The 72,089-nt window shown below is 38.7% G+C and overlaps 3 protein-coding genes and 2 long non-coding RNA genes across 5 annotated transcripts; 3 read left to right on the forward strand and 2 right to left on the reverse strand.

Annotated features, from left to right (window-relative positions):
• Positions 1–905: 905 nt before the first annotated feature.
• On the reverse strand, positions 906–1,389 carry LOC122665027. Its single transcript, XR_006333418.1, has 3 exons — positions 1,318–1,389; positions 969–1,230; positions 906–936 (listed from the first exon to the last, which is right to left on the reverse strand). It is a non-coding gene; the product is annotated as an uncharacterized LOC122665027 (long non-coding RNA).
• A 675-nt stretch (positions 1,390–2,064) lies between these two features.
• LOC122664219 (pentatricopeptide repeat-containing protein At2g35030, mitochondrial-like) lies at positions 2,065–4,240 on the reverse strand. The gene has a single exon (XM_043859948.1). The coding sequence runs from the start codon at positions 4,237–4,239 to the stop codon at positions 2,245–2,247; it is 1,995 nt and encodes a 664-aa protein (XP_043715883.1). The 5' UTR covers position 4,240; the 3' UTR covers positions 2,065–2,244.
• A 4,942-nt stretch (positions 4,241–9,182) lies between these two features.
• Positions 9,183–35,301, forward strand: LOC122664220 (zinc finger CCHC domain-containing protein 8-like). The gene is made up of 8 exons (XM_043859949.1): positions 9,183–9,607; positions 9,800–9,881; positions 10,043–10,118; positions 17,502–17,582; positions 18,543–18,679; positions 32,532–32,781; positions 34,051–34,114; positions 34,359–35,301. Exons 1-8 carry the CDS (start codon positions 9,199–9,201, stop codon positions 35,027–35,029), a joined length of 1,770 nt encoding a protein of 589 aa, XP_043715884.1. The 5' UTR covers positions 9,183–9,198; the 3' UTR covers positions 35,030–35,301.
• Positions 24,690–26,135, forward strand: LOC122664222. The gene is made up of 2 exons (XR_006333312.1): positions 24,690–24,920; positions 26,039–26,135. It is a non-coding gene; the product is annotated as an uncharacterized LOC122664222 (long non-coding RNA).
• A 1,738-nt stretch (positions 35,302–37,039) lies between the features above and the next one.
• Positions 37,040–38,441, forward strand: LOC122663690 (protein MIZU-KUSSEI 1-like). Its single transcript, XM_043859314.1, has 2 exons — positions 37,040–38,099; positions 38,133–38,441. The coding sequence occupies exon 1, from the start codon at positions 37,253–37,255 to the stop codon at positions 38,096–38,098; it is 846 nt and encodes a 281-aa protein (XP_043715249.1). The 5' UTR covers positions 37,040–37,252; the 3' UTR covers position 38,099; positions 38,133–38,441.
• The last annotated feature ends 33,648 nt before the right edge of the window (positions 38,442–72,089 follow it).

The raw sequence follows: 72,089 nt of genomic DNA on the forward strand, positions 1-72,089 counted from the left end.
TTGATCAGTTGATCATGAGAACTATCAACTGAACCTACAGAAGCTTATGATTTACACTGCTTTCCTTGTAATAGGGATTCACTCCACTGAACAAACGCACAGCTAGTTGAGCTGTGATGAGGAGTTGAGGACAGGGATTCACTCAAAATGGAGAAAGAGTAAGAGTCAAAGAGAAACAGGATGAGGAATCGTGGGATGAATTGATCGATCCTAGGGTTTTTCACACAGAAATATTTATCCCATTTGGATTCAAATTGATCAAAATGAAGAAGGAAATCAAACCTGGTACGAGCTTCGAGCGAAAACCAATGCAGCGCCGCAAGCAAGGTTGAGAGTCTCCTCTCCGTCAGGTTTTGAGCTTTCGAACTTCTCTTTTCCTGAGAAAGAGAACTACCAGAGCAGTGCCATGAGCAAGGTCGAGAGGCTCCTCTTCGTCAGGTTTTGCTTCTGAGCTTCTCTAAAGAAAGCCAACACAGCAGCACGAGCGAGGTGAAGAGTCGGGTTTTTATTTTACTTCTTTTTAGTCGGGATATAGAAAGGGGAATGTAGACATACGAGTAATTTTTTCTTTACATGTAAAATACATTCCCCCAGCAACCAAACACCTAAAATTACTTCTCCTTGGGGGGGAAAAGTCCACTTTACATTAAAAAAAAAATTTGCATTTCCCCTGCAACCAAACAAAGCCTCAGTTCATTCATTTCTTGAATTTAGAAGAGTTGATCGATTACATCGTATCTTTAAAAGCCATATACAGTCATTTTTTAATTAAGTGATGGTAATGGATTATTACTACCAAAAGCTGCAAAGGCAATGAAAATATGCAGCTTAACACTACTGATTAAAAGGTCCACTCATATCTATAAGAGGGAGGGAAGAAAAGGAGGATCAGGGATAAAAACAGGTGCTCTCAAAGTGGGCAACTGTTGGAATAAACTGTTATTTTGCTGGAATAAACTGTTGGCAACTGTTATTCACTCATATTGTCTTAGTTCCTTAATTCCAATGCTACAGTTCCACTGATTTCTCAGATGCAGCTGCTGCTGCGTTGTCCAACCCCAGCTTTTGTAACTCATTCACGAACCCATTAAAATCATCTGGGTTGATTTTATATGGTGTGTGTGCAGCACTGGGGAATGATTTGTTTGTCACCTCTTCTTTGTATTGCAAAAGGGCTTTGTTGATGGCCTCACCAATTTGCCCATACTGCTTACAAAACTTTGGGGTGACCTGCCAAAAATAAAGTGAACTGCTAGGTATAAGTTCCTCGAAATATATGAAAAGACACAAAACAGATGAGACAATTGATATAATGACCTTTGCATGGTGAGTGTGTTGCATCATTCCCAATAGATCATGATAAACAAGCACCTGTGTCAAGATTTGGACCCAGTTAAGTGAAACTAAATTAATCCTCTACATTCACTTTAAGACGAGGCAAGAAAGAAGAAATCAAGTGCTAGCTTGGGTGGTAAATCATTAGTCATATGTCTTTTAAAGAAGAGATCCACTTCTTTCTTGAGAAAAATCAAATTCCCTCCATAGTTCATTTAATGAAACCATTAAAAATTACAAAATTTTTCATACAAAAACATATTTATACCCATAAAAATGAAGATGCTTAAAAAACAAAACTCTTGTCTACAAACATCTCCAACCTATTCTGTGCCCTTGCATCTCACAATATTCATTTCAAGTAGAACCACTCTATGCAAAGAGATATCACATTAAGTCAAGGATTTTCAACTTTCAGAATCCTCATTCAAAGAATTAAAGGGTCCATATCTGCTGTGAGAGAGACATCTCAAGTGCTGTTAACACACTCCCAAAGACTGAATATGGCAAGCACATACTATAAAAAGTTAAAAACCTTGAGGGGAGAAACTGTTAAGACCATTCGATTTTGGCGCTGTGTATCTTAGGAGGTGATACCTAATGTTACATGTCTGTCTATTCAGCCTTTTTCTCTTTCCAAAAAAATGCATACATAACCTGAATTTTTTGAATGGTACAATGAATGAAATGGCAAAGAAGCTTAACAAGGATCAGTATATTTAATAGTGATTGCTATGAAGGTCTTACGCATATACCAGAAATGATGCAAAGCAGCTAACCATATAAATGGCCCATAACTCATCTACAAGAGCCAGTAAAACAGCAGCCTCCACCTCCCCAATCAAGCTTGGTACAATAACCTTAGCAATGCTATGATTCTGAAGTCTTCTACATTCAACTTATGTTATGTTATTGCAAAAAATCCTCATCCAGAGTCGAACCCTTATTAAGAACATAACCAGCCTTCTTCAGCTTCATATGAAGATCATGGAAAATGCCATGGATCAGTTTCGACTGACTATGAGATTTATCACCAACCACGAACACATGGACTCTATTCCCCACTTCAATCCAGCTACAACCAGGCTGTTTCTTCAACCCTTTATCCTTCATCTTCAACCTCACTCGAGAAGCCTCTTTCCATCTCCCTGCTGAAGCATATATGTTTGATAACAACATGTATGTCCCTGCATTATCTGGCTCCACCTCTAGAAGCCTCCTTGCAGCTAATTTCCCTATCTTTACATTCCTGTGAACATTACACCCTGCAAGAAGAGCTCCCCACACATTAGCTGATGGCTTAGTCCCTAAATGCTCTATGAAATCAAACGCCTCCTTAAGCCTTCCAGCTCGCCCACAAAGATCAACCACGCAAGCGTAATGGTCTTCTCTTACATCAATTGATCCGTCTTTCATCAATTCCTCAAAATACTTCAGACCCTCATCCACCAAACCAGAGTGGCTGCATGCAGAGAGCACCCCAACATAGGTGACATCATCAGGCTTGAACCCGTATTTCTGCATTTCTTTAAACAAGTGTATCGCTTCTCTACCATAGCCATGGTGTGCATAGGCTGCAATTATTCCATTCCAAGACACAACATCCCTTTGACTTGATCTATCGAACATATCTCTTGCAATGTCCATCTCCCCACATTTAGAGTACATACTTATGAGGGCTGACTCTACCAGTGTACTATTCTGGAAAACTGTTTTGCTTATTATCTGATGGATTTGTCTTCCCTCACCAAGCCCTGCTAAATTGCTACAAGCACCTAATATGCTTACGAAGGTTCCTTGATTAGGCTTGATTCCATCAGCCTGCATTGCTGAGAAAACCTTTAAAGCCTCCTCGCTCTGTCCATCTTGAACATATCCAGTGATCATCGTCGTCCAAGAGACAACATTTCTTCTTTGCATCTCGTTGAACAATTTCCTGGCTCGCCTTAGATCTCCATTCTGAATAAGGCCCGTAATCATCGTATTCCATGATGGAATGTCCCTCTCAGACATTCTCTCAAACAAGTCAAGAGCTTCATCCAGTCTCAAATTTTGCGCATAACCAGTGATCATGGCATTCCAAGAAATAACATTTCGCTCAGGCATCTTGTCAAATAGAGCTCGTGCTTCATCAATCCTCCCATTCTGTGATAAACCTGCAACCATTGCTGTCCAAGATATAACATCTCTTTCTTGCATCCTATCAAAAAGTTGCCATGCTTCATCAATTCTTCCATGTTGAGCCATGGCTGTTATAATTGTGTTCCAAGAAACAACATTTCTGTCGGGCATTTTCTGAAATAGCTCAAAAGCAGAATCAATTCGCCCATTCTGTGCATACCCAGAAATCATAGTGTTCCAAGAGATGACATTCTTGTGAGGCATCTGCCTAAAAAGCTTTTCTGCTCCTAGCATCTGGTTCGATTGGATATAACCAGACAACATTGCCGTCCATGTGACTACGTTCTTCTTTGCATCTGCTTCGTCAAAGAGCAGCCGTGCTTCTTCAACCATTCCACATTTGATGTACCCAGAGATCACAGCTGTCCATGTAACCACATCCCGAATAGGCATTCGATCAAATATTTGACGAACCTCAGCAATCTTCCCTTCTCTGCTGAGCTTGGAGATGAGAAAATTTGATCGAGCAACATTCTGATCTATAGAATAATCTCTTTTGGATGAGGAGATTTCACTAGGTTTGTAGTTTGAATGATAATACCGACTGAAATGCTCCAACCATGACAATTTGAGATCAGGTACAATGAGAAGAAGAGTATGAACTGATGTTAGTGCAGCTAACCTAACTGGGCTGATTCTATATGGTGTGTAAGCAGCAGTGGGAAACAACTTCTTTCCTGTGTTCCAAAGAAGCCTTATTGATGGCCTCACCCATGCACCCATGTTGCTTCTATTTTACAAGGTGAAGCCATCTCCATTCGATCTGGTTTGCTCCACGCCATCGCAGAATGCTTTGAGAAAATTGTTGTTGAGACAGATAATCAATGTTAGCCCATATCCTCCAAGGCGTCATCAAGAATTCTCTCTTAGAAGTGCAATCCATCTTCGGTGATGTTCAGGAGATTAAAATCTTCTTCATTGAGTGTTCATTCCTGTATATTCCTAGGCGTATCAACTCTACAGCTGATAACCTAGCCCGAAAGACCTTATCGTTAGAGAGATCGATAGTGTGACCTAATTCCATTCCATGACTTGTTCATCTTTGTAATTTGGACTCCATGAGTTTCCCTCGTGAAAGTTTTCTTACCAAAAAAACAGTTATGTATATTGACCATGAACTGAAGCCGGATAGATGTACAACTCTCTCCCCCTCTTTTGTCGATGTTGTACACTGCTAGGGTGGCATCCTTGCGTCGCCTATTAAGCTTGTTTTTTAATGGGATTTTTACAAATGCCCCTTAAAAATGCCCATTTGTCCAAATGCCCTCCTACAACTTTTTTAATTGTAAACTTCTCCTTACTTTCAAAACATTGTAGCAATTTGATTCCTACCGTTAGTCTTGAACATTATGTGCAAACAGATTGATTTTTTTTACCAGTCTTAGACCATTCTATCCTTGAATGACCAAAATGCCCCTCTGATAAAAACCCATTTAAATTAAAGAATAAAATGATCAAATTGCCCTCATCTTCCCCAAATTGTTTAGGGTTTGAAACTGAAAACCAAACCCTAAACCATTTGGGGAAGATGAATCCTAAAATCGAACCATATAATCACCCATCAATCAAAACGTAATTTCTTCTGCAAATCGAAATTCGAAGAGAGATGGGATCGAATCCAAACTTTACTCAATCGGAATGTAATCGTCCCAAGATTGGATTGAATCCCACTAAAGAAAAATGCTATGTTTTGTTTTTCTGCAAAATTTCAAATAGTTGAAACAGAGATGGGATTGGACAAATGTGTTTAACAGTCTTGAATCTGCACTTGGATTGCTTGTTGCTTCTTCTAATTCAATTAGTTGATGCTGGTAGCCCATTTAAGTGGTTGGTTCGAAGCAAAACACATACAAGTCTTAAGATCGACACTGATGTGCATAAAGCCATAACTTGAAGGAGCAGTGAATCAAATTACTCACCTGCTGATACTGTGGCAGCAAATACACACCGGAGACGACGGGCGCAGGAACGGAATACACAGAAGAGATACCCGGAGCAGGGAGGATTTTGGCCAGTGGAGGGATTTGCACCGTCGGAAGTGGAGAAATATACGGTTTAGGGTTTTGCTGGGTGGCCATGGGGTCTGATTGTTGAAGGTGAAATGGTAGAGAGAAATAAGAACCGTTCGAGTACGTGAATTGAGAAGATGCAGAAGGGTTCACACCATGTATAGGAATAGCGTGTTGAAACAGATTTAGTCGCCATTACTAGAAAAAACTTCTTAAAACTCCAACAATCAAACACGAAATCAGAGCACACTGTCCATGCACAAGACAAGAATCTGATTCTATGTATTGGTCTAATAAATTGCAATTTCAATTTTGGAGGGGGAAAAATTTTAGGGTTCATCTTCCCCAAATGGTTTAGGGTTTGATTTTCAATTTCAAATCCTAAACGATTTGGGGAAGATGAGGGCAATTTGGTCATTTTATTTCTTTAATTTTGATGGGTTTTATTAGAGGGGCATTTTGGTCTTTAATTTAGATGGGTTTTATCAGAGGGTCATTTTGGTCATTCTACCCTTAAAAGGGTAGAATGGTCTAAGACTAGTCAAAAAAATCAGTCTGTTTGCACATATCATTAGAGATGTAAACGGATAGTCGAAAATCCGTATTCGATCCGAGTTCATATTCGTTTAAGTGAATCCGTATTCGAAAACTATCCGAATCCGTCCGGAAACTAATCGGATACGAATATGATAATCCTAGTTTCTGACCGATTATTATTCGATTCGTTTAGCTATCCGATGGTAATAAAATATCCGAAATATTATATCCGTATTCGTTTATCCGATTACAAGATTAATTAAATATTAATTTTATTACATTAATAGTAGTGTAGAAGTATGTGATACTGCTACGTGACAATCTCTCTTTTTTTTATAAAAAAAAAATGATACATACCAATCTAAAGGTCAGATTTAGGGGTTTATCCTGGCCCGTGAGATAAAAAGAAGATATAAAACATCACACTGTAGTCACTCAACCCTAAAATCTTATTCATTTCCTGAATTCTTTGATAGTCACACTCACAACCCTAACCCTAGGAAGCCACTAAGCCGGCGACGCCCCTCTCTCTCTCCCTCATTCGATCATTCTTCATCTTGGAGAAGAGAACAACCCTAAGATAGGATCGGTGATTCTTTCAGTTCTTGTGACAGAGGTCTTGAACCTTGGAACCATATAAGACAATGGCGGCACGGAACAATCGTAAGCACGAGCTGTGTCATCAGTGGCAGGGAAGGTACCGAGCCACTTGCAAGTGCATTTACGAGGCTCACGGATATTAGCTACGCATCTGTCTCACGTCTCTGTATCTGAATTTTTTGTTATCTGGTATTTGTACCACCTTTCCCTTTGCACTTCCTACTGCTACCCTTGTTGATAGTGTTGGTGTTAATCTCTGTTACCCCTTTCGATTGAGTGTTTGCAGCCTACAAGGTCCAACGTCCAAGGGATTTCAAATAAAACCCTTATCAGAAAGCATTGCATCTCTCAAGGCCCCTACTAACTGTAAGCCCCGACTCCTTTGCCACTCTCTCAAATCTCAAGGCTCACTCCACGGACACGGTACACCTGCAAACGGCAAACACTAAGAGTGCGACAGCCTTCGCAAGTTCACATCACTTACTACTCTCTCTCTCTTTGTTCGTTTCGACTGTTTTTTCAATAGTTCTGTATAAGGATTTCACTTATTACCTATTTGTAGGTTTTACTTGAAGTTCTTGGTTGTTCATATTCAGGATTCACAAAGGATTGTGCTTGAAGTCTGTAAAAATCAAGCCCAATTTGAGACTTGGTTTCTTTAAAAGTAAATATATTGGGGCTTGTATGCAGCAAATCGATTGACTTTCTTGATGGTTTTCTGTGTACATTGAATAAGAGTAATTGGATAATCGGTAACTGGCAGATGGTATTTATTAGATAGTTAATATTCGTATGCTAAACAAATCGAACCAGATAATATCCGGAATCCGTTTAAGAAATCGAATTCGAATTTGATACCATTCTATATATCCGGTCGGTTAAACGGATCGGATTCGGATGATGGATTGTTAAACGAATTCAAATTCGGATAGTACCCTATTCGATCCGTTTACATCTCTACATATCGTTCAATTGTTCAAGACTAACGACAGGGACCAAATTGTTATAATGTTTTGAAAGTAAGGGTGAGTTTACAGTTAGAAAAGTTGTAGGGGGCATTTGGACAAATGAGCGTTTTCAGGGGGGCATTTGTAAAATCCCTTTTCTAAAAGATATTTATTTTAGTTTGATGCTTTTTTTAATGTTTTTATTGGACGATGTATATACTTTCGCTAACTACAGATGCACTTAATCATTTTATACTTTTGTCTAAAACACTACACTAGATAAAAGGAGGGATCGAACGACGAAGAAAAAGAAGGGAAGGAGAAAAATAAAAGACGAAGAGAAATAAGGGAAGAAGCTCGTTGCTGCTACCGCCGCTGTGGAAGCCGCTGCCGACGCCGAAGCAGATGTCGCTTCCGCTGCTGCAGTTCGCCAGGGACAGAAAAGAAGACCCTTTATCTACCTAAACGGTCTGAAACCCACTCTGCCTTGCATTTTTTTCCTTTTATTCTTCTAGCTTCTTCCTGTTATTTGTTCCGTGTCTTCTTTTTGTTTTGTTTTTTTTTTTTTTTTTTTAATAAATTTTTCTTCTTCTCCTCTACATAGAACTCCTCTGTTTCTGCTAGTGGTGGCCAGTGGCTTTGGCTGCTGCATTTTTTTCCTTCTTGCTTCTTCTTCCTCTTCTTTGTCCTGTCTTCTTCTATTTTATTTATTTTTTATTTCTCTTCTCCTATACGTTTTTATATGTCTGGCTTCTGCTAGTGGTGGCTGGTGTCTTTGGCTGCTGCCGTAGTGGCTGCTGCTGTAATTCTGTGATTCAATATACTGTTTCTACAGTTATGTGATTGAATGTAAATTGTGCATTTGTTAGTATAAGTTATGCAATGCATCTGTTATTATAAGTTATGCATGCGCGAGTCGTAATTCTGTCGTTATGTGAGTATGTAATTATGTGATTCATTGATTTTGTAATTGCGATTATGTAATTCACTGATTTTGTAATTATGTGATTATGCTATTTGGCAATTCCTTGATTATGTAATTCAATTCTTTAATATTTATTTAGCATGTAAGAATAATTTTTAATATGCTAGTTGTGCAAAATAAAATGGTTATATAAAAAAAAAAGAACACTAGAACGCCTTGTTCGCAGGGGCAATGCCTTGCGGCCGTCCTATCGCCAAGGCGCTTAGGAAGGCCCTCAAATGCCTTGGTCACCTTGCCGCCTTGATAACTATGAATCTATGATCATATCCTTAGGTGTGTGTGTATGTGTGATCCATACCCAATAGTGTGGTTTGAGCAATAGACGACACTAAATATTGAGTGCTGACACTTTTCTCTGGTATGGGAAAAATGAATTCATGAATCAATAGTTGGTGTCTGTATCTCTAAAATTTGGGACAGTTTTTGGTGTAATTTTTTTGTTAGTTTTTGTTGAGTATTAGTGTAGTACCTGTGCATGCCTTTTATTTTGGAAGCTTTGTTAGATACTTCTGAGCATTGGTAAATCCCATATGCTTGTCTACAGTAAACTGCCAATAATGGTTCGATAACTTTGATTTGTGTGTGTACTAACAATGGTTATGTAATGCAGTATACTTGGTCATATGGTGGCTGGGATTTCTACAAAACAAAATTTCTTCCTCATTTAAAAATGGGTGCAGAGGATTTTATTGACCTCGGCACAAGTAGTGGTTCTAGCAGTGGCAGTGAAAAAAATGAATTGCATGATTCCAACGGTCAACCAAGTGAAGCTGATTTCCTTATTAAAGTGGACACTGTTAACGGGGAGAACTCGGGGCAAGTTGAGGCTGATGGTGGCAAAGAATATGGGCAACCTGAAGAAGATATGGACTTAGGAACTCCTGATTTGCAAGAGAAAGGGGAGTTGACTGAAGCCGTTGTTGTCGCTGAGATGACTAGAGTTGAAGTATATTGTGAAAATGGTTTTGCCCAAAATGTCAATACCATTGGCAGCCATAGAATAGACGATAACTGTATCCTTTTGCAGCCTGTGACTTTCCCTGAACTTTGCTTGTATGAGTTTTCAGGGTCTTCAGGGACTAAGCAATATCAGTTACGATTTTAGCCATATATACCTAAAATCAGATGTTGGTAGTATTTTGCGCTTGTCCAGCATTTATCATATGTCATCTCATCTCTTGTTTTCCATAATTGCTGTCTGCCAGCTATATGTGGTGTTAAGAGAGCTCGATTGACATGTGACGACCAGCAACCATCGGTGCATGTCATGTATAAATCTTTAACAAGGTCAGGATTTGAGTGATCTTTCTTTGTCAACAAAAAAATTAAGTTTTATTTTGTTTCTCTTGAAAGAAATGATGATATCAAAGAATATTATTTTTAATTCTTTTTTATTGACTTATTTAATAAAATAACCTTTTTTTGCATCGTATGATGTCTCTTTCCAGAGACAGCAAAAGGAAGCTTGAGGAACTGTTACAGAAGTGGTCAGAGTGGCATGCTCAGCATTACTCTTCCTCCAATGTAAGCTTCATTCATCAGTGCCGTTATTCATTATGGATTCCTATATCTTTTGTTCAGCATCTATCTCTAACATCTTTCTAAGCCTTATTTACTGGTGATGGAACTGGATTCTTATAACCTACCCTAAGTGATTGGGATATGGCTTGGAAACAGCCTCTCTTGTGAAGCAGGGGGTAAGGCTGTAATGTAGAATAGCTATGCTGCAACCAATTCTACAGGAAGATCGTAAACTCTTCAATGTAAAGCAGCATCGACAGGGTATTTGGGGGTTTCTTCAATTAGCAACTATGAAATCTTTTATTGAATTAATAAATCCCAGCAGTAGTTTGGAACCTTGGTTGATCTCAGATATGCAGGGAATTGAAATGAAAAAACCAGAATAGAAACAAAGAAGAACATAGAAAATAGAGAAGATTGATAGATAGAAGAAGGGGGATAGGGATGTGTCTCTCACCCACGGCATCTCACCGTACCTGCCTCTCACAGTCACAGGAGCTGTCTCTCACAGCCATTAATGGCTTCAACCAAACTCATTCTATCTCCAACTGTACTTGGCTGTTTCAGCCCTTTTTTGTTTATTTATAAACTTGAACTCGATTATAGCATTATAGACTTTTCCTTATTAAAAAAAATTACAAAGTAAACCCAATTCCAACTAATTAGTTAACAAACAAAGGACGTAAAAATAGAAACTATTGGACTGCTATAAACCCCTATGCAACAAACTATAATTCTCTAAATTATAGGATGATTGCAAGCTTTCATAATCCTCCAAAGGCTTCTCCACGCAATGGTCATGGCCCCTACCAAAATCTGAAGAATATTTTCTCTTATACAGGCTGTACAATGGATTATTTTTGGCAGAATTCCTTCTGGAAATATCTCTTCAAATAAGGTTGATCAATATGGTCAACCACTTCCCAAAAAGAAAGCTGGTCGATCACTATTATGTAGGCAAAATATTGGCTTGACATGCTGGACGATATCCTCTTCAAATCTGGAAATGTGCTATCTCAAGATCTATTTAAATTTGAAGATAATCTTCCACAAAATATGCTGGATGATAAGGGGGATGAACCTGGACAGGTTCTTGCCCATTCCTTGTAATATGCTCCGCCAAATTAGAAATCTGGTCTGCTGGGACATGGTCGGTCAAACCAACCAAGAACCAGGCCACATCATCAGTCCAGGCTACTACACTGGGCTGGTTTTGGGGCCTTGTTCCTGCGGCTACACATGGACCTGTGATCTACATCAAGCTGTGTACATTTGCCCCTCCCAGACCCTGCAGTAGCGGGAGCCTCGTGCACTAGGACACTCTTTAACTTGATATGCTCTTTACAGAAATCTAGGGGCAAAAATCGATTATTTGTTACTTTGAGTTAGTATATAAAATTCCCTATTCTTGAATACAGGCCATTTTCATTTATATTTCTTCCCCTCAAAGCACCAAACCCAACCCCTCCTCAAAGAAAGAGTTCGCCGTGATAATGTGGTTGTGCAATCCATTTTCCTTGAGTCCATTTAGCTATACACTATGTCTTGAAGTTTTCTGATGAGCTGAACTAAGTCGAGTCTTGGTTTTGTCAATCTTTCGAGATATTCTCCAATGGGTCCAAAAAGCATGCAACCTAATGTTTTAGGAGTCACTTATCCAATATGGGATGTGTAATGACTAATGATGTGTAATTTTAGTCACACTATGATGGATACTGGCATGGTGCTAATTATGGAAAGAGAGATACCGCAATTGACTATTTTAGAATTTAGATATCTGGGGTCAATCATAAATAAAGAAGGTGTCATAGATGATGATGTTTCTCAGAGAATTGAAGTGGGATGTATGAAGTGGAGAGGAGCGTCCGGAGTCCTATGTGGCCAATTTATTCCTTCAAAATTTAAAGGAAACTTGATGAATCTGCATCAATTTCTATAGGATTGTTGTTCGACCGGCCATGATCTATGGGGTAGAATGTTGGGCAGTTAAGAAGTGTCATACTGATAAGCTTTGTGTAGCAGAGATAAGGATGTTAAGATGGATGTGTGAAAAAACAAGGAATGATAAAGTACGTAATGAATATATAAGAGCGGACTTGGGAGTTGCCCCGATAAATGACAAGCTTCGAGAGAATCGTTTAAGGTGGTATGGCATATGCAACGGAGGCCTAGGCTTATGGTCATATCTGGGGTCAATCATAAATAAAGAAGGTGTCATAGATGATGATGTTTCTCAGAGAATTGAAGTGGGATGTATGAAGTGGAGAGGAGCGTCCGGAGTCCTATGTGGCCAATGTATTCCTTCAAAATTTAAAGGAAACTTGATGAATCTGCATCAATTTCTATAGGATTGTTGTTCGACCGGCCATGATCTATGGGGTAGAATGTTGGGCAGTGTCATACTGATAAGCTTTGTGTAGCAGAGATAAGGATGTTAAGATGGATGTGTGAAAAAACAAGGAATGATAAAGTACGTAATGAATATATAAGAGCGGACTTGGGAGTTGCCCCGATAAATGACAAGCTTCGAGAGAATCGTTTAAGGTGGTATGGCATATGCAACGGAGGCCTAGGCTTATGGTCAGTTCTCTTCTTTCTTCTCTAATTTGGTTGCAGGATCTTGGATTTCTAACATGGTATTAGAGCGTCTGTAATCAGATTTAAGTTTCTCCATCTCCCTGCTGGTTTCCTTCTTTCAAAACCTATGGTGAGCAACCACCTATTACTGCACCTACTATGATGTAAGAGTTACTCCCTCATCAATGGAGTAGTGTTGTTCTACCTACGTGATGGTCTACAGTTGCTGATTTGAAGAATCTGTGGAGCAAGAATCGATTTCCACTCTATCCTACAAAAAATTAATTTCACAGGGAAAACTCTACTAAAATCGATTTTTTCTCTAGTGTTTCTTGGTTGCTACTTACTTTGGATCTGGGATTTTTTTATGGTGATTTATGTTGCTTCTCAGTAAATCTTCAAGATCTATTGGTTTTCTAATGTCAATTTCTTTTTTCTCCCTCAAAACCCTGCAAAATCGATTTTTGGGTTTATGATTTGCTGCTATTCTTCGATGTGTGAAGATTACTCTACTATTGATTGTTAGTTCCAATCTATTTTTACCTCTATATTGGTTCCCTGTTGCTGCTCGTATTGATACAATCATTACTAGACCAAGTTATTTGGTTTTTCGAAAACCCTGAAGGGTTATCAATTGTAACTGTGGAAGCTGTTTTTTGTCTTCCTCGCCGCGTGATTTGCAAGTTTTTTTGTGCTGCCTTGTGTGCATCTACTGCTGCTTATATTGATACTGTAGTTGTTGTCCGTATAGTATCAATATAAGCAGCAGTAGATGCACACAAGGCAGCACAAAAAAACTTGCAAATCATGCGGCGAGGAGAACAAAAAACAGCTTCCATAGTTACAATTGATAACCCTTCAGGGTTTTTGAAAAACCAAATATCTTGGTCTAGTAATGACTATATAGGATCATAGTACTAAAACTCGCGAAATTTCGGTCGAGATATCGAATATTTCGAGTATCTCGACTTGTCCGAAACGAAACGCAAGTCCGATATGAAAAAATGCAATATTTCGAATATTTCGGTGAAATTTCGATCATCTCGTTTCGGAAATCTCGGTAATCTCGGTCATTTTTGGCATTTTACACCCACAGAAAAATACCATATTTCGACAAAATTTCGGTCAAACCGAAACACCGAAACGAAACGAAACGAGATTTAGTACCATGTATAGGATAGAGTGGAAATTGATTCTTGCTCCACAGGTTCTTCAAATCAGCAACTGTAGATCATCAAGTATGTAGAACAACAATACTCCATTGATGAGGGAGTAACTCTTACATCATAGTAGGTGCAGCAATAAGTGGTTGTTCATCACAAGTTTTGAAAGAAAAAGGAAATCAGCAGCAGGGAAATGGGGAAACCTAAATCTGATTACAGGTACTTTGATACCATGTAAGAAGTCTAGACTCTTGCAACCTAATTAGAGAAGAGAAAGAAGAAGAGAGAAGAGAAGAAAGTTGAAAAGAAGAGAGTTGAGAAGAATAGAGTTCTTGTATTGTGCTCTAAGGCTCTTACACCTTATATAGTCTCTCAAAAATACATAAACATTAAAGTCTACCTCCCACCAAACTCTCACCTAACACCAAACTCTCACCTAACTTTGACAATGGAAGAGTCTGCCACCTAGCTTTGACAATGAAGGCAACGTCCCTTTGTTGACAATGGAGGGAGCTTTAACAGGCTCTAATAAGATCAAAATACCTCTGGAAACTCAACACTTCCCTCAAGCTGGAGCATATACGTCACCCATGCTCAGCTTATTACAATAAGTGCAAAAACTAGGAGCAAACAAGGATTTGCTAAACATGTGAGCCAACTGATCTGTGGAAAAGACAAAAGGAGGCTCAAGTGCTCCAACTAGCTTCTTTAAGACTGCATTTCGAACAAAGTGACAATACACTTCAATATGCTTTGTCCTTTCATGAAAGACCGGATTACTGTCAATATAGACAGCTGCTTGGTTGTACCAATACATCTTCATAGGTGTAGGCACAGAAAACCCCATATAGAAGTAATGATCGAAGCCACATCAACTCGATAGTAGTATGACCCATGGCTTTGTACTCTGCCTCAGCACTAGAAAGGGTATGAGTGTTCACGAATTTAAGTAAGCCTAGGGATGATCTTGATGTGGTGAACATCCAACTTTAGCCCATACACATACTCTGGCAACTCCTTGAAGTTACAAATGTAATCTTGAAGACGAGGAGTGCATTCTTCAAATACTTTGGCGGGATGACAATTCTATGTACTCCACTTCGGTATCAGGAATGTAATTGAGTATAGTGCCCATAAAGTCCACTTCAGTTGTGTCCTCGACCTCCACCACTTCAAAGTCTAGTGTTGTGCTGAGCTCTTTAGGTTCTTTGCCTGGATCATATTCAGCCATATCAGTTGATGGGACCAAGCACATGACATGTGATTAAGGGTCCTCTTCATCATTGTCCTTGTCATCACCCGGTTGCTCTTCGACCACATCGTAATCAGGGACTCATCACGTGTCTGGGTTGGCTTCAATGGCGGCTATGATGGAATACTTGGAGTGTTAAGGGCAAGATTTGGCAAAATGGCCATATTTGTGACGGTGATAACACTTTAACTTGATGTTGCTGAGGTTATCTAATGTAGGATCAGTTTCCAACTAGTCAACTAGGAATCAATCCAGGATCACTCTATATCGACATCAGTAGGTCACAGCATATAGACCAGCAACAGAAAATAACAGAAACTCCTAAACAGTAGGTGAACAGCAAGGTGTTTGACTCTTGAAAGTTGAAACTCTACAATGTTTAACAGTACCTTAGGATGATGTCTAACCACACAGGCAAACAAAACACTACCAATTCTGGCCTATTGGCTGGACAGAAAACAGGTTAATAACCAGAAAAACCACAAGTCTCAGAATTAGTAATTAAACACCTTGGATGGGGATGATTTTCCAGTTGAGGGTAGAACTCCTAGGCTGGGATAACTCCTCAACATCTCATTCTATTATGATGAAGAGATATCAAGGGAACTCAGAATTAGAAAGTATGAATTAAAATAGCTACTCACCGTCATAGCCAGATCCAGCCTTTGGAGGCTTATCCCACTATCAAAGGAAGGCCCTAGGGAGGGTATTACACTGTTCAAAGATGGGCTGAAACTGTGGGCTTTATCTGGGGATTCTTGGACTTGAAGTTTGATGCAGAGAAAACACCAGAATGGTTGAGGTTGACTCTCCCAGGTCTGCTTCAGTTGGTACTTGATAGGACAGTCCTCACCCTTCAAAGTGTTGAACAATTCCAGCAGTAACAACAGTGCTTCATATGCCTCACAGTTGCTTGATAGTTGTACAACAACAACAACAACTCAGCCTTATTGCAACTACATTAGGTCGACTACATGGATCCTTGCCATCCAATCAGCTCTATGCTTGATAGTTGTAGACAAACAAAATAGTAACAAGCATCTGATGGGTAAGGAGAAGAGGAAGAAGATGGGGGGATATGACCAAGGCCTCTCAAGTCTCACCTATCTGCTTGGTCCGTCTTTCACAGGCTTTGGTCTCACTAAAGACTGTCTCACACAGCAAGCATAAGCCATTCTATTTTCAAACTCCAAATAAAATTTTATAATATGTAAGGATTTTACTCATTGACTAATTTATACAAAATTAGTTACTAAAGAAAGTAGTAACTATGGAAATAGAAACTAAAGATATGAAATCCTAAAGGATATTGGCAGCATCTCTCATCCATGCCAGCTGTCCACATGGGCCCACAAAAGATCTTCATGAATAGTACCATGTGAACAGTGTCACATGAATAATGCCACGCGAATAGTGCCGTGTGATTCTTCCCGAATTCTGTTTTAGTCATTTTCTTCTTCATGCTTTGATCTACATCATTATCTCTACCAGTATTGAAAGGCCAAAGGAAGGAATGGAATGGAATTTATCATGATGAGAACCAAGAATTATCAATAGAAGGAAAGAGCATGAACAATGCAAGGGCACTAACAGTGGTCTGCTCGGAGAGTTATATAAATTGTATACAGAGAAGAGTAAACACCCCGTAGAAGAGGAATAGATGGGTGACAGTGAACAGTTAGTTTTGAAGACAATTTAGAATGGCAGAGGGATGGTGGAAGGAAGAGAAATCAGGTTAAAAGATAATATGAGCGACTGTAGGGGGTTACCATCATCCAATAAGAAGCTGAACTTGAATAGGATGTCAGAAAGAAGGGGGTTTCCAAATATTCTGCAGTTAGGGGGCATGCCAGGAACCTGGGATGAAGGGGGAGGACCGTGCATAACTTTCATCTAGTTTTTCTTTCTTTCTTTCTTCCTATTTCTATTTCCATTTTATCCTAGTATTGGTGGTTCTACAGGGTGGAGGCATTTTCTTTTATTATTTCTATTTTCTTGGTCTGAAGTGGGGGTTTGAGTTGGGTTTCTGGGGTGGTTGAGTGTGGAGGTTGGTGAGGGTAATTAGTCTAAGGATGTTTAATTTGGCTTCTTGTGAATAGAGTGTAAGGTGGTTCTTGTTATCTCCTAATTTTGCTGCTTTTCTCCTCCTTTTGAAATTTATTAAAATTTTCCCATCTCGTTGGCCCTTCTTGAGGAAACCTCTTATTCTAGAAGAAATTTCTGGGAACATTAGATGGACTACTCCATGACCACAGAGTATACAGTTTAGTTCTATCTGCTCTGCGCTAGCAATTTATTGAATGTGTCTACTTAGCTATGATGGTTTTTTTTCCAAATAATTTCATATAATCACAATTCATCAATGGATTAAAACATATACTTCCATCATGCCAGGACATGAATGATGCGTTGGAATCTGGTGAAGAGACATACTTTCCAGCAATAAATGTTGGTGCAGAGAAATCTTCCATAGTGGTATGTTTCCTTCTGTTTCTGTGCAGTCAATATGCATTCGGTGGTTGAATGATTGAATAATCTCTTATGCAAGTGAGTTAGATGGTGAAAAGCTGGGTTTGAAATTTGTGGATGGAAAGGCGGCTCTTTAAATGTTTGTTGTGCGTGTGTGTTTTAAATGCAGTAGGAACATTAATTTAAGTACTCATATCATATAAAATCTTTCTCCCGCATATCAATAACATCTTATAGATATAAAGATGTCACAAAATTTGCCATAGACAGGTAGTTCAGTAAACCTCTTTTGAATATTGTGGCCACATTTAGCTAAACCATTGGCCACTGTGTTCCTCTTTCTGAAGACATGTTGAAAGATGCACTGCCAATCGCAAGTCAAGAGAGTTGTGAAGGGTATATCCATCACTTAATTTTTCCTAGTGTGAAATTTATCCAGCTCCATACTGTGTGATGATATTGTCCTGCTTATAGAAGTACCAGCCAATCTCTTATGGCCCTGAGTTCACCAAAAAGTTGGATGTGGAGCCAATGGATCGAGAACTGTCTGCTACCCCTCCTCCACAATTCTGTACACACCCACCAGTGGCGAATGGGAGAGGCCTGGACTTGGATGAAAAGATCCGCCAGTATTGAGAATTACCCAACCCATGGTTGATTATGGCTTAGGATTAATGAACAGTACTTTAGAGCTACTCATTGCAAGAACATTAAGGTCCTTCGCTGCTAGGTGTTTATTTTTCTAGAATCTGACATGTTCATAATGATGGGAAAATCTAACTTATGGGGTTTTCTCTATTTTTTCTCCTGAATTTATTTGTTATAGTTAAATTCTGTCAACTGATCGAATGCGAGATGTTATTCAATATCGTGTTTGCATCATGAAGACGACTCGAAAGTAGATTACTAAGTTCTTTGGATGGTATCATATTTGGGCTCTACTTATCTATATCTTTTACATGTAAGTCTTTTCGGATTGACAACCAAGCAAGGAAACAGCAAAGAAAGGAGTTCATGCCATTGGATGGTGACACTGTACCTCTTTATGATCGTGGATATGCACTGCTTTTGACTTCTACAGATGGTTCAACTAACTTAGAGAGGTACATAATTTGCTTTCATATAAATTCATGGATTCTTAGTTAGTTTATACATGTAAGATGGTATAGCTATGTAAGTGATTTTTCCACAGTTTAGAAGTTTCCTTTACAATGCTAAGATGCTGAAATAAATAGTCAAGAGTCTCAAGATAACTTATGGTCTGATACTCTGTAAATCATGTATTCATTTTACAATTTTGCATTCACATAGGCTTGTTTGACGCAACCACCGGAGAAACAGTGCTAACCATATTGTTGAATGTGCACCACTCTATGGGAGTGTATGTTTGGAGTTTGGACATTGCATAGTGTCTCATAGTTCATGCCACTCTCCATTGAAGGGCCACAGTCTTCATTTAATGCAGATTTTTTATTTTATTTTATTTTTGGTATTTCAACTTCGGGGAGGGGGGATCTAACATGAGTGTGCACCCATGTGGATCACCACGTGTACCATACACAGTGGAATGCAACCATAATTAGTAAATACTTGAACCCCCAAGTCATTCTGTGATGTGGCAGTGCTTTTGCCTGTTCACCTAATAGGTGATTGCAATTTGAAGCAGTTTTGAGCAAGGTTTTGCATGATTAGTATTTTTCTTGTCATTTCAATTTGCAATATAAATCATAAGCCAATCCAAAAGACCCTGGCTTTTCTTTCACCGAAGTCCATGTGTTTATGCTTTTCATCTATATAGTAAGGTCACTTGATTTTTCAGTGTTGATGTCTCCATCTAACTATCAGACACATGGATTCTTTAGTATAACTTTCACAGCAAGTGCTGTGTCGCCGTGTTGGCCACCCTGTATGTTTGCTGGACACTGAGACTCGTATCTGTGTCTTTCCTACCAAACTACTTAAATGGTTTTTCATTCTTTCAATTGCCATTCACATTTGTGATCCTTTTTGCAATTCATTTTGCATTAACTACATGAAACAGACTTAATCCAGTATTGTTTAATGTATTTTCAAATTGTGTTCAAAATGGTTACCAATGGTAACCAACCTATAAACATGGAACTAAGTCTCGGTCGAAATTGACCGAAATCTCCGAGTTGTCTCGGTTTCTGGCCTGGCTGAAAACCCAGGGTGGCCCAAGGTCGAAACCCAGCATCGAAACGAGATCCGGCACAACTCGGTTTCGATCCTGACTGAAACCAGGTTCAAAACCGAGATATCGATCCTTGCCTATAAATATCATCCATTAGTATAACTTTCAGTTTGTGAATGCTTTTGTTTGTAATTATTTTCACGTTCTGCTGTATTAGTTCTTCATCCGTCATCCAGATTATCCTGAAATGCTATCACTGTAGCAGGTTAATGACAATGTTTTAGAAACTGACCCATGTATAGAACCTTAAATGACACCCAAGTCAGAGGCTAAAAGCGTGCATGTTTCTTATGTTATTTTTTGATAATCAATATATGCTCTCTGTTTAAGGACAATTAATATGCTGTAGACCTCCAGTTAATAGTTAATAACTAGTATCCAACAATAATCTGTCTCTTAATGTAGAATTAATTTCCTAAAAACAGTTGGAGTTGCAAAAGTCTAAAAGAATGTTGCTAGCCTGACAGTCCTTGTATGGGGAATGCACTGACAGTCCAACCTTGACATTCCACAATCCACATGAGATGTCCCCTCGTACAGTGCAGAGAAAAATCAGTGCCATCTGTTGTCCCTGATTGTGACTGTCATCCTAGCCTTGGAGATTTTAAAACTATTAAATCTCAACTCAACACGACTCAATTTAACAGCACCTCAACAACAACAACAACTCAGCCTTATCCGAACTAATTGGGCTCGGCTATGTCGATCCTTGCCCTCCAATCAGCTCAATTTGAGGTCAGACTTGATACAAGGCCTAAGCTATGCGTGTCTTCCTCACCACTTTTCCTAAGGTCATTTTAGGTCTGCCCCCGATACTTTTAGTTCCTTCAATCCTCCGTACAGGAGCATCCAAAGGCCTCCGTTGAACATGGTCATGCCACCTCAAACGACTTTCTTGTAGCTTATCATGTATCAGAGCCATAGTTGTCAAGGCGTCGCCTAGGCGACACCTTGGCGTCCAGGCTCCTTTCTCTCGCTTTGACTTTTGGTGTTGCCTTTGTTCGCCTAGGCCCCTTAACAACTATTATCAGAGCTACTCCCAAATCAGCTCTAAATATGGTCATCATTGTAGCTTATCATGTATCAGAGCCATAGTTGTCAAGGCGTCGCCTTGGCGTCCAGGCTCCTTTCTCTCGCCTTAACTTTTGGTGTTGCCTTGTCACCTTAGTTTTTAGTTCTTTCCATCGCCTTGGTTCACCTAGGCGCCTTAACAACTGTGATCAGGACTACTCTCAAATCAGCTCTAAATATGATCATCACTTACTTTATCCTTCTTAGTTTTGCCACTCGTCCATCTCAACATCCTCATCTCTGCTACATTGAATTTATCTATATGATGCTTCTAAACTGTCCAAAATTCCGCACCATACATCGTAGCCGGTCGTATGGCTATCCTATAAAATTCTCCTTTAAGTTTTAAAGGAATACGCCAATCACACAACACTTTGAACGCACCTCTCCACTTCATCCATCTTATTTTAATTCTCTGTGAAACAACATCCTCTATATCACCTTCTTTTTTTATGATTGAGCCCAACTACCTAACATAATCACTTTGCGGAATCTCCCTCTCAACAATTTTCTCCACCTCATTATCTGTCCTAGTGTAACCAAAGTTACACACCATATACTCTTGTCTTCATTCTCTAATCTTAAAGCCTTTTGATTCCAAGGTTGATCTCCATAACTCCAACTTGGCGTTAATCCTTGCTTCTTTCTCATCTACCAAAACAATATCACCTGCCAAAAGCATACACCAAGGAACCTCATCTTGAATGCCTCTAGTTAAATCATTGATGTAGATAAGTCATTTAGGACTTATTTTAGAGGAAATAAACTTTGGGTTGGGTCATATATGTATTGGGACTTTGATCCCATGGGTTTATTTTGTAATTGGCCAATTTAATGAGCCTAAAGTATGGGTAGAAAGTAGGAAAACGAGATTTACTTCATTAGTTTAGTTAGAGTCCTATTTTGAGTCTGTTTTCTTTATTATTTCACTTTCCTAGTTTGTTTAGGTTTCCTTATTAGTTAATGATAGGGTTAGGCCTTTCCTTTTTAGTGTCTAAGTCTATTTTTGAGTCTTTTATATAAGTTTGTAAAGGAGGTTAGCATTGTATACGAATTTGATTAATGAAATTTTGGCTTTAGCCTTTGTGAAAATCTTGAGGTAGGTTGGGTGAGATGCCCAGGCTGAGATAGCCATTCCCTTCCCCCATCCCCTTCCATCAGTTCTTGATTCCAAACCCTAATTTCTGTTAAATTGAGTTCAAGAGTGCTACAAGCTTCTGGGAGTTTCTTTACATCTACAATATCATTCAATTGCAGCAGCTCCAATGGCTTCAACAATTTATTAATTCTGTGGAATTCTTTGTTTTGGTTATCTTTTGAGATCTCATCATTCTTCTCCAAACAAGTTTGAGATCCCATTGTTCTCTTTGGGATCCCATTGCTCTCTTTCTTCTTCTTTGGAAATTTTTTTTTTCATTTGAGTTCCCATTGTTCTCTTGGTTTCCTCATATAATTTCTTGTTTATTAGAGTGTTTTCTATTTCATCCATGATGAGCGCAAACAAATAAAGGTTTAAGGCTGATCCTTAATGTACCCAATTAATTCATTACCTTAGCCTCCCATAGTTCTTACACTTGACAGCGCACCATCATGCATATATGTAATTATGTCCACATATTTGCTTGAAACACTTCTCTTCTCATACTTGCCAGATTAACTCTCTAGGAACTCTTTCATAAGATTTTTCTATATCAATAAAGGCCATATGGAAATCCTCCTTACAATTTCTAAATCTTTCCACGAGTCTCTTAAGTAAGTAAATAGTTTCTATTGTGGATCTTCTTAGCATAAAACCAAATTGGTTCTCCGTAGTAGTAGTTTCTTGTCTCAGGTGGGTTTCAGTTCCCTCTCCCATAATTTCATAGTATGACTCGTTAGTTTTATGCCTCTATAGTTATTGTAGGTCTGAATATCATCTTTATTTTTGTAAATCGCAACCATGATGCTTCTCCATTCATCTGGCATTTTTCTGTGTGCTCATAATCTTATTAAACACTTGGTTAGCCAAGATAAACCAGATATTCCTAAGCTCTCCCACACTTCTATTGGGGCCTTATTTGGGCCTTGTGCCTTGCCTACTTTCATCCTCCTTAAAGCTTCTTTTACTTCAGACATCCCAATTTTTCGTATATATTTACAACATGTGGTTTCTTGATGGGTAGTAATGCAGTCTTCCGCAACACTATTACTCGAAGTATCTTCATTTAGTAGGCTGTAGAAATAACTTTCTCATCTCTTCTTAATGTGCTCATCCCTTAATAGTACTTTACCATCTTTAGTGTTAATACATCTAACATGATCAAGACCTCTACTCTTCCTTTCCCTTACTTTAGCTATCTTATAGATAGCTTTTTCCCCTTTGTGCTCAGATTGTTATAAAGATCTTCAAATTTCTTTGCCCTTGCGTCTCCCACAATCTTCTTAGCTTCATTTTTGACAAATTTATACCTTGGTAGATCCTCTACATCCTTAGTCCTTTGCCATGTCTTAAAATTAACTTTCTTTGCCATGTCTTAAAATTAACTTTCTTTGTAATGTAGTCCTAGATAGGTAGGAGACCTACTAGGAGCCAGGTAGATCAAGCCCTCACAAAGGTGCTGGCAGATTGGGCTATTTTAGGTCAAATCTAGGGTTAGGTTTATGAGAATAGGGTTGAATCTTATATGGTTTTAATGGGCAGGTCTAGGAGAAGCTAATAGGGTAGGTTTGAACAAGGTTTAAACAAAATTAAAAAATTTCAGAAATTAGGGTTAGGGTTTTGGGTTTTAGAATTTAGGTTAAAACTAGGGTTTAAACTTGGAATTAGGGCAAGGGGCTAAGGTCGAGTGCTAGGGGCAATGGGAAGGGTGCTCGGTTGTGATATGGTGTAATTCTGATGGCTGAATTGGGCTATACAGAATTTAGGGTTTTTTGGGTTTTATAGAGACGAGGTAAATTAGGGTTTTGATGAACAGTTGGGGCTAGGGTTCAGGTCGAGTGTAGGAGGTGGTATGAGGGGGCTGTGGTCTGAATTTGGTTGAATTCTGATAAGGGATGAAGGTTTGATGAAGCTTAGATGATCTAGGGTTTGAGGGAATCGATGGGGTAATGGAGGCTTGGGTTGGAGGATGAGAAGAAGAGGGGAATTGCAGGAATTTAAATCAACTTATTGGTCTTACAGATCTACTGTAGCAACAACTTGAAGAAGCTTGAAGAAGAACCTCCCGATCTACAAGATGCAAGGAGTCACTGGAGGTCCACCAGCCCTTCAACCTTGATATGACTCACAAGGGGGGTCTTGATATGACTCACAAGACAATCTCAGAAGAGAGAAACAGCAGCAGCAGTAGCCAGCAGCACAGAAACGATTTTTTTAAAACTTTCATTAGTGGGGGAGCCTCTCCCACGATTTCTATTAATAAGGGCCTAAAGGCCACAATCCTAATACAATTTAAAATCCTCTCTCTTCCAAAATCGTGGAAGGAGTGTGACTTAATGAAATAACTCAAAGTTAAAAGTCCTAACTGCCCCTATTAACATAAAACACTTAAAACTCTTAAACTAAGAAGGTTCCTCATCAACCAATAGAATATAAGATCCTAATAGCCAACAGGAACACTTCACTTAAATTAGACCAACTTAAATTGAACCAATTGGATGCAACCAATTTGAACCGGTTCAATTAAAGACATAAAAATAAAACTAAGTATAAAACTGAAATAAACTAAGTATAAACTAGTCTAAGGATCCTACTAAAACCCTATGATCAGGGGGGCTTCTTCAGCTCATGGAGGCTTGGATTTGCATCACTTTGTCTTAATAGACGTTTTAACCTCATCATCCCACCACAAAGTCTCTCTAGAGAAATGGCATTTTTCTTGCGATTCGCCTAGGACATCTTTAGCAACCTTCTTAATACAAGTAGTCATCTCATTCCATATCGTATTAGTGTCTCGTTCAAAGTCCCACTTTCCTTGTTTCACCACTTTATCAATAAATGATTTCAAAGTATCTCCTTTTAAACTCCACTATCTTATCTTAGGGCAAATAAGCTCACCTTTGTTACGATTCTGTGTAGTGAGGTCATAGTTGTCTACGCGTCGACTAGGCATCTAGGCCGATTTTTGGGGGCCTATGTGACTGCTGCCTTAGTGGTATTTGAACGCCTTAGTGTTATTGACTATAGTTATCAAGGCAGGAAGGCGACCAAGGCCGTTTTAGAGGGGCAAAATTCAAGGCGACACTGCCATGTCGGGTGAGGTATCCAAGGCGACCAAGGATCCTGGACGCCATGGCAACGCCTTGATAACTATGTTATCGACCTAGGTTTAACCCTTATTTGTACCAAATATCATTTAAGTAAATGATTTTTTATTTCATTTACTTAAGATATTATTCATAAATAAGCAAATACCCCCTATTTGAATCCAATAAAAATAGTTAAAAATCAAATTTCGAAAGGATAAAAAGTCAATCCCCCAGTTCAAGAACAAAAATTGGATTTTTTGGCGGTAAATGAAAATTTCAACTTTCTAAAGATGGAGTTCTCAAATCTAAAAAGTCCATAAATCATAATATGGTAGAACATTGCTAAAAACCAAAAGTACCGTAAAATATTCATTTGTTTTGATGTATAAAAAAATATTTTCATTTAGAGTAATTTTGACAGTGTTTGCGTACAGCAAATAAGGTTTCACCAGAACGTAACTCCTTCAATATGAAATCAGATTTAAGCAATCCTGGATTTGTCGGGAAAATGGTTTTGTGCTCTACCTAATACAAAAAGTCTCAATGTAAAAATAAATCACAAATTGACCAGTCAAACTTCTCAGAGAACAAAAATATTTCTCTAAATCGAGAGCAGTTTAGTTACTTATAGATAAACAATATAAACCAAATGTGAGACTAGGTATACTAGGACAATGACCAATTCCAAGAACAGTATAAACCAAATGTATGTTTTGATTGTTTTTAAATTTCCAATAGCTTGCTTCTTCAGTTTTGCTATCTTCTAGTTCTATGTTGATTTTTGATGACTTGATGTGGCTTAATGTTGATTTTTCATGATATAATGTATATCTTGTAGCATACTAAATAATGTTATAAGAGGGGAAATAAAAAAATAACACTTGTCGCCTAAACGCTTAGGTAACCCTCCACCGCCTTGGGCCACCTTGTCGCCTTGACAACTATGAGTGAGGCACATATCCATGACCACTAATCTATGTTGTTTGGTTAGGCTCTCCCTTGGTATAACTTTGCAATCCTTACATAACAATCAATCATGCCTTTTAATTGGGAAGAAATCTATTTGGCTACTTGACGCCCACTTTTGAAGGTAACTAAATGCTCTTCTCTTTTCGAAGTAAGTGTTTACAATGGATAAATCAGATGCCTCGGTAAAATGTAAAATTCCTCTCTCCAATACCATATCCTCCATTTGCACCTTTATAGCCTTTACGATCTTTCCCTACATGTCCATTCAGATCACCCCGTATAATAATATTCTCTCCTTGACTAAAACCTTGCACTACTCCATCCATGTGTTCCCAAAATTGTAGCAGCACCTCATGCCATCTAAATGGGGTAAGGTATACAAATCCTGTTTAACCATTCATCTATATTTGAAGTTATTGGTGTTAAACCAAAGCCATCCATGTTTTTTCTTCCCACTTCTCATAGAGTCGTCGATTGGTATCTACCCTTAATCTTCTAGATGTGTTATTCTATGATGTGTCACTCCTTATTGTGCATTTAATGGACCTTCATTTTACATGCTCAAGCCACATTGTATGTCACACTGTCACTCCTTACTTTGCATTTAGTGGGCCTTCATTCTACATGCCCAAACCACCTAAAGCGACTTTCCCTCAACTTATCACTTCTGGAAGCCACACCTAAATTACCTTAAAAAATCCTTGAAAAATATCATTATCTATTGATAAGGCTACTCATTTGCCTAAATGAAAAAAGAAAAAGGATTCCAAGTTGAGACAAAGATTTTTATGATCAACTAACTTGGACCAAATGGTTCATTAAGAACCAAGGTTTGAGATTTTGGTTTCGACCAATGTTTCGACTTGGTCGAAACTAAAATGTACCGCAAGACGTCGAAATTTTAATCAAAATTTAGTCCATATCGGTGGTAAAAAAATTGACTTTGGCCCTAAAACTTTAGGGCAAGCCTATTTAAGCATGATTACACATATTCAAACTATTTGATTGGAAAAAATACACCAAAAATTGTAGTGTGGCTTTGGACCCTAGGTTGCTTTGTACGCTGTCGGAGTACTATATCCTTTCCGTTATATAACCTATTCTATGCATAATTTAGTACTAGAACACACAACATTCAATAAAAGCAATTGAAATATGTATTAAGAATAAAGAAGAAGAACCATTTAACAGTACATCAATGTCAAAAATGTCATGATAGACATTTACAACTGTATAAGTTACATGTTGCATGTTACTTTTGACACCCATGTGCCTATGCCAATGACCCAGTGCCACATAGAGTTCTGGGGAGGCTTAAAACCACTAGAAGGTTGTTGCCGCTGAATGAACCGTTCCTTCGACTGTATCACAAATGACAGCCATGTCATAGTATACCTTCAGAAATGCTTGAAATCTAACCAATATATAAAAAATTGAAGGCCATAAAAAAATAGGGTAAATTTATATTATTTTCTTCTAAAAATTAGTTACAATAAATTAATTTTTTTAACTAAAAAATAGTTTAAAAACAGAAAATTAAACAACTCCATGAATTAGTAGATCTGCCTACGGTGTCTCTAACATATAAAAAACTAATGCTAACTAATATATATTTACCCTATTTTTTGTAAAAAATAAGTTAAAGGAAAAGGGTTTACCTTCATTTTCGAATTTTGCACAAATCATGCTCAAGATTAGTATCCAGGAACATTCAAGACAAGGTCCCATGGTTTATGCTCTTTGTTGATGATATCGTTCTGGTGGAGGAGACAAAAGCAGGGATAAACGCTAAGTTAGAGCTATGGAGATCAACCCTGGAAACAAGAGGCTTTGAGATTAGTAGAACAAAGACGGAGTATGTCATGTAATTTTAGTCAGACTATGATGGAGACTAACATGGTGCGAATTGGGGAAAGAGATACCGCAGAGTGACTACTTTAAATATTTGTGGTCAATCATAAATAAAGAAGGTGACATAGAGGATGATGTTTCACAGAGAGTTAAAGTAAGATGGATGAAGTGGAGAGGTGCGTCCAGGGTGTTGTGTGACCGATGTATTCCTTTATAGCTTAAAGGAAAGTTTTATAGGACTACTGTACGACCGACTATGATGTATGGGGCAAAATGTTGGGCAGTTAAGTAGTGCCATATTCAGAATTTATGCGTAGTAGAGAGGAGGATGTTTAGATGGATGTGCGGAAAAACTAGGATGGATAAAGTAAGGAATGAGTGTATTACAACTGACTTGGGAGTTGCCCCGATCGATGACAAGCTTCTAGAGAATCGTTTGAGGTGGTATGGTCATGTTCAACGGATGCCTAAGGACGCCCCTGGAAGGAGGAGTGATATGATCCCGATTGATGGAGTTAAAAGAGCTAGGGACATGCCTAAAATTACCATAGGAGAAGTCATGAGGAATGGCATGCATAGTCTAGGTGTTGCACCAAGTATGACCTCGGATAGAGCCTATTGGACGGCAAGGATCCATTTAGCAGACCCCATTTAACCGAGATTATCCTGACTTGCTGGGCTGAACCTCATTCTTCTTACTTCCATCTTTCATTTTTCTTTTAGGGTAAATGGCACCCAGGTTACCTAACTTTTTGACAAAATGTAACATAGGTACTTGATGTTTCACATATTGCGTTAAGGATACCTAAATCGGATTTTAGTTAACCCAGTAACCGATTTTTTTTCTTTTACCAATTTTACCCTTGTAAATAGTTATTTTCTTGCGGGACCCACATCACTACCCCCCTCCTCTTCCTCCTCCCTGCAATCTGACTGACCCCACTCTCTGCTGCAACCCAACCCCACCACCATGCCCCATCCTCCCCTTCTCCCCCTTCCTCTACTCCTTCCCCAATCCCCACCCTTTGCTTCCCTGCAACCTCGACCCTACTGTAATCAATCACTTACCTCCTGCAACTTCCAGCACCACCCTCCTCAAGCCTTGTGAGATAAATCAATATCTGTCCATGCCCACAACATCATCTTCAGCAGAAAGTGGTGACTCTCCATGTCATCAAAACTTTACCTCTTCTTCCTCTTCGCGAAGAAGATTGTATCATTGGTGTCTTTCATTAATTAATGTGATATTGGCTTCAATTTTTTCTAACTTGGAGGCCATTTTATGCTTCGCCCAAACGTTCTTTGGAAATTTCACAACTTGATTGACATATCCACTTGGGTTTCCACCACTAAACTAGCCAGTCACGTGATACAATAACCCATAAATGATATCTTCAATAGTGTAAGCTGCATCTCTCACTTGTGCTACCCATGTTTGAACTTCGCCTTTGGTTTCACTCCTGTCTGCATCTTTAAGAAAGGATTTCATACTTTCTAACTAATTCCTGATTGCTTAAATCTTCACGGACTCCTATGATCAATGCTCCCTCTGTATTGAGGAGTAGAACTATCCTTCCTAGAAAGACCTACACCACTGTCTGTGCCAGCGCCATTTCTGTCTCTCGGGTGAAAGAGTGAGTTCAAGCTGTTGAGAAAAACAAATAATTCTCTCTCTCTCTGCAAAACAGAGGGTCCCAGATTAAGGTCTGTCATGAAGCCACAAGGGAGAGAGATGGGGTTGAAGTGAGTGGAATTAAGGGAGAGGGAGGGGTTGCAAGGGTGTGGACGGAGGAAGAACAGGGGGAGGGGCTTGAGGAGGGTGGGGTGAGAGATTGCAGGGGGTGAGCTGCAGCAGGGGTGGGTTGCGGGGAAGCAGGGTGATGGGGAGGGTGGGCGAGGTGATGGGGTTGGGTTGGGTTGCTGCAGGAAATGGTGGCCGGTGGGGTTGCAGGTAGGAGGGGAATGGTGATCTGACTCCCGCTAGGTTTTTATATTTAAATAGAAATAACTATTTACGAGGGTAAAGTTGGAAAAATAAAAGAATGGGTAACCTCCAGTTTAGGTATCCCAAATGCAATATGTGAAACGTCGGGTACCTATGTTATATTTTGTCAAAACGTTAGGTACTCTGTGTGCCATTTACCCTTTCTTTTATTTTCCATCTTTCATTCATCTTTTTCCAGTTTTCTTCTTTCTTCTCAATTCCCAGCCCTCTTTTCCCCATTTATTCATTCCCTTTTTTTGTTTAGACCTCAGTTTTCCTCACTTTGTTTTGTTTGGATCCATGTAGCCGACCCCATTACGGTTGGATAAGGCTGTGTTTGTTGTTGTTGTTGTCATATTCGCCTAGGCGTCCAGGCTCCTTGGATGCCTTGGGTGCTTAGGCGGGCGTCTTGCCATAGTTTGAGAACTCGCAAGATCTCGCGAGTTTCTCGGTTTTTGGAAAAACCGAGACGAGACTGCCTGTGAGTCTCAAAAGTGCAATATCTTGGCGAGATCTCGGATCTCGGTTTCGACCCATTATTTTAACCTACCTACCACTTAAATACCTTAGCTAACTGGACAAAACTCGACATATCTCGGCGAGATCTCGGATCTCGGGTCCAGATCTCGGGTTGACTCAAAGTTGAGGCTTCGAGTTGGAAAAAAAAAAATGCACCAACTCTGCCGAGATCTCGACTCGTCTCAGTTTTTCCAAGAGCCGAGTTGGTACCGAGACCCAAGTTTTAGTACCTTGCGCCTTGCCGCCTTGATGGTGGACCCTCTAAAATGCCATGGTCGCTTTACCGCCTTGATAACTATGGTTGTTGTTGCACAAATCATGCTCAAATTCAGCAAAAGATCACTGTAGATGCTCCGAAGTAGTCCACAATGTCTTGATTAAGCAAGAGACTGAAGGATTTTGACAAAATCCTGTTTTTTGGGATTTTTCAGAGGTTTAGGTCGAAACATGCAAGTTCGGTTGAAATTTCGACCTCAGTTTGTGAAATGGTGCATTTTATAAGGCTCATTGTACCATTTGACCAAAATTTCTGTGCCTGATAGAGTCGGTCATGGTTTCTTTTCAACCTTTTGTCGAAACTGACTTGGGTTGTCGAAATTTTGGTAGTTGGACCGAAATTTTGAACCTTGCTAAGAAACAATGGTTAGACAATTCTATCTGGTACCTACTTCCTGCTTCCTGGATCGACTTGGTTCAGTAAGACAGCTGAGTGGAAAGCATGTCCAGTTGATGGTCCAACCATTCTGTTTGTCCAGGTTGTACGTCACTGGTTAGTAACATATTTTGTTCTCCTTATTCAGCTGCTGGTTCAACTGAGTTCTTTATAGCAGTTCTCGTCCTAGTGAAATAATTTGGGAGAATGATTATGAGTTGTCTTTTTCTGAAGCTCTACAACTTATGGAACTTATGGTTGATGAATAAACACTTTATCTAATTCCCCATCTGTTGTAATTTGTGAATAACAGTTCTGCACCATAGGGTTAGGATAAGGTTTAATGAGTTGAGTTATCCATAGCATCTTAAATACTTGTTTTGGTGGTTGGAAAAATTATAAATGTTGTTCTTTGGTCTTGGAAAGTACATCAAAGAGTTATCCTGGAGGCACTATCACTTTGTCAGTAATTTGTTAGAACTTGTTACTAAACACATTTTTTTGAAGATATACTGAACACTGATGTCTTCCGCATCTCTTCTCAAATTAGGGGGGGAAATGAAAAAAAAAATTTACCTGTGCCTTGTGTACATGCTAGAAAATAAAGGCTTGGATCTTGCCTTTCACAATTGTTATTAGGTAAAAGGTTTCATACAACATACAAGAGAATCTTTTTGCACGGGAACAACCTATTCTGCCACGTGAAAGAGGGATGTTGGTGAATCTGACGGTTTGATATATAGTTAATGGTCTACCTTGGCCACATGTCAAAATTGAGCCTCAAATTCATCCTATACCCTCCAATCGAATGCCATAACCTCTCGTTTATGCCCATTCACCTCACTGTAGTCCCTTGTGCCCTCTTGGGAGTCACAGAATTTTTCAACTCTTTGTTTTATCACTTGGCAAATTTGGATTGGGTGAGCAGGAGAGCTTGGGGTCTACATTCCACAAAGTTTCAGTACCATCAGAGTTGCCACGTGGCTGAACTGATTGCAGTCGTGCACCAATTCCATGTTCACACTGCTGTGTACCAAAACTGCAATAATTCTGCATCATAGGATCGTGAAGACTTGTTTTTCTGGGGTTGAACAAGCTGTTTCTTTTGTCATTATTCTCATGGATAAATCTGCAGAAATTTCTATGGAGAACCAGAGGCATTCTCACTTTTTACATTTTGTTACTGATGTTGCTGTACCTTGTGCGGGAAAAAGATATGCTTTTGAGTTCGTAGGAGTGTTGAAGTTTTAATATCCCTTCTTTGTTCTGGTGGTAATACCCATGAGCTAGTTGTGACATTTTATCATTCTACTCTTTACCTGTCCTTTATAAACTTGGTCATTCATGCATCTCTTCTCCTTAATGCCATTTATTGTCTGGATCATGCATCTTTTCTAACCACATTCTCATTCTTGGAGCACCAATTCTTACATTTGATAAATTGGTAACACACTTTTATTTATACTGTAGTGGGCTGGAAACATTTGAGGCCCCACGTTGTTTCAATTGTGGTTCCTACAATCACTCTATGAAGGAGTGCTCAAAGCCTCGTGACAATGATGCCGTCAATAGTGCTCGCCAGAAGCACAACTCCAAACGGAACCAAACTAGTGGTCCTCGTCAGGCGACCCGGTATTATCAAGATACTCCAGGTGGGAAGTATGATGGTCTGAGACCAGGTGCTCTCAGTGCTTCAGCAAGAGAAGCTATGGGTATTGGGGTAATCTAACTCATCCTTTCTTGATGAAAAACTGTTTCTTGTTTTTTTTTTTAATTTTCTTTAATTTTTGGTCTTCATCAATTCGGCCTGTGTTGTTGGTATATATATCAATAGATATGTGAAGAACCTAGAAAAGCTGTGACCTAAATTTGCCCTTTTTTATTTGGCGGATCCTTCTGAATGTCATGTCATGTCACCATAGATGGTGACATTAAGACTTGGTCAAATAGTTATTTGTAAGTATTTTGTTAAATTTTGAGTTAAAAGTACTCAAAATGGCTGGCACATTTAGCTATTCATATTTCCTGGAAGTTTACTGTAACCATAATTGGACATAGTATTGTGTGCAGAAAAACCATCACTCTGTCAACCATAGTTATCAAGGTGGCAAGGCAACCAAGGCAGTTGGAGAGGATCCAAAATTAAGGTGACACCAACAAGGCGCCCAAGGTGACCAATGAACCTGGACGCCTTGATAACTATGCTCTCAACCATACTTGTGAGATGTTAAAAGATCTTGATGCAATCATAACTTCTATGGATCTTTATTCCCCTCTTTCTCAGTTCATGTGTAATCTTACTGGTTACGCTTAATAGCATGCTCCCCCCCACCCCCCAAAAAAAAAACCCTATGTGCACGCACAATAAGTGGCACCAGGAGGCTGAAATATATAAAAAAAGAGCAACCCAGTGCACAAGGCTCCCGCTACTGCAGGGTCTGGAAGGAGCAAATGTACACAGCCTTACCCCCTGCTTCGCAGGAGAGGCTGTTTCCAAGTTTCAAACCCGCAACCAACAGGTTGCAATAGTGCAACTTAACCGTTGCACCGAGGCTCGTCCACTGAAGCCGAAATATATACAGAGCCAATATATATAGGGAGTGATTCTCCTGTCTCAACTGGGGGGAGGTGAGATGAATCACTTCCACGTTGAAAATATTGTTCCAGTGTATGCCCAGATCAGCCAACTGTGTCTTGGATGTACTAGCTGGCAAAAGAATTAAGAGCAATGAATTGTATTTGGGTCCATAGTCTATTCCTAGGGGTTTTATGTTGAGGAATAAAACTGGGTTAGCCATTGTTAGACCTACCACAAGAAGGGAAATATCTGTTATGTTCTTCACTGAAGGTTATTACCTTGAAGATTATAATTTACTTCCAACCAGCCTGAGATGTTTGTAATGACTTATTTATCTAGGAAAACACTGTTCAGCATTTCTCTGTCTCCCTCTCGTTCATCATTTGAGATTATTTGTATATTTTCTTACAGGAGTTTGATCCACCTCCATGGCTGTTCAGAATGCGTGAAATGGGTTATCCACCAGGATATCTTGGTAAGTGCATCTATTTCACTTCAGACTCCGTCACTTTTTATCTCGTTTTCCAGTCATATCATAACTAACAAGTGTTGAGAGCATTAATGCTATTCTTCTGGAATACATATACTGGATATTTTGTTTTATTTTATTTGTGTTTTGATTTTTTGCCATTCTCCTCTTCATTGATACTCTACTGTACTTGATTTAAATTTCACATTTGTTTTCTTATTAGTTGTTTCTCTTGATTGATCATTTTTAGATCCAGTAGATGATGATAAGTCATCAGGGATTAAAATATATGCTGATGAGGAAATCAAAATATATGCTGATGAGGAAAGTAAGCTAGAACAGGAGGATGGAGAAATCCTTGAAAGACAGGATCCGGAGCCAATTGCACCACAGGTAAAGTTGGAGAAGACTGTCGAATTTCCAGGAATAAACGCACCAATACCAGTGAATGCAGATGAACAGCGTTGGGCAGGTCCCCCAGGGGGTTCAAGTCTTGATTTTTCTAGGAACCGATTGCACCAAAGGTCAAATCGTTCATCACATGGCTTTAGAAAAGGGCAGTACCATGATCAAGGGTGGTCCAGGGACCATCGAGATGATGGCCCCCCTGGCTGTGACAGTCCCTCCATATCTGGTAGCACAAGTGAGTCTCAGAACCCCGGAGGTATTCCAATACCAAGAAGTCCAACTTTAGGAAGGTCTCTGTCCGACAGAGGGAGGAGCCCTTTGATCCATGAAGGTTCCCCTAATCACAGTCCTTATAGTTCTTTGGCGTATTCATCCCCCAATCCAGTGTTGTCACCGCAGAATTACAGCTCACCTCCTTTTGAGAGTAGGAACTATGAAAGTCAATACTCCAGCTATAATTCATCTTCACATAGGAGGGAAAGGTATAATCGTCATCATCAAAATTATCGGTAATGAAATCACATACCTGTTTTATTTCACCCTATGTAGAGTCAACTGCAGATGTAATTTGTAGTTCATTTGTAGGAGATCTCATTGTTAAGCACTGAATTTGGATTGTTTATTGATACAAAATCAGAATGTAAAAGTCATCTCTGTACTGATCAAAGATGAGCTTGTAACTTATGTTCTTCTTTCATGAATTCAGGAACTCTCATTTCAAATTAAGTATTTGTGGATAAATATTGTAAACAATAGTTGTCAAATTGAGAAGGCAACCCTGATCTCTTGGAGCTTATATTATTTCTTTGCATCTTCTAGGAGTCTGGTTTGGTGCAGGGATCTTAACAAACATCTGTTGGTGTTTATGTACATCATGAAAAATTATGCTCAACTGCTAATGTTATCGAGCAGTATTGCGTCGCTATGCCTGGAAATGTTCTTTCAGGCATTATTTTTTTTCATTAATGGATAAATTTTAGATGCAGTGTAGCGTCGCTACCACTGCCGATATAATTCTTGGGTCATGGCATCTGATGTAGTTATTATTAGGTCACATACTGAAACGTTAACAACAAGTCCTTAAATTCTTGATATCCCTCCTACCAAATGATTTCTTGATGAGAGATTTCATATTTGTTTTTTTCCTTTTTATCCTCACTTTTAGATTGTAAATGATATGTTGGTTGATCTGTAAATCTAGGTCGGTGACAGTAGAAAATAGTATTTATATAATTCTGGGCTTTCCTAACTTGCAAAAATGTGAGTTCAAGGACTTTAACAGAGCACCTCGAAGAATTTTGTTAGGTTGACCTTGTTGGTTTGGGCATATAGGTCAGTAAGCCAACCGTTAGATGGGGCCCACGGACAAGATACACTTGGTTACAAACAAAAATGAGGATCATAGCTACCCAACCTAACACATTCATTTGGTTGTGGAAATTGTCTGTTCCAACGGATATTTCGAGATCAAATTAAGATTTCAAACTTGAGAAGAAAAACCAGAGACAGTAGGTAAGCATCATGGTTCTATGTATCGGTATCGGATTGATCCGTACTGGTTTTGCATCTTGTCAATCTCGATACCATGTTGATATTGTATTGATAACACGGTACGGACAAGAGGTAAAATGATAAAAAAAAAATAAAATTATAAAGGCGGATCAGGGGCAAATTTATCCTTGCTGATTCCATGCACTAAAACCATAGTAGCGTGGTTTTAGCAATCGGTTGTGGATCGGAGGAACTGTATTGGTATCAGCTGTCCCTGAACCTAATTCTTGGTTGATCCCGTATCGTTGGATTGGTACAGGCTGATTTAGGGTCAACTGACATCGGTATCAGTTGAGACCGATCCTGTATCGGATTCCTATTCCTGAAACAGTGGTGGGTAGGAATGCTTGATGAATCCTTAATTAGTAAGCGGTAAGCACTCCTAACACATAACTTTGAAGGGAGAAAATGAATCTACTGGAATGTGAGTTTTGAATATCAATTCAGAGATGGGAGAAGTAGCTTGAAACAGTGCAGCAAATGCTTTAGTTAAGCAAAACAGTAAAAGCTATCGACTCTGCTCATCAGCTCTAACTATCATGGTGGGACTTGAGAGTGGGGATGGAGAGGGGAAGGGAAGGGAGTAGGACCCACAAAAAAAGTAAAAGAAGGAGGTGGTGGTGTGATGGTGATGGGCCCTGGTGGGTACGGTTGGTGTTGCTTTACCTGCTCATAACTGTTTCCGATGCAAGTCAGAGTAGTCAGTCAAGGCTCCCTTTCTCTCCCTGCCCCACTCCCTTCCCTGTCCCCATATTGATAAAGAAATGACAGAAATATTGTCTCCTCAGATTCCACTGCTCTATCTTTCTCTGTCTCTCATCTCTCCCCTCGTCAAGTCCCTCCATTTCTTCCTTCTTCTGTCTTTCTCTCTATCTCAATGTGTAATCTGTGATGTTTGCCTGTTTATTTTTTTCCTTTTCTTTATTTTCTCAATATAGGTAGGTGGGGCTGCTCACCTTCCTTTTGTCAGGATTCTCTAGCAATCTCACAGTTCTACAGGGCTGACAAAAAGGACTAGAAGCAAAGAATAAATGAACCCCCCACATCCCCACAAAGCAAAGCAAATGAGAAGGAAACAGAATCTCCAAATCTTCATTCTCTTCTTTATCTTTCTCTTTTGTTTTCTCTCTTTCTTTCTCTCCCCACTATCTTAAGGAGTTGTGCTTCACTGATTTGCTTTCTCAGATGAGGACAATCATGGCCAAGACCCCTCATGACTCCTCCTTCTCCTTTTCCTTCTCTAGGAGACACTTCCACTGGAGAAGGAAGGTAGATGATGAAGATGGTGAAGAAGAAGTTTTAACCATCAACTCCGTTTCCCATCGTTACTCTGAGGAGGACAAAGAAGGAGACCCAAAGGTCTCAATACCCACACCAGCATCTGACCTAAAGGTCTCGGTACCGACACCAGCACCAGCAGTTGCGACTTCAGCATCATCAACCAGGAAGAAACAGATGCCGGTAGTGGCAGTAGCGAGGTTCCGTTCAGTCCTCAACGCTTTCGGCAAAAACAGGTCGCGGTTTTCGTCTGGGCTCGGCAGTCGAGTTGTGGGTACCCTCTTCGGCTACCGAAGGGGCCATGTACATTTCGCATTCCAAGAAGATCCAAAGTCTCAACCAGCTTTCTTGATCGAACTCGCAACTCCGACAAGCGGTTTAGTTCGGGAAATGGCATCAGGGCTGGTTCGTATTGCGTTGGAGTGTGATAAGAAGGTGGAGGAGAAGAAAGGAGGTGTGAAGCTTCTTGAAGAGCCTTTGTGGAGGACATACTGTAATGGGAAGAAGTGTGGGTCTGCTGTGAGGCGTGAATGTGGAGCAGAGGATTGGAAAGTGTTGAAATCTGTGGAACCCATTTCAATGGGTGCTGGTGTGTTGCCTGGGAATGGAGCTTCTGGGTCTGAAGGTGAGCTAATGTACATGAGAGCTAAGTTTGAGAGAGTTGTTGGTTCCAGAGACTCTGAAGCTTTCTATATGATGAACCCTGATGGCACTGGAGGTCCTGAGCTCAGTATCTACTTGCTTAGAGTCTAATTAGTTGAGCCATGCAAACTGCAAAGAGTCTCACAATCTGAGTAATGTGATGTGATTATTATTAGTTTTAGTATTACCTTCAAAAGCCATGGAAATGGAGGTTTGGTTCTCTACTCTACAGAGTATAGAGGCCATGTTTTTTATTCTTTTTTTTTTTTTTTTTCCTTTTGGTTTTTGGGGTTTGTTTGTCTTAGGTAGTGTACTGCAGTTGCTTGGTTAAGAGCATCCTGGGATTATCATAAGTGGGTTGTGGGGTATATCATCAATCAATGTATAGCTGGTTTTTCCTTTTCTTGTCCTCTGAAAGAGAGAACAGAGTAATTGCAAGATCATTGTCCTCTCATTTTTTGATCTTACATTAAATGCCCTTTGTTATTTTACTCTTTGCTTTGAAAAAAACATGGGTTATTGGTCATTTACAGTCTTTTTTTTTAAATAGTTTATAAGCATCACCTTTGGAAATACTGGTTCATTTGGATGAGTTGGTACTCAACCCCAAATTATGTTGGGTCCCATTTGGAGGTAAAAATTTTTAATCTTTATGGATGATTGATTGATAAGTTATCACAACAAAGGTTAATCCACATAATAATTACATTTTACCATAGAGAATACATGTGTACCCAGATGGTAATTAGGACATCAATGACAATGAGGTTATAAACCATGTTTAATACATAAATTAGTGAATAATCAAAAACTTGAAATTATATCTCATCATCTTATAGAGCTGCTTTATGTGTGACACTTGGTGGTGGAGGTAGAACCAGAAAGAGGGGAAAATTATTGAATATTCAAAGCTGCATTATTAGCACTTTACCTTCTTTGATGGGTAAAGAAAGCATTATGAGCACTGAGCTGGAAAAAGAAGACTTTTTCATCATTTCTAAAATCATTTAAGCAATTGAATTTGGGTCATCCAAACAAACCCCACTTCCTGGCATTTTTGAGAGAATAGAAACTCTACCAGATCACAAACACCATGGGATGGAGATGAAAGATTCTGATCTTATGATCTTACAGTGATGATGTGCATAGTCTATGATATGAATTACCATTGAATAAGGATTCCAAATCCATGGTTTTTTTTGAGGCAGTCTATGTCATTGCCTGTAGACCTTGGCCCAGTTCATCAAATTCTAGACCCTTTTAAAGACCCTGCTGGCCTTGGATCCACCCATCCAACTTGGACTCATGCACATGATCACAGGTCCCATATGCTTGCTTTTCAAGGGTTGTTTTGTGAAGCTCAAGATGTTTAAATGATTAAAAGGGTACTTATAGCCAAACTTTGAATCTTTGAAAATTCCAATTAACTAATATTATTCTTTCTTAAATTGCTGCTCTTTCTCTTTTTCTAAGCTCTACTGAGTTGCATAGTGAGAGAGAGAGAGAGAGAGAGAGAGAGAGGACTGGGGAACACAGTCCCACACCTTCTCCTTGTTTCATGGCTTTAATCAATCATACTTCAAAATTCTCTGCTGTGGGCTGCTGATCTGCAGAGTGTGGAGAAAAATGGGAGGAGGAGAAAGGGAGAAAAGCAGAGAGCATACAGAGGTTGTTGGTGACAGCTGGGACATTCAAATCTATTGAGATTACTTTCTCTGCTTTCAAGACTCTGATTGAACTCATGATTTTCAAAAGATTCAAAGTTTGTTGGCTGAAGAAGATTTTAGGCTGCACCCACATCTTTTTATTATTATTTCATATCAATTTATTATTACTTCATTAAATTAAATGCCCTATGCACTGGCACTTGGAAAAAAAAAGAAAAACCAAACTTTTGTAAGATCCAACACACTGCCTAAATTGTCATTTCAAGTTTTTTTGGAAGAATTTGAGTGTCATATGTCAATTGTCATGCCCATCTACAAGAATAGTGAATCTTTATTAATGGTGTCCACACCTGCTGATTCTCTGAATGAGCCAATGAGATGGGTACTACAGGTCATATTCCTCTCTCTCTCTCTCTGCTTTACTTTCACTGACCCATTAGACCAATATGACTCATCTGAACCAGAGATTTAAAACCAGGGCATGTTTATATTTGGGGGTTCTGGTTCTCCTTAGCTATTATAATCAGAATAGTGGCTTCTTCAGAGCAAAACAATTTCCTTCTAATTCCATTAAATGCTTGCTAAATCAGTCCAACTAAAACAATCACTCCAGAAAATAGAAAGATGATGCCATGACTCCCTAATTTTCAGGCCAAGCTTCAAACCTAAATTGTAAACCTAGACCAGCGGGTCGGCCAGACCGGTTTTGGTTTGGTTTAGGCTCATTAAGCTTCAGATTAGGGTGTATTATTATAAGCCAAAAAGTTAAGATCTGAGGTTAGTGACCTAACAAATCTTAAGAGAACATGTGTTAATTAAAAAAATTGATTAGTTAATGTAAGTGGAAGGACCACTACATACCTTAAACTTTTCTAGGGCAGTATCTCTCTAATCTCTCTACCCCATTCCCAATTTCAAACTGTTTTTTGTTGGTTTGTGAGTTAATTTCAGATCTCCTTGGCTCCATAGTAGCACTAGCACATCCTGGGAAAAGTACTTCTTTGGTCTTTTCCCTTTAATTTTCCACTAAAATCATCTGTACCCAATGTGTGCCTATGTTCTTTATTACATTTAAGATGCTTCATGTGCATAATAACAAAAATGTCCCTACTTACAGGGATGCAAATGAAGTCCATTACCCATCTTACCCACCTAACCCAACCCTCATGTAGAGTTTTGAGGATAAAGATTTTATACCATTTTTAACTAAATGGGACTGTAAGGTTAAGTTAAAAGACTTATTTTGACCATCATTATCGTAGTGTACAGACGTACGGTAGCGCGTTCTTGTGTCTATCTCTCTCTTCCCTCCTATGAAATGACAAATTGCCCCATACTGTGAGGAGAGAGAGAGAGAGGAGGTGTTAGTGTACGTTATGCACCCAGACATCGTTCTTTCTCTTTAAAATTATATAGGGAAAGGGTTTGCTATCAGGTTGGGTGGCCCCTGTGCCAACATGGGAGCCAACTGGCCAAGGGAATGCACATGTGAGCATCCAAGGGGAAGGGTAGGATGGTCATTTCATTATCCCATGTGAGACGGTGTAGGGGTGCTCTTTTTTTCCTATTATATCACATAATAATACATATATTTCATTTAGCTTAGCACTTAATTAGAAGACCAGCCCAAGCCCAATCCATCCTAGGTCCAGTCCTAAATCCCAATCTACCCAAGGCCCACATAGTTAAATTGCTAAACTAAACACAAAGCACGAAGAAAACCAATAGACTAATAACATTTCTTACCCTTATTTCTAGATTTTGTTTTATTAGAGTTTTATGAAGAAATGATCTATTTTATATATGTAATAAGGGGAAAAGAACATTGCCAAATAGCATGGCCCCTACGCCCAGACATAGGAGTATTTGAATTTATCGCCCACCCTCATGAAATTAAAAAATATCATCTATGTTGATGCCCCTATGCGTGCTCTCATTGGCCCCTATACTGGTGTAGGGCCACGTGTCCAGGCAACGATCTCTTGCCCATATAGTAAATAGTGTTCAAGAATTAGATAAAACAAAAATGACATAATTACACCTGAGTATGTAACATTTATAAAAAATTATGCTTGAGATACCTCACGTTTGAAGTATTATGTGGGGGTGCTCTTTGTATTTTTTTCAACTTTTCCTATACAACCTCCTCCAAAAATGGCCGCAATGGATGTGGTCTTTCGGCCAAGGAGGGTCAAATTCAGTTGCCACCACCGCCTAAAAGTTGCGGAACACTATCGGGCCTCCCCCTATCTCCCTTGATGGCCAGCTGCCACCCTTTACATCACCCTCCCTTGCCCTCTGCATCTCTCTCCCTCTCCCTTGTCCTCCACATCTCCCCTCTCTCTCTCTCTCTTTCTCTGCATTTCTACCCCATTGCATTGCAGGTGGGTGCTGTGGCAAATTAGCTAGAGAAGTGAAGTAGAGAATGGGGATGAAAAATGGTAGGCGCCAAACATAACATCTATGGGTAAAACTAGAAATATGAATAAAGAAGGCACCCCAAAGTCCCAAACATAACATTTATGAAATGTGAGATATCCCAAATTTATCATAAAATGTGAGATACTCAAAACATGCACTACTCTAGACGAAGTTTCTTTAAACATTTGTTAACCCCCCCATATGTATTTTTCCCAACAAAAAATTAATATAACTTTACTCGATAGATGTAAAGGAAAAAGACTGGGCATGCTAGTGATGTGCCTAACACTGTGTTTGCATGTTTCCTCCCCCTTGAGAAGGGAAGTCTCCCAACCCACCCCCACACCATACCATACCTCAATTGGTTGAGCCGCTAGCTCCAAGAAAACGAACGGAGTGCCAACCTCCACCCATATGTAAATAATGTTTAGAGAATGAAGTAAATTAACAATTAATATAGCTTTACCTGCCTTACCTAATTACCCTATGGAGTAACGGCATTTTACCAAAACTCTTAAGGGTAAAGGTAGAAGGTGTCAAGTTTCAACCACCTAGGAGGGTAAGGGTAAGGCCAATGTCCGACCCCACCCTACCCTACCCACTTTAGTCAACTTCCAGTTCAGCTTTCTTCATTGATGGACCTAACCCACAACAAGTAACAAGGCATGGGCCCAAATATGAGTTTGGGGAAAGTGACTATTTGGAAGAAAAAAGCCCACTTGTGTGATGGACATCTTTGGCTTCTGGGGTCCGTCTTGTGCTGTCATTGTTGGGCCCCCAAGATTAGGGTGTTGGACAATGGAAATAATAGAGCGGTGGAAAAAAAAACCAAAACTTTCTCATATTCCCTTCACGAATAACAAAATTCAGAAAAAAGACTAATTTTCCCTTCACCAGCCAGTGAATAGATTCCCAACATCCTAGGGTTGGCAAACCCCTCCTAGGTTTTAGTATTTTCCCCCTGTGCGCATCTAAACCCATCTTGGTGAATGGATTCCCATTCATCGTGGCTGAAGGGAAACTCGGTCCATAAAGAAAAGATGATGATTTAGAAATGCTACGCGCGTATGAACCAGATTTGTTGCATGTCAAGTTTCATGGTTTACCTCAAGTTTCAATTTTTGCCATAAAAAGTTTGAATTTTCTGTTTTGAATATAACTAAGAAGAAAGCAATGGCAAATCCTGTGGTATCTTATTATAAGACTATTGAAATGTAAACAAATAGAGAATTATTACTTTGCAGAGCATAGACCAAGACCAAGTTGAGGCACTTACAGCTAGAGAAGGAAGGATAATTGGTGGAAAAAGTCCCAAAACCTTGTAAACCTTAGTAAGCATATTGATGTGAGGAGATTTTCTCCATTCTTAAACTTCATCTCCCATTGGAAAGGAAATCTTTATGGGCAAAAAAATTTCTCTTGGGGTTGGTATCTCGAGGATTGGGCTCTTCTATGGCTCAAGGGTACACTGCACATTTTGTGGCGCGACACCATAGCTCGCCACGTGGGCAAGGTCCCCTTTGGAGGGCTTGGATCGAGTTGGAAATTCGGATTTCAAAATCTAGAAATCCTCCTGTAAATTGCATGCACCATGATCAGCTTTCCCAGCTCAATCCAAGACGTCCAAAACGCTTTTATCAAACACTTTTGGGGTGTTTTTCAGTTTCTTAGAACAGAAAAATGAAAAAAAAAAAAAAAAAAAAAAAAACCGTTTCTTGAATTGTTGTCAAACGATGCCTCAGATTCCACTCTTTCCTGGTTAGAAGTCAGATTTAATTTATTTTAGGCACGCCTGCACATCTTCAACTCACGCCGTCGACGCCGAAAAATAGTGGTATCATTATGCATTAATCAAATTTTACAATCGGTTGTGTCACATGGTGTATTACCATTCTACTGAAACTTACCAACAAAACAAGCAACACTAACCAAGAGATACATCTCCAAGGTCTACACTTAGCCCTCTTGTATCATAACCATCCTATTCTAACCTATTTTAAGTTTAAACTGTTAATCGGATCGGGTCCAACGGTATCATTATGCATTAATCAAATTTTACAATCGGTTGTGTCACATGGTGTATTACCATTCTACTGAAACTTACCAACAAAACAAGCAACACTAACCAAGAGATACATCTCCAAGGTCTACACTTAGCCCTCTTGTATCATAACCATCCTATTCTAACCTATTTAAGTTTAAACTGTTAATCGGATCCGGGTCTTGGATCCGATCCATGGCGCCCATGAAGGGCAGCCTAACCCAACCCACGAGCAAGGGGAGGGAGCCGTTCACTTTATGTGAACGACTCCCTCTCCCCTTTCCTTGTTTGAGTGAAAGACTGCAAAGAGGGGCTTAGCATTTTGGTTATAAATAGATGCTCTAACCCTAAGGCCCCTCACATTATTGAAAGCAAAAATTCTCTAGCTCTCCAAGTAATTGTGTGCTCTTGGGATTCCATCTCTTCCCAAGGATTTGTGGTGTGGAGTTCTTCTTCATGGAGAAACCATTCAAGATATTCAAAAATCGTTCAAGATCATGTGCTTGTAATCAAAGACTGGTTCTTGATCTCTCTGCTGCATCCCAATTCCGTTCAGGTATGATCCGAATCCATAGCAATCTTTATTGTTTACATTGGTATCAGAGCCATAAGCTTTTGATTCGCTCCCGCGATGGGAAGAGATGAGATTATGGTTTTGGAATTGAATTAGGGTTTCAAATTTACAAGCAAAACTGAATGAGCACTGCCCATGGGAAGCAGCCCATGCCATCCCTCTCTCTCTCTCTCTCTCTCTCTCGCAGGGCGCTGCCCAGGCACATACGCCAACAGCAGCAGCAGACCGCGGCCTACGGTTGCCGTAGGAGTGTGCACCCCACGCACAGCAGTTGCTGTAAAAAAATAATAAAAAAAGGGGAAATAGAAAGAAAGAAAGAAAAGAAAAAAGAAGTTTTTTTTGTTTTATTTGTTTGATTTTGCAGCCCATGGGCCTCTCTTCTTGAGTTTGTTAGGCCGCACATGGGAATTCTTGAATATTGTTATGTAGCATGTACTTCTTGAATCGGGTCCAAATTATATGATTAGATTATTTTTGTTGTCCCATTGGCAAGAAACTCATGAGAAGAAAATGGGAGAAAGGGAATTATCTCAAATCATCCCATATTTTTTCCATGCGGTGTGTTTTTTTTTTTTTTTTTTTGTTTTGTTTTGTTGTGAGATGCTTGCTTAGGCTACGTTTGGTAATGATCTAGGTAAAGAACACCCGTTCTTGGCCAGAGACCAAAAATGTTCTTTGGCGTTTCTGGTTTGGAACAGTGTTCTGTGTATGAAAATGACCGTTTGGTAACAGTCTGAAGAACATGTTCAAAACAAAAATGGCGTTTGGTAAAACCTGTTCTTCCAAATTTGATATTAATTACAATAATGTCATCCTCATCTATATTAAGACCAAAAAATACATGTCAATATTTTTCTCTCTTACCAACCAAACATAAATTAAAATATCTCATAATTTTTATATTTAATATAATTAAAATATCTAATAAATTACCAACCAAAAAATTACACGCCATCCCATGGTTTTCAAACGAAACTCAGATCACCTCCTGGTTTTTGAAAAAACTCATCCGTCCCCCTCTATTGTAACGGTGTTAACTAAAATCTAAATAAATATTGAAATAACATATTTACCCTTTGTTTAAATCTATTAAAAACACATCATTTTACCGTTGGAGGAAGCATTCTCCGAGAATCTAAACATCAAAGCTCTGTTAGGGCTTTTTCAAGTGCAAGAACCCTTCTACGGCATTCTCAGTTGCTCTGCTACGGTAATTCCTATACCTCAGTCTTCCTTCCATCCTCTTCTTCTATCTATTACACACCAATAATGTTGAGAATGCTCTCTACGGAAAACCTAGTACTGATTTGAACTGAGAAAATCTCAATTTTTAGGTCACTCAGAAGAACATTCCGTTCCAAGTACAGAGATAGCTTATTAGTCTGTCTGTCTTGCTTGTAAGAATGGATTCTTTTATCTTTTTTGCTCTATTTAACTCATTTCCTACTTACCCACTGAGAAAAAGCCATTGCGAAAAACTTTAAAGACATGCTACGGTAAGTCCTATACCTCAGTCTTCCTTCCATTATGTTCTTCTCCTCTTCTTCTCTCTATAATACTACCGTATCTCTTAAATCATCTTTCTATTAGCACCCTTCTTCTCGCCTTTTATTAGCCCCTTTCTTCTCCCCTTCTATTAGTCTGTGATTCTTGTGGCAGCTAGACCTTGTGGTGTTTGACTGTATTTTTCATATAAAAGCTTCTTCTATTCCACGGTGATTTGATTCTCTTCTTCTTCCGTCTTCTATATATACCTGCTATGTGATATAACAACTCTTTCATGTGTCCTGTATGAGACAAAAATATATGAATCTTATCATTTTAACACCTGATTAAGTTAAAGTATATAGTAGACAGAGCCAGAGGAAGAGAGATAGGGCATAGCACAGGTTCTATTAGACATTTCTCATATCCATTCCTTTAATACTTTAAGAATTCCATAGGGAGCTGCAACGAGGCAAATGATCGATTCTGGTACCCAATGCTATGAGGCATTGCAGGGTAACCATATCCAAATCCAAGAATCATGTGGAATAAAATAGGCAGTAGTGGGTAATGCCCTATGGACAACAACATAGAGTCATCCACAAGAACACACTGCCTCACACTCACACTCACACACACACACACACACAAGAACACACTGCCTCACACTCATACTCACACACACACACACACACACACACACATTACTTGATGTAATTTGTACCCTATTTACATTACTTGATGTTTCCTTTGTAGATAAACAATGTCATCAGCAAGTGTGAATGACAACTACAACGTTGGTGATTTGAACTATTTGAATCGGATTTGTAACTGTAACAAAAGAGCAGTTGTGAGAATATCATAGTCTCAACATAATAAGCACAAACTATACTATTGCTGTTAAGATGCACCATCAGCAGGATGTGGATACTTCTCATGGTGTAAACTTGTGGGTGCTCCATAAGGGGTGTCTTTAATCAGAGAGAATTCCCAGATAGTTGTAGCTGAACCTAGTACAGGATTGCAGCAAATGAATGAAGAGATCCGAAGTTTGAGGAATATTATGATTAACAAGATGGAGAAGTCAGATGCAAGAGTAGACCTGTTGGGTTATTTTGTAGTAGCTTTGTTTGTTTTGGTTGTAGCAATGTTGATTGTAAGAAAATGACTTTTGGGTTCCTATTTTGTACTTGGGTTGATTGTTCTGATTGTAGCAGTGTTGAGTTGATTATAAAAAAATGACATTTGGGTTCTTATTTTGTACTTGGGTTGGTTGTTATGATAGTAGCAATGTTATTTTGTAAGAAAATGTACTTGTTCATTTTAAGGAAATGATATTTGAGATTTTGTGAACTAGAACCTCATTATTGATTCTTGGGACTTTCAAAGTTTAAAAGTAGAATTTAGATCTTATTCTTTTCCTCTACATCACCTACATCACCATTAACAAGATGGAATAAACAAACCTGAACCAGAAACTTAAATGAGTTTCTGGGTATTTTGTTTCATACCAGTGTAAGGGTCAAGCACTGGAGAGCTATGATAATGGTGAAATGAATGGTAATTGGTAAATAGTAAAATTTTCAGATTTGGGTGATTTCATGTAGCACCGGATTAGAGATTCTAATAGGTCCAACACCCTGTTTGAAGGACAGTCTAGGGCAATACTTTAATGCCCAAAAATATTCCCAAGATCTGATGGGTGGATCACCCTCTAAGATGGATTTTAATTTTGCTCAAGAATGCCCCAAAACAAAGCATCCATAAGGAGCATAGGGCCATGGACTTATGTATAAGCATGTATATGAGAAGGACCATAAGCCACAAACTTCAAGTTACAGGCTTTAATAAATAACACCATATATAGTTAGGAACTCCATTCTCAATGTTGTTCTTTCCATGTTTAATGTTTTTAAGTTTCTTCTAAGTAAATCGAGTGAAAAGATGCTTCATTTCCCAGTTGCTGCTCTTGCTGCTCTTCTTCCACAGTTGCTACTCCTCTTCGACATCCTTTGCCAATTGTATGGACAAGAGTGGAACATGATGACAGATTTTCTGTCACTTCAGTCCCCCCTCTCCACATCCTTTACAATAATGGCAGATTTTTTGTCACTATCTTATCCTCTTCAGGATGCCTTTTATTTTTAAAATAAGAAAGAAACCATCTCAATCCTCAAATCACAGCATCCAAGATAGTAGAAGAAAAAATCTAGATACAGATCAGAAAAGGGAGAAACTGGTTCCCCTGGGGCTGATGGTGTGAAAACCACTAAAAATTTAAACTTTGAAACTTATGTGATTTCAGGTTCCAGTTTTATGTCCATGGTTGCCTCGATGTTGTGGGCTGTATCTGTTGAGGACATAGATCAATCTCTCGACACACCTATGGAGGATACCAGGGAATCTTCCCAACTTGCTCTTCTGGAGTCAGAGGACCTTGCCAGTACCCTGCACCTAAGCTACCTATGTCGAATCTGCTGGCTGGACAGCATGCAAAACCTTTCTATCTCCTAAACCTACTGTAAGTATTATTTGCTTGTATTCTGTATCGTATTGTATTGATCAATTAGAGTTATAGGGGTAGATTAGTAATTTATCTCTGTAAAACCCGCATCCCTAGTGGGGAATCCAGTTTCCAGTAGTTACCTGTGTTTGGAATTTTTCTGATGTCATATGACATCATTTTATAGTTAAAAGAAGATAATTAATAAACTAATTCTAATTAAAATTAGCTTTAAGAAGTAGATTATAAAAAAACAGATTTTTTGTTTAACTAGGCAAACATGCCTTAACTAAATCACTATATATATATATATATATATATATATATATATATATATATATATATATATATATATATATATATATATATATATATATATATATATATATATATATATCTAATTTTACTATTCACAAATCCTAAAACATAAGGAATCGATTCAGACCTTAAAACCTTAGAGTAGAAATAGAAAAGAAAGAGAAAAGAGAAGAGGAAGAAGGGAGAAGTGGATCATACCTTGGGGCTTTGAACTTCTACTTGATCTTGGAGCTTTTGAACCTTCTTTGAAGTTCTTGCTGCACCAGATTGAGACTACCTTCATCTCTTCCTATTGCTGAATTCAGGTAGGTCACAAAATCTGAATGTACCATTTTCTTCTCCTAAATTCTCTACTCCTAATTGAATTTATGACAAAATTTGCCATTAAACCTTAGCATATATAGGTTTAAGAGACCAAACCCCATGCCCTAACCCCAAATTGAGTAGATTTCTGGCTTAGATGTAGCTGCAAGCCAAGGGTTATATGCTGTCCTTTAGTTACAGCTGAATTATGGAATTATTACTAACCCAAAATGGGTAATTGTGATTAATTGACAAAAAAATCCCAAATTGATTGTGGTTTTCTAAATTAAACCATAAATCTGTGTTGACCCACCTTAGGATAGTATAAAAATCTAAAATTTAGACCTTGCATGTGAAGATCCATGCAATTGGGGCAAAAACCCCAAATCTAACTTGGCAGTCGGATGGAGTTGCAGGCCTAGGGTCGGTCGTCCGGCCCTCTGGCAGTCTGAATCCGACTGCCCATTTTGGTGTTTTGGTCAAGTTGGTCTCTTAGGGTTTGACCTAGGACTCTTTCAAAACCTGATATTAGTTATTTGTTTGATAATTAGGGTTGTATACGCTGTTCTTTGTCTGTTTTGCCTAGATCATTGGATTGTTATTGGCTTAGGCTAGTCTGCCGTACCAGGTAAGGGAATCTGACTTAATTTCTAGAGTGTTTATTGACTTAATTATATCTTGTTCAGTATGCCATGTCATGCATCATAATTATAACTCAATTCATGTAGTTTTATAGCTTTATATTCTTTACATTAGTTGCATGTGAATTAGGAAACATCGGCATACTGCATTGCATTATTACTTACTTTGGAATTATATGAATAGTATTGATATGCTGGTTAACTTGCAATTATTCTATCTGATACATATGCCATCATGATAGACTGCATTGAGTTAGGATTTTTATTGTCCAGTACTACGTCCCTTACCAATAAGGGAAGAGGTGTTGGATAACCCGTGATAGGTCCAAAGGGTAAATTTTGGAATGCCATTCACTATCCTATGTTAGCGAAGAACACTCCACTATGGGAATAAACAGTAGGGTTAGTCACTGGGGGTCCGTTAGCATCAGATGTATGATGCCTGAGTTGTCGGGTCTTCATCGTAGTAGAATACTTTCGCTCGGGTGACCAATGTCTGGTTATGTGTTTTCGGGACTGAGGCTAGTATTCTATTACAGTAGTAATTATACCTCATGTGACCTAGTATCCATGTTAGGAGCATGTTTTCTTAGGGCATTCATCATGAACTATTTGTATGTGTTTGCATGCTTTTCCTTACTAGGCTCAGTGGAGCTCACCCCTGTGGATCCTTATATTTTTCATATGATACCGTTGTTGGTTTTGTGGGAGTTTCTTCTACTCAAGACACTCCTTCAGCTTATGGATTTGACACTCCTCTGGTGGTGGAGCATGATGCTTCGTGCTCGTGCGACGACTGCGCTTTCTCCTGAGTTGTTTGCTAGATCAGGTTTCCTCCTTTTTATTATACACTTTTGTACTCGACTTGTGTAGATATGTCTTTTGTTCCTTACTTCTGTAGTGTGGTGGTGTAACTCACTTTCTCTTCACTTATATATATATATGACAGTTTATCATTAGTTTTCCTTATTTACTGCCTTAATTCTATATTTAATTGCTTCCGCTGCATTTAAATTCTGTATTTGTGAATATAATTGCGAATAGAGTACTGTACTTGTGATCCTGGTGGGTTGGTTGGATGTCAGAGACATCCAGTCACACTTGTCCCTTATAAATCAGACCGGGGTGTGACATTTAAGTGGTATCAGAGCTTTCATGCTCTACTTCTATTCGCAATCAAGTTCACGGTATGACAGTTCTTGGACTCATTGACCTGAAGGTGAGTCCAGTTTAGGGTTAAATAAAAACTTTAACTAAAAAAAAAAAAACACTTTCAAGTAAAAGAAACTTGATTCTGAAATAAAAGATTTAAAAGACATATATATTTATTTATTTATTTATATATTATATTGAGTTGTTAGTTACAAAATTTCAGCATCTAAGGCTGAATAAGTTATAACTTTTCTTCAGATTTTGAGGAAAGTACAAGGTTCTAAGGATCTCTACTGATCCAACTCAGTCTCCACTGCCTGGACACGACTGCTAACATGAGTGAAGTCCCTCCTCATGCCCTCAAACCCCTGTGTCATGGATCTCTCTAAGCCCTCAAACCGGCTAAATAGCTGTCCCCAGGGAGTACCGTCTGCAGGAACAGCTGAGACAGTAGAGGAAGAAGCACCCGCATGACCATATGATGTATGCCGAGGAGGAGTAGGTGGATCTCTAGGTGCTCCTGTATGCTCTCTCTCTGCAGCATCCTCAACATCAGTGGTCTGTCCCATATCAGTGCAATCTGGGTGACCAAGCTCCGGAGAAAAGGGTGGGAGTTCTATGCTCATCTTCACTAGAGTAATCCGGTTGATGCTCACTAACTTCCCTGTCGAAGTCTCCTCGTTCCTTAGGTCTACCTCAAACCTAGGAAATATCTTTATGAGCAGCCTTCCAAACAATAGATTTCCATGCCCAGGATTATCATGCAAGTGTACCATGGTACGCATGATGGCATATGGCAGGCAAATCTGGTATCCTGTGTAGAGACAGTAAGTGGCAAGGATCTGCATGGTGGATAACTCTGTGCGATGCCACCCTTCTGGACCACATTATGTTCACAAATCCTAGATAGCACTCTAGCTGAGGGAAGCAGATCTAACTCAGACTTCATCCGATTATAGAACTTCCCATCGGTGATGACTGAATATAATCATTCCTGCTCAATATCAGCTAGAAACTTTGAGGCATCAGCACTTAGAGTACAATACCTCAATTCCCCCTCATTAGATATCTCCAGTATATTAGCTAGTTGCACTGTGCTAAAGGAAATAGACATGTCCTTCACATAAGAACTGATGAAGAACTCTTCTCCTTCATACCTATAGGAGAGGTTACTCAAGAATAGCCGGACCAGTCTAGGGTAGCAGTGCCTCTCTGGCTGTAGCATAGGTAACTACCCTAGTCTCTCGAATCTCTCCTGGACCTTGAATGCAACAAGGTCAGCCAGGACAACATTTCTCTCTTCTTCCACCTTTCTATCCATAAACCATACACTGTATCTTTGCTCTTCTTCCACACTCCGGAAGAACCTTAGGTTAAAGTCTGGTGGAGCAACAGTTGCACCTCTTCCCTTCCCACCTCTACCTCTTCCCCTTCCCCCACAGCCTTGAGCTGTAGCCATTTCTTAATATGTTGTAAGTTTTAGCAAGAAAATTAGTTAGAATGGTATAGGACAATAAGCCACCTTGAAATAAAATCATTAAACTTAATTAGTATTAAGGTATTAAGCCTACTAATAAGTATATGTAAATAATTAGGTAAGATTTTAGTGTTTATAGCACAACATTAGATAGGGTATATACAAAAGTTATAATATTAGACTAAAATGAAACCCTAATGTTAGTTCTTAGGACAAACAAAAAAAGGGGTTTAATAATACATTGGTAAGAAGGGATAAGAATGCCAAAATAGACAGATTTAGAACTATAAAGAGAGAGAGAGAGAAAATGAAGAACAACATAAAGTAAACAAATACTAGCAGGAATATGTCAAAAGGGGAACAAAATAACAGAAATACCTTAAAAACCTAAGAAAAAGAGTACAATTAAGTCTAGATTTGAGTAAGAAACAAGAAAAATTAGAAATTTCATGAGTTAAAGTACTTACTTGAGGATTTGAGATGAAGATCTAGTGATTTAAGCTCTCAAATGGGTTTAGGAACCTTAGAATAAGCTTAGAGGAAGTTAGAAGAGAAGTTAGAAGTGAAAGAGACAAGTTAGGAACTATTTAGAGTGGGACTCGAATGGGTTTTATAACCCAGTTCCACTGGGCGGACGACTGGCTCAAATGGACTTTGAATCCGGCTGGTTAAAATTTCTAAATTGGCTACTGGTTCTATGGGCGGACGTCCGGCCCAATCTGACTGTGAATCCGGCCTATTTTCTGTCTGCATCCGATTGGTCCAAATAAAATAGTAAAAATTTAAAATAAATTTAAATAAAATATACATATATATTATAATTTATTATACATACTAATCATGTATAATACATATATAATTAGATCTTTAAAATAAATTTGTGGGTATATAAAAGTTAAGTATATACGTTTAAAAGTATATGTAATGGTACTTATACTTGTATACAATATGTATTAAAAACATAATGTAGGTATAGAATTAATTTTAATAATTTATTTATGTAAATAAAAATGTAATTATACATATATATGATTATAAAATAAAATATATATGTATATGTTTATATATACATAGTAAATGTATATGTTATGTATTATACGCTAAATATTTCATAAATACTATACATATATTTTTGCTTAGTATAAATGCATGAGTTAATTGTATGTTATTCATATTGTATTTATAGTATATATGTACAATATATTATGTAATATTATATTTTTTCTTTTTAGGTATTCGAACTATTGGCTTAACACGTGACAGCAACTCGAGATGAGTTATGTGTGAAGGCCAATAGAAGAATACAATTATAATCCCGAGAACATCGATGAGTTGAATCGAAAGCTCAAACTACTCATCAATGATCGAAGATATCTTCAGTCTATTCTGTTGAACTACGGTAAATCCTTGATGACCAGAGTGTTCTACATCATAGATCGAAGGGTGGAATACCTTCAATTTCACGCCACTCGCATCGAGTCTATCCTCCATAGATGGGCGGATAAACTTCAAGGTCTTCCTTGAATTGTAACAAGTATGATGAAGCATACTTTATTATCACTTACTGTATTATTATTGTTGTGCACTTCATTATATCAAACTAATGCATATGCTAATAGTTTGATGTGTTATTTCTTATCTCAGCTAATCATTATGGACAGACAGCATCCTAACACCTATAGGAGGCATAATGCAAGAGGGCATGCAAATGCAGCCTCTTCCTCTAATCCTGCTCATAATGATTCTCCAGCTGAGGGTGCACAGGAAAACCCTCCAGATATGCCCATGCATGATGTTGCTAGTCTTGTAGATACCATTATGGAAAGACAACAACAATAAATGCAGCAACTCATGACAACTATGGGTGATCATTTCCAGGCAGTCATTAGAACTCTGCAAACTCCACAGGTAGCCCCTGCTGTCCCTACCCTTCCTGCACAGCATAATGATGCAGAAGGTCGCTTGATGGAGAGGTTTTTGAAGATCCAGACTCTTACCTTTGCTGGAATTAGTAGAGATACCTTGTAGCCCATGAAATGGGTTAAGGAGATAGAGAAGGCCTTTAAATTTCTAGGCTGTACAGAAGAGCAAAAACTCACATACGTTGGATTCAAGCTTTAGTATAAAGCGGAGGCCTGGTGGGAAACAACTAGGCCTATCCTAGAGGCCGCTCACCTGGTTCTGACATGGGAGATCTTCAAACAAGCATTCTTCGCAAACTACTTCCCTACTAGTGTGCGAAAGAAGAAGGAAATTGAATTGGCTGAGTTAACTCAGGGGCCAAAATCAGTACTAGAGTACCAGTAAAAGTTCGAGGAGTTGTTCTTCTTTGCTCCCCCATATCTTAGTAATGATGAAGCCAAGGCCCAAAAGTTTGAAGATGGTTTGAGGCCATAAATTGCCTCTATCATGTCCACCAAAACTAATCAAGGGTATTCTGAGACAGTTCAATTAGCCAAGAGAGTTGAGGATAAGCAGAGAGATGCTTATCATGTGAGTCAGGGATCTAGCAAGAGAGCAACACCTTTCTTTGATAAAGGATTCAACAAGTTTACTAGATCTTCTGGTCCTAGTTCAGCTCCGGCCTTGCTACAGAGAAGTGAGTCTGAATCATCGATGTCCAAACCTATGTATGCCAACCCCAACACTAAAGCAACAAATGCAACAGCTTCAGTAAGCACTGCTGATTTTAAATGCTATACTTGTGGTCAGATGGGTCATACATCTAGGACATGCTTTCACAGGAGACCTGTACTTCCTGTTTGCCAGTCAGCCAGTAAGCCTCAGGGACGGGTCTACTCTGTAACTGCTAGTGAGGCTGAGGTTAACCAAGCTGTGGTTACTGGTATCATTCTAAACTTATACCTCATTCTATTTTAATGATTGATATCGTGCATGTATAATCATCAAGTCATGGCATATAAGTACCATTCTCATCTGTTCCATACCAGCATACACCTTGTTTGATACGGGAGCGACACATTCCTTTGTGTCTTCGTCATTTGCAAAGAGGACGGGTGTATCACCTAAGTATCTAATAGAGGGTCTAGCAGTTAGTACGCCTACCGGATCGAGAATAGACTTGAACACTTTGTATAAGCTGTGTGCTGTGAGGATTGCTGGCGGAGACATGAATGCCCATCTGATTCAGCTCGATATGATTGAATTTGATGTCATGTTGGGGATGGATTGGTTGGCAGCATATAAGGCTAATGTGTTATGTGCTGAGAGAAAGATAGTATTCCAGCCAAGATACGAGAAGGGATTCATCTTTGTGAGTAACAAGAAGAAAAGACCCAGAAAGATGGTGATTTCAGCCTTGAAGATGAAGAAGATGTTAGACAAGGGATGTCAGGGATACCTTGTGTCGGTTATGGATACCAGGATATAGGTTAGGCCTATATCAGAGATCCCTATTGTAGGGGAGTTTCCTGATGTATTCCCTGATGATTTGACAAGTCCACCTCCACCAAGGGAGAATGAGTTTGTGATTGATCTAATACCTGGAGCGATGCCAGTATCTAAAGCACCTTATAGAATGGCGCCAAGTGAACTAAAAGAATTACAGGCTCAGCTACAAGATCTGTTGAAGAAGGGGTTTATAAGGCCGAGCATCTCACCTTGGGGCACCCCAGTACTATTTGTGAAGAAGAAGGATTGCTCTATGAGGATGTGCATAGATTACAGAGAGCTGAATAAGTTGACAATCAAGAATAAATATCCATTGCCAAGGATTGATGATCTTTTTGATCAACTCCAGGGTGCCCAAGTCTTTTCGAAGATAGATCTCAGATCAGGATACCATCAGCTTCGAATTAAGGAAGCTGATGTTAGTAAGACAGCTTTCAGAACTCGATATGGACACTATGAGTTCCTGGTAATGTCTTTTGGCCTCACAAATGCCCCAGCAGCCTTTATGGCCTTGAAGAACAGAGTGTTCCACGATGTCTTGGACAAATTTGTAATAGTCTTCATTGATGACATCTTGGTTTACTCCAAGAATGAGGAGGAGCATGCCCAGCACTTGAGATTTGTTCTGCAAAGATTGAGAGAGAAACAATTTTATGCAAAATTCAGCAAGTGTGAATTTTGGTTGCCTCAGGTTGGGCTCTTAGGCCATGTAATTTCAGCCAGAGGGATTGAAGTAGACCCAGGGAAGGTTGAAGTTGTGGTGAATTGGGAGAGTCCCAAGACTGTGACAGAAATAAAAAGTTTTCTGGGGCTAGCTGGATACTATAGGAGGTTCATAGAGAACTTCTCGAAGATAGCTATGCCCATGACACAACTCACTAAGAAGGGTGCCAGATTTGAATGGAATGAAGACTGTGAAAACAGTTTTCAAGAGTTAAAGAAGAGATTCGTGATAACCCCAGTTCTTGTTCTTCCTGATGGAACTGAGGGGATGGTAGTATACACAGATGCCTCTAAGACAGGGTTAGGATGTGTGTTGATGCAGCATGGAAAGGTTATTGCCTATGGTTCTCAAGAGTTAAAGGACTATGAGAAGAACTACCCTACACATGACCTAGAACTGGCTACAGTAGTATTTGCATTAACGATGTGGAGGCATTACCTGTATGGTGAGAAGATTGAAATCTTCACAGATCATAAGAGCTTGAAATACTTCTTCACTCAGAAGGAGTTGAACATGAGGCAAAGAAGATGGCTTGAACTCATTAATGATTATGAGTTTGATATCCAATATCACCCAAACAAAGCTAATGTAGTGGCAGATGCACTCAACAGGAAGTCTTCTGATTGGGTAATAGGCAGAATTGAAATTGAAGATGAAATTCTGAAGGACTTATGTGCAATGAATGTAGAACTTGTATTTGGGGAGACTAAAGAGTTACTTTCACTATTGATGGTACAACCATCATTGAGAACCTAGACCATACCAGCCCAGTTTTCTGATGAAGAGTTCCAGAACATTATGGGTAGTATTCGTGCTGGGACACAGAAGGATACAGATTTCACAGTGACAGTTGATGGGGTTTTGATGTTCAGAGACAGACTAGTTCCTGCTGATAATCACTTGAAGAATCTGATCTTACAAGAGGCCCACCAATCTTCTTTCTCTATACATCCAGATGGTACAAAAATGTATCGAGATCTGAAACAGTACTTATGGTAGCGTGGAATGAAATATGATGTGGCAACCGATATCTCTAAATGCTCAACTTGTTAGCAAGTTAAGGCTGTCAGACACCGACCACAGGGACTTCTGCAACCACTAGCCATACCAGAGTGGAAATGGGAGAACATAACCATAAACTTTGTCACTGGTCTTCCTCGTACTAGGAAGGGAATGGATACCATCTGGGTAGTTGTAGACAGATTGACCAAGACAGCCCATTTTATCCCAATGAAGATTACCTACTCCATGGATCAACTGACTAAGTTGTATGTAGATAACATTATCAAATTGCATAGAGTACCAGTGAATATTGTGTCTGACAGAGACCCCAGGTTTACTTCTAGATTCTAGAAGAGTTTACAGAAGACAATGGGTACATAGTTGAGCCATAGTTCAGCACATCATCCTGAGACAGATGGATAGTCAAAAAGGACAATTTAGACCTTAGAAGATATGCTCAAGGCATGTGTGCTCGAGATGAGTGGCAGTTGGGATGAACATCTATCTCTAATAGAGTTTACTTATAATAACAGCTATCATGCATTGAGATGACTCCCTTCAAGGCACTATATGGCAAAATATGTCGTACTCCACTGTACTGGGATGAAATTGGAGAGCAGCGTATATTGGGCCCAGAGCTGATCCAGAAGACCTGTGAGAAGGTAGACTCGATAAAAGAGAAGATCAAGGCTGTATAGTCCAGACAGAAGAGCTATGCTGATAGAAGAAGACAGCATATACAGTTCAAGGTTGGAGAGAAAGCATTCCTGAAAGTGTCCCCAATCAAGGGTGTTGTGAGATTTGGAAAGAGAGGGAAGTTGAATCCCAGATACATCGGCTCGTTTGAGATTCTAGCCATAGTTGGTGCAATAGCCTATCAGCTTGCACTACCCCCATCACTTGCCAGTGTATATGATGTATTTCATGTCTCTATGTTGAGACAATACATCCCTAATTCAACACATCTTCTACCTCAAAAACCAACTGAACTCATAGCTGACTTGACTTATGAAGAGGTGCCTGAGGAGATAATTGATAGGAAGGAACACAACCTGAGGAATCGAAACATCTCTTTTGTTAAGGTCAGGTGGAGTAACCACTTCGCAGCTGAAGCATCTTGGGAAAGAGAAGACTTGATGAAAGAGAGATACCCTTACCTTTTCGACCTCCCAGGTACGTCAATTTCGAGGACGAAATTCTAATAAGGAGGGAGGAGTGTGAAAACCACTAAATTTTTAAATTTTGGAACTTGTGTGATTTAAGGTTCCAGTTCTGTGTCCATGGTTACCTTGATGTTGTGGGCTGCATTTGTTGAGGACATAGATCAATCCCTCGACACACCTATGGAGGATACTAGGAAATCTTCCCAACTTGCTCTTCTAGAGTCAGAGGACCCTGCTGGGACCTTGCACCTGAGCTACCTATGTCGGATCTGCTGGCTGGACAGCATGCAGAACATTTCTATCTCCTAAACCTACTGTAAGTATTATTTACTTGTATTATGTATCGTATTGTATTGATCAATTAGAGTTATAGGGGCAGATTAGTAATTTACCTCTATGGGATCCGCATCCCCAGTGGGGAATCCAGTTTCCAATAGTTACCCGTGTTTGAAATTCTCTTGATGTCATATGGCATCATTTTATAGTTAAAAGAAGAAAATTAATAAACTAATTCTAATTAAAATCAGCTTTAAGAAGTAGATTATAAAAAAACAGATTTTTAGTTTAACTAGGCTAACATGCCTTAACTAAACCACTATATATATATAAATCTAATTTTACTATTCATAAATCCTAAAACATAAGGAATCGATTCAGACCTTATAACCTAAGAGAAAAAATAGAAAAGAGAAGAAGAAGAAGGAAGAAGTGGATCATACCTTGGGGCTTTGAACTTCTACTTGATCTTGGAGCTTTTGAACATTCTTTGGAGTTCTTGCTGCACCAGATTGAGACTGCCTTCATCTCTTCCTATTGCTGAATTCAGGTAGGTCACAAAATCTGAATGTACCCATCTTCTTCTCCTAAATTCTCTACTCCTAATTGAATTTATGACAAAATCTGCCATCAAACCCTAGCATATATAGGTTTAAGAGACCAAACCCCATGCCCTAATCCCAAATTGAGTAGATTTCTGGGGTAGATGTAGCTGTAAGCTAAGGGTTATATGTTGTCCTTTAGTTTAAAACTGAATTATGAAATTATTACTAACCCAAAATGGGGAATTGTGATTAATTGAAAAAAAATTCCCAAATTAATTGTGGTTTTTTGAAATTAAACCATAAATCTGTGTTGACCCACCTTAGGATAGTATAAAAACCTAAAATTTAGACCTTGCATGTGAAGATCCATGCAATTGGGGTAAAAACCCAAAATCTGACTTGGCAGTCGGATGAAGTTGTAGGCCTAGGGCGGGTCGTCCGGTCCTTTGGCAGTCTGAATCCGGCTGCCCATTTTGGTGTTTTGGTCAAGTTGGTCTCTTAGGGTTTGACCTAGGACTCTTTCAAAACCTGATATTTTTTATTTGTTTGATAATTAGGGTTGTATACCCTGTTCTTTATCTGTTTTGCCTGGATTATTGGAGTATTATTGGCTTAGGCTACTAGGTAAGGGAATCTGACTTAGTTTCTGGTGTGTTTATTGACTTAATTATATCTTGTTCAATATGCCATGTCATGCATCATAATTATGACTCAGTTCATGTAGTTTTATAGTTTTATAATCTTTGCATTAGTTGCATGTGAATTAGGAATCATCGGCATACTGCATTGCATTGTTACTTACTTTGGAATTATATGAATAGTGTTGATATGCTGGTTAACTTGCAATTATTCTATCTGATACATATGCCATCATGATAGACTGCATTGGGTTAGGATTTTCATTGCCCGATACTACATCCCTTACCAACAAGGGAAGAGGTGTTGGATAACCCGTGGTAGGTCTGAAGGGTAAATTTTGAAATGCCATTCACTATCCCATGTTAGCGAAGAACACTCTGTTGTAGGAATAAACAGTAGGACTAATCACTAGGGGTCCGTTAGCATCAGATATATGATGTCTGAGCTACCGGGTCTCCACCGTAGTAGAATGCTTTCACTTGGGTGACTGACGTCTGGTTATGTATTTCTGGGACCGAGGCTAGTATACTATTACAGTAGTACTTATACTTCATGTGACCTAGTATCCATGTTAGGAGCATGTTTGCTTAGAGCATTCATCATGGACTATTTGCATGTGTTTGCATGCTTTTCCTTACTGGGCTCATTGGGACTCACCCCCGTGGATCCTCATATTTTTCAAATGATACCGTTGCTGGTTCTGTGGGAGTTTCTTCTGCTCAAGACACTCCTTCAGCTTATGGAGTTGACACTCCTCTGGTGGTAGAGCACGATGCTTCGTGCTCGTGTGATGACTGCTCTTTCTCTTAAGTTGTTTGCTAGATCAGGTTTCCTCCTTTTTATTATACACTTTAGTACTTGACTTGTGTAGATATGTCTTTTGTTCCTTACTTCTATAGTGTGGTGTTGTAACTCACTTTCTTTTCACTTATATATATATGACAGTTTATCATTAGTTTTCCTTATTTACTGCCTTAATTCTATATTTAATTGCTTCCGCTGCATTTAAATTCTGTATTTGTGAATATAATTGTGAATAGAGTACTGCACTTGCGATCCTAGTGGGTTGGTTGGATGTCAGAGACATCCAATCACACTTGGCCCTTATAAACTGGGCCGGAGTATGACAGATGGAGAATGAAAAATGCATAAATCACATTCTCTTCTATCTCCAGAGAGAGAGAGACTGCAATTTGGTTATGATACAACTCATGAAAAGATATAAAAATAGAAGTGGCAGAGGGGGGATTAGAATGGATAGACTTGTGTTTCAAGACAGTTGCTGCTCTTGCTGCTCCTCTTCCAAAGTTAATAAGTTTTCAATCATAGAAGACAGCTAAGACATACTGTCTTTAAGATGGATATATTCAAAGATAGTCATAACAGTACATGGCTCATCAATCCAAGGAAAAAAAATATACACACATACCTTGAACCTGAATATTTTTTTATTCAAGTATATACGATACCTTGAACCTTAACACTCAGTAATGACAACAGAACATAGTCAAATACTATATAGGTCATCAGAGACATTGGTAAGAATCATATGAAGATCAACTCTTGCATTCATTTTTTGGGAGAGAGAAAGAGAGAGAGAGAGAGATAGATAGAGTTTTTTCAATAATAAAAAAGATATTTCAGAAATAAGATAAGGTAAACTCTTTTTGTATTAGCATATAAGCCCATTAGTTCCAATGTTTGTTGTTACTAGGTGTCTTCAAACCTAAGTACATTCATATACTTCCAAAACACATGTACATTTATATACTTCTAAAACACACGTAAATTCATATACTTGCAAAACATTGCTGATCCAAATCCTAAATCAACGAAGGTCTGACCCTAGCAACTGTAATACCTCTGCCTCTAGTTCTTGATCCTCTCTCACCAGCTCTAGCTAGTCTTCTACCACCAGCAACTGTTGCACCTCTGCCACATCCAACTACTGCACCTTTGCCACTTGATTCTCCTTCTCCTCTGGCACTAGTTCCTGGTACTGCTCCAACTCCTCTGCCTGTAGCTCTTGCTGGTCCTCTGCCACCAGCAGTTGCTGCTCTTGCTGCTCCTTTTCCACTTGCAATTGTTGCTCCTTTATCACTTGCAACTACTGCTCCTTTGCCTATAGCACATGCTAGTCCTCAATTACTTGCAACTGCTGCTCCTCTGCCTGTAGCACTTGCTTGTCCTCTACGACCAGCTCTAGCTAGTCCTATGCCACCAACTCCTCTTGTTCCTCTTCTACTTGCTCTTGATCCTTCTTCTCTAACACCAGCACCTCTTGCTTCTCTGCCAACTACTGCTCCTCCAACTATGCCACTTGCATCTCCTTCTCCTCTGCCACCATCAACTGCTGCACCTCTCCTTGCAACTCTCCTTGTTTGCTTCTCAGCTCTTTGTCTTCTTTGCAGTTACTGTGTAGTGAGTTGGCTGGATGCATCAACTTGAGACCCAACTTGAGACCTATTGACTCTCTGGGAGTTGTTTGTTTCATCAATTCTCCTTCTCTACAGAAGTCAAGAAACAAAAAAAAAAAAAAAGAATCTAATATAACATAATGAACAATTAATTAAGTTATATAGAAAATGATGTGTTGAAACTAATACCTTGATTGCACCATCCTGACATGTCCTACTGTTATCATCCACTTCTTTACATACATTACACCTAATAGTATGAGTCCTCTTTCTAATATCTATAGGGTTTGGTTCACCTGGTTCTCTCCTCCTATTTTTCCTTGGTCTACCTGGTAGTCTCTTCAAGGGTGGAGGTTGCAGCACATCAGTACCAGGCACAACTTCTAGTTCTTCCAGACTAAGGAGTGGATGAATAACCTCCCTGTATGCTACTCTGTATCTCTCAACAGAATAAAATGGGTCACAGAATTCATTAATAGTATCCCTTCTATATATCACACTTGCTGCTACATGTCTATAAGAGATTCTTGTAGCTTCCCAAACCTTATAAGAACAAGTCTTGTTTCTTAAATTCACTTCAAATTTTGTAAACCCATCCATGACTTCAAATTCATCAACTGATGCTGCAGTAAACTTACATGATCGTGATTCTTCAGTGACTAAGTTGAGTTTCTTCCTAATATCAGGTGTTATCATCCCCTCTAGTATCTGTCTGTCCATTTGAATACCTCTTTTATAACTTTCTCACCAATTTCACCCTAATCTCATTGATTAAGGTTACTATTGCCTTGCTTCTAAGTGGTCCTATCCAATGATTGAAGGACTCTGTAATGTTTTGGTTATGTGATCACTCTTGTAAGAGTGATCAAATGCATGCCTGCTCCAAGTGGAAGGGTGACTCCTCATCAGCCAATCATATGCATCATTGTCACTGTGCTTAATCCTTTGCATAGCCTTCTGAAATAGAAACTCATTTGGTGCATTGGCTGCAGCCCAAAATTGAGTCTTCAACCATAGACTAAGAAATCTTTCCTTGAAATTGTTGTAGATGTGTCCACAACAATTCCTATGATTAGCATAAGAAAAGACTTCATCAATTGCATCTTGTAGGGCCCTACAATACAATTTAGAAATATATTAGGATTATAAGATATTAACAGATATAGTTAACTTGATATAGAAAACTTTGTTTTCAAAATTTATACCTTTTGCTTATCAAACATAAATGCCAAGCCCACTGCATTCAGGTCCATTCGAAGTTCATCTTATAAGTTGTAGAAGAACCACCTCCAACTGTCTTTATTCTCCACCTCAACAACATTGTATACAATGGGAAACAACTCATTGCTTCCATCTAATGAAATTGCAGATAATAGGATTCCTCCATATCTGCCCTTCAAGTGACAACCATCTAGACCTATAAAAGGCCCGCATCCAACTATAAAGCCCTTCTTGCATGCATCAAGATAGATAAATACCCTTTGAAACTTTGGAGCCTCTGAAAAACCATATCTATCATATGGTCTTAGTATATACATAGTACCAGGGTTCCTAGCTGTCAACAAATGACCATACACACCCAATTCTGCATACAGTTTCCTATGCATTACTACATTCTCTCCCTTCACAATCGATCTTGCCTTGTGGCATTACATGTTATATACTTTTATGCCATACAACTCTCTAATCAAGTCCACCATGCTTTGTACTGCCATGTCAGGCAATCTGGATTCAATTTTTTGTGCAATCCAAGCTGATGTAGCATTATTGTTTCTTTCAGGTCTTTACAAGTATGCAGTGAGTTATATGTCTTGATTATAAAAGTTATTTTATCTTTCAAAACTGATGCATGCACCCTCCATGGGCAACCATCTACAGCACATATAGCAGTTACCTTGTCCTTCTCATTTTTTATCTTTAGGGTATCAAAACCCCTTCTTATGGCATACTCACCAAGTGCAGCTCTGAAGTAGTGCACATTACTAAACAATGAATTCAGAGTAAAGTCAACATCTATCTCATCATTTATGTCAAACTCTTTATCAAAATTATCATGATACTCATCAAAATCATATTCTAATAAGTTATCTTTATCCATTCCTTCATGCACCTCTTCCACTTCATCATTTTCAGTTGCCTCCCCCCCTTCCTCTTCCTCTGATGTCTCATTAAGTTCCCTATCAAAGTCATAATCTAGTTCAGAATCACTTCCATCATCTTGTTCTTCCACTTCATCATTTTCAGCTGCCTCCCCCCCCTTCCTCTTCCTCTGATGTCTCATTAAGTTTCTTATCAAAGTCATCATCTAGTTCAGAGTCACTTCCATCATCTTGTTCTTCCACTTCATCATTTTCAGCTATCTCCTCCACTTCCTCTTCATTTCCTTGAAGTCCATAATCCTCTTCATTTCCTTGGAGTCCATAATCCTATTCATCTCCTTGATTTTCACTTCCTTTGAATACATCTTCATTTCCTTGATTTTCACTTCTTCTGATTACTTCATCATTTCGGGCCATCCTACTACTTTCACCAATATCAAATTTTCTAATAGTAGCCATTACATCACCTGAAGTGCTACCGCTTCTACCAGCAGTTGCATCAAACTTACTGGACATTCTTAACCCAGTAAATTCACTCTTGTTACTAACAGAAGCAGTGGCATTACTCCAACTTCCAGTACCACTTTTGGATGCTCTACCGGCATTAATGGAAATACCCCCCCTTCTCACAATTTATTTTTCCAACCTACTAGTCCAAGTGTTGGTTCATTTACTCTGGGAACCAATGAACTAGGGAAACCATTAATTGCATTCCCATCAACCACATTCTCAGACACTTGTAAATCATAAACAAAAAAACCAATCTCTTTAATTTCTAGTGCGCCCTCAAGGACAGTAACACATTGTCATCATTTATAACCTCTATCTCTTGAGATTGTTATGGTAATATATACTTCACACAAAAATGTATTGTATGTCCCACAGGGGCTTCATCTCTAATCACTGAATTATAAATATCATACACTATTTTCAAGTACTCATACCTGATTGGATCTATCCATTTCTTAGATGTAATCCTATTATAGTAGTAAGATTAAATAGGTTTTACCTTCAAATGGGTGTGAGAAATTTAAGCTGGGATCTCCTTGCGTGTTCAAATACACGACAATCATTAGCACTGTCCTCCCAACCCGCATAAACATATGTGAATCGCATATCAAAAGAACATATACACATCACGTTTTGTGTGATCATGCCCTTACGGTTTCTGTAACGAGTAGTGTCTTCCTTAGACACTATGGCACTAACATGATTACCATCGATTGCTCCAATGCAATCCTAAAAACAAATTTCAAAACATAAGCTTATCATACTAAAAAAAAAGGAAAATTAAAAGACTTGAATTGCAATTTTTGTATTGAGTGCATATTACCTTAAAATAAGGATAAAATTTAGGTTTTGAACGGATCTCTATTGAAATTGTGTTGCTGTATGATGGTCTGATCCTTTATTTTGCCAATTTTTTCATAGCCATTAGTACCCTCTTGAATATACAGTTAATGGTCTCCCTAGAATGTTGAAACCTCTCTTGAATCGTCTGATTAAAGAAACCATTTCCCACCATCATCATAAACATGGCTATTTGCTCATCCATCCTTAAATATCGAGTGTCTGTCAACTAATTTCTATTTACCATCAGTGTACATAAAGTTTGGATGACATGTCTTTCCATGCAGAGAATTTATTAAAGCAACGGTGTGCATGATCGCTCGAAATCTCATGGACCATTATTGATCCTGGATGTCTACCATCCCTATATGGTTCTCTGGTGTATAGATTTTGTGTGGCAAATAATCCTACGGCTATCATTATCATGTCAATCATTACTGAACTGGTGTATTGTTGCCATAACTGTTATATCCACAACAATACATAAAGTTTAGACATAACTCAGAATAAACCATCAACACAAATTACTTATCATAAATATAGATATAGAAAGCCCAAAACAACATAGAAATACATTACCAAATATAGTAATAGGACTAGTGTAAAACACGATCAAATAACATACAAACATCGGTCCACAAAATAAATAAATTATTGCAAACAACCAAATAGAATCAAACAAAATACAAGTTGTAGCATCATACCACTTAAATTAAACATAACATAACTAAATTCAAGTTAAAGCATAATAACATACTATTCTAACTCTTCTAACAACCACATCCTCCTGTCAGGCCTACAACCAATGAATGACTCTCTCCACGTAACTGAATCCCTAATTTGTTTTGAGGCCTTTAGGTACATATCCTTAGTTATATCAGGTATTTTGTCAAGGACACGTGTACATGCCAAAACATTAGTATCGATAGAAGCTGTAAGAGTCACTGATATGCCAAAGGTAGAAACTGCAGAAGTAGCCTCATTACTTATAGATGCATTCTCTATCTTTAGTTGACACAACTTCCCAAATTTGACCAAAGCATTTGAGACTTCAGTGGACATACTCCGCTTCCGTTCAACTATTGAGGTTCTATCTTATTTATGGATTACAATTTGTCTCTCTTCCTCAAACTCATTGACTTGTATGTTATCTAGACCTGTTGGAGTGGAGTAGGTTGGTGTAGCTATTTCCTCATCAACCTCTAGATCTTCAAGCCTAAGATTCACCCATTTTGTGTTATTATTTAATCCACCATCTCCACGGACATAAGAATCTCCAAATATAATTTGGAGTTCAGGCCAATGTGACAAGCCTTGATGCCTAAACTTTTTTCATCATAAATTTGCCTATATACAATATGAAACAAAATATTAGACATGTACTACATAATTACCAAGAATTAATCAAATATAATAGTTTATATCAAACCAAGAATGATATTAGTATAGTATTTACTGCTATAGCTCTGTCCCAAACACTGTCATCGTCAACAGTAATTATGTTGGTGCTTAGGTTCCAACCAAACCCCATAGTTTGAAACAATGATTTGAAACTTTCGTACTCTATCCTCATCTTGTTGAATTTGTTCCTTATCTGTTCCATATCGAAAACCCTACCAAGCGTGGCTTCTAACCGGGTATGAATGTCATCCTACCCATTCTTGCTGAAGGTTGCCCCAAACTTGTTACCAGATCTCACATTATCCTTAAATAACCTAAGTAGTAAAGCAACCTCATTGTTGGACCAAAAGGCATGTCTAACTTTTGATTTTCCTTTTGAGTTTGATGAAGTAGCCATAATATTTGAATAACACATGAATTATGTTTAACAAGCATTATAAAATAAAAAAACAATTGAGAAATTTAAATAGCTATAACACATGGATTGTGTTTAACAAACATTATCAAGGTCGGGTGGTTTCAGTTTTTTTTTTAATACTTGATATAACATTCAAATTAATAAAACAATACCCTCACAATTCTGATTTACATTATTACATGAATTATCATGAGAGAGAGAAGCCCCTGTTTTAGCATGTAATATGAGTTTCATAATAGTGCTCTGTGGAGATCATACACTTGGAATAACAACTTCTAGCACACTATAGACCTGGTGGCAGAAAATTTTTGTTCTTTCAATTATATGCATTCAATAATGGAACTCAATTCCGATAGAAAAAAGTCTTTTGTCAACCAATAGAACACCTAGAATGCCTATGAACATGCAAATGGATGGATTACCGATTGACAAATGTGTAAAACCCTTAATATATGAATATCAACAAACAAGACTTACACATTACATGACATACTAAAATCTCAACTGGGGTGGGGTTGGTTTTTAATACTCGGGACCTGTAGGTATTGACAGTCAGAAACGCATGCACCATTTAATTTTGTTCTTTATAGGTCAACATAGACTGGAAAGTAGGATAGAATCAAATAGTCTTTCTAAGGTCTGAAACAACCATTCATGCATGACAAATACCAACTTAACAACTATGATCACAGCACATTGACCATCCAACCAGACTCTCTAATACATTTTAAAAGAAAATTGAAATTACCATTCTACTACTAGAACAACTGTGATCACAGCACATTGACCATCCAATATACGCAGGCTTATTCAGTGAGGTAAACTATAAGTCAATGGAACAGGAAAAAAAGAGAAAATAAAGTAGAAAAATGAAAACAGAGTCACCTTGGCCCTCCATCTAATGGCCAAAAGTTACACCAATCATTTTCTACACCAAACCATAGAGTGTGCTCTATCAACTATGTAGCATGCCAATGAAGTACAAGTATAACCTGAAGTTGTATTACCCATGAACTCAATAAAGGTGCACTTAAGCTCTCTTTCAAAACTAGAGCAAAAAATCATAGTCATAATCATTTATATACTACATACCCACAGTCTTCAACGTCATAGCAAACTAGATAACCTTATGATAGATTTGATTCACAAATCTTTAAGTCTACATAGTTCAACAAGAAAGAGACATATTCCACCCCCACCCCCAACCAAAAAAAAAAGAAAAAGCAATGCATAGATCCTGCAAAGTTTTGCAGATAAACCAAACCATCAATTCAACCTTAAAATGGTTTTGAATAAACAATTGTTGAGCAATAATGCAAATATTGGATAAATGAAAACACAATAATCACGATAATTAGAGAAACATATATGAAAATCCAAACATACACCAGGAGGGAAAAGGAATACTTCGTAGGAAAGATCAAAATAATATATGAAGGATAGAGGAGCAGCTAGTTGAATGTTAGAAAAAAGAGAGAGATTTCAATTTTAGGTAATCGTAGATAAATCCCTAAAACCCCCAAAATTCATACCTAAAAATAACTTTTGCTCAACAAATCCCTAAAATCCATACCTGTTCGGTTGATTTCTTCGAATTATAGTGATGGTGATCCAATTCCTGAGACAAAATGGGAGTGACAGTATAAAAAATTTATGATCTTGGCTTTCCAAAACCATAAACAAAATTCACACAGTAGAGACGACTGTGAGAGACAGAGCGAGAGAGAGAGAGAGAGAGAGTTACAGAGACTACGCGAGAGAGAGAGAGAGGGAGAGACCGAGAGAGAGTTACAGAGACTACGAGAGAGAGAGAGAGAGATGAACATGAAAATGGCCTCACCTTGAAGTTGCAGGTCTCCTTCTCTTCCACAGTTCTACGAGATGAGAGAGTCCTCTAAACTCCACAAAGTCACGGGTTTTACTCAATTTTTTGTTTCAACAGTTGTTCTCGTTCTTTGCAGATCGTGTCTGACTTGGTCTGTAAAGACCATTCTTTGTAGCAAGATTTCCTTCGGTTCATTCTAAAAGACTAAAAGAATGAACTGATTACCCAAACACAATTTTACATTTTTTTTTTCTTCTCAAAGAACGAAAAAACACCAAAGAACGTTCTTCGGACCGTTACCAAACGTAGCCTTATATTCAAGATATTAATTAATACCCTCCCCGTGGCGGTATTGACTTTGTTCGACTTGCACCATATGGGTGAGAGGTCAAACCCCATGCCATGCAACGTATATTTTTGTTTTTTATATTCTATGGGATGAAAAATTTTGATACTTGTGTAAGAGACACATTTTTTTATGGATGTGTGTTAGAGTTAGTATTCAAACATGATGCAAAGTGTGGCGCACCCTAGTAGTGATGTAATAGGATTTTGTGGGATATAATTGAAAGGGTTGTAATTTTAATTATATTTTTTAAAAGTCATGTAAAGGGTTTGCCACCACACTGCGTATCATGTTCTTATACTAATTTGGCGTGTCACTCTAAGTACCAAATTGGGTTCCTTTAGTTGGATCCTCACGCACTTGGTCTATGACATAAAATTTCTGTTGTTTGGATATGCTCATTCTTCCTTGAGTATTTGTTTGAAATCAATTACAATCATACGTCCCCAAATTCATACACCTGTGAGATTTGATTATGAGCCTAGCAAAATTTTTTGTCTCACCGTATGGAATAAGAAACTGTTAATTTTAATCAAGGTTTCTTGAACGAATTTTTTCAAATGTGTACTAAATGATCACCTTGCACATTCTGATATGTAGTGATGGCCACCAAGACCGTTGTTGCTGACTTTAACAAAGGCAATAAGTTGGATGGTACCAACTACGACATGTGGCATCGCAAGATTAAATTCTTGCTAAATGAGCAAGAATGCCTTGAACACCTAGATACTGAAATGACAAAACCCGATGAGGGTACTATTACCCGATACCGTCAAGATAAAAAGGCTTATGATGCATGGTTAAAAGGGATTGTAGTGCACATTTTATTATGCTAAGCAGCATGCACGACGATCGCATAAGCACATATGAGAAATGTGAGATTGCCAAGTCCATATGGGACCAAGTCAAGTTAGACTGTGGGGGTACATCAACTACGAGGTTAAGGGCCATGACCTTGAAGTTTGAGATGTACCGAAAAGACCCTAAGCATACCATACCTGAACACCTTAGGGTTGTGAAGGAAATGATAAGAAAATTGGATAAAGCTGGGTTTAACCTCACAAATGAGCAGTAAGTTCAAGCCGTCATTAGGACGTTATCCAATTTCTGGGCCCAAATGAAAATAGGTCTCACACACAACGGCAGTGTCAAAACTTTTAATGACATTACCGCTCACATGGAACAAGAGGCGGGACGCCTAGACGCGACCCAAACACAAGCCCTTGTCGCCCAAGCGGGGCAACGCAAGACTTCTGGGTCTAAGCACAAGAGATAAAAGAAAACAGAGAATCAGGGACAAGCTCCGAACACTGCACCAAGTGTAGACAAGTCTGCCAAGCTCAAACAAGGCAAGCGTGGCGGTAAGAGAGGTCTGTCAAAGGTCAAATGCTATAACTGCCAAAAGATGGGGCACTTTGCTCGTGATTGCACTAAGTCGAAGCAGGTACCATTTTTATCCCACTCTCCTTGTACTTTTATAGGTACACATGTTTTGATTGCCCACATCCAATCTGACTGGATTGTGGAAACAGGAGCAATAAGATACATATCTCGTGATCGAGGGGGATTCATAGATTATAGAAAAGTTCTGAATGGCGCACAAAAAATCTACATAGGAAATGACGCAAGTGAAGCAATTTGTGGAGATGGTTCTTATCAGCTCACTTTGCGCACTAGGCACACCTTACTTCTTCATGATGTGCTATATGCACCGGAAGTCCAGCATAATCTACTTTCAGTTACAACACTTTTACTTTTAGGATATTCATTTATTTTTTATGTTATTTCGATGGAATTACACTTAAGTGGTGTCTTATTTGGACAATATTTGTTTGAGAATGGTTTTATTAAATTAGATTTAGTAAATCCTGTTGTTTCTTTTTCATCTTTAATTACTGAAATTG

The sequence above is a fragment of the Telopea speciosissima genome, chromosome 6 (assembly GCF_018873765.1).
Source record: "Telopea speciosissima isolate NSW1024214 ecotype Mountain lineage chromosome 6, Tspe_v1, whole genome shotgun sequence".
Taxonomy (NCBI): Eukaryota; Viridiplantae; Streptophyta; class Magnoliopsida; order Proteales; family Proteaceae; genus Telopea; species Telopea speciosissima.

What these genes read in the sequence shown, in the direction of transcription:
- LOC122664219 (XM_043859948.1), bottom strand. Translation starts at nt 4,239, where the DNA reads ATGGGTGCATGGGTGAGGCCATCAATAAGGCTTCTTTGGAACACAGGA.
- LOC122664220 (XM_043859949.1), top strand. Translation starts at nt 9,199, where the DNA reads ATGCAGTATACTTGGTCATATGGTGGCTGGGATTTCTACAAAACAAAA. An exon ending in CCATAGAATAGACGATAACT is followed by an intron (nt 9,608 to 9,799) that starts GTATCCTTTTGC and finishes GCTGTCTGCCAG; the next exon opens with CTATATGTGGTGTTAAGAGA. An exon ending in AGCATTACTCTTCCTCCAAT is followed by an intron (nt 10,119 to 17,501) that starts GTAAGCTTCATT and finishes CCATCATGCCAG; the next exon opens with GACATGAATGATGCGTTGGA.
- LOC122663690 (XM_043859314.1), top strand. Translation starts at nt 37,253, where the DNA reads ATGAGGACAATCATGGCCAAGACCCCTCATGACTCCTCCTTCTCCTTT.